Here is a 72,089-nt window from a genome sequence, read left to right as displayed (position 1 = left end):
TCAGCCATTTTGTCCGGCGTCTTGCATTCTCTTTCCTGAAGGAAATTGGCCAGACGACTACTGCAGCTTCTCATGAACTGTACGGTCACCACCAAATCACGTAAATCATTGTACGCTGTGTCCGTTCCCGACATCTCTGCCCATCGATCGAAAAGAGTGAGCAAGCGCGCAGCGTATTGCTTGCATGTTTCTTTATCAAGCGGCTTACTTTCACGAAACCTTTCGCGATACCCTCTGGTGTGAACCGAAAATGTTGGAGCAGGGCTAGCTTTGCCTTATCGTATTCCATTGAATCTGCTGCAGATAGTCGACTGAACACAGGGAGAGACTCCCCAGTCAAAGACATACTGAGTCCTGTAGCCCATTTTTCCTTAGGCCAGCTGTGCTCTTCTGCGATACGCTCAAAACGTTTGAGGTGTGCATCTAAGTCATCCCTGCGGTCGTCGAAACGCGGGATCAATTTGTGTGGGCTACCCGCTGCTGAGAACCCCGGTGGAGGTTCTCTATTACCCCCACCAGCTTCTGCGAGCCTTAATTGGAGCTCCGCTCTTCAGCCTCTGATAGCGACTTTGCATGCTGACTTTGGGCTTCTGCTTGGGCCTTTTCGTGCTCGCATTCTGCTGCCCGTGCCGCGCGTTCCTTGTCCTGCTCAGCGGAAATCCACGAACACAGCTCGGCGTCTCTCAACCCCAACTCCTTGCCTAATTCAATCAAATGCTTTAGCGTTGCCATCGTTTCTTTTTACAGACTCAAGAAGGGAAAGAAAAAACAATACGGCTTCGTCCTGTCGCGGACGCCAAATTGTCGCGATTTGGGGTAACGCGTCCCCGACTTCTGAAGGGAACGCTTTCGCGTGCAGGTTAAAAGAAGAAAACAAACGAATCAAAGAAACTAAAACGAAGCCGTGTTTATATTTTAAAGGAAAGGAGCCAATAAAAGGAACGAAAGCACGAAAGAAAACACACTAGACGCGCACTATGCACTACGGATAAAAAGGAGAGTGTTCACCGGATGCAAAACGTCCCAGGTGGAACGGGAATGCCTTGCAGGCAGCACAGACGCGGGTTGTCGACTTGCGATGCGTCGCTGGCGTTGCGTCCCGGGAAGCGGTGGTAGAGCACCAGGAGGTGAGGAACGGAGAGGGACACGGGAGACGCTGACGAACACCTGTCAGCCGCCCCCAAGAACTGGGCAGCTGCAGCAGGAAACCCGTAGCCAGGTCCTGTCGACGGGTTCCAAAACACCGTATGCTTGTGCAGATTATCCAAGGAAGCCTTGGTAGCAAGGACCCTCAATCCATCTGGTGCCTCTTCCTACCTCGAAAGGGACGCAGTAGGCCTGCGTCGTTGATTCAAGTGACTGCGACATTGCAACTAGCGTGGAAAGCACAAGGACAGCGACAAAAGGAACCGACCGGACAGCACGCTAGACTTCAACTGACGTTTTAATGCACACTTAACAGATTTTTACACTTCTATTCGGCGCATGCTCAGGAGACTGTACCCCCGCCACTTTCTCTTTATCACGAAGCAGGTTGTCATAACAAAGAGTAAACATTTAAACCAAATTGACGCGCAAGCTTTTTGACAGATAGATTATCTCTTTTTTTTCTTTTTTCGTGAGGGCTACTGAGGCCCTACATGCACAACTTGTCCCATCGCCTCAAGAAGGCCGCGGGAAAGTGCCGCATCCTTTTCGTTTTGTCAGCCCCACAAAAGCTGTCTAGGATGTGCCGAATGGTCAACAATGCTTACCAGGCAAAAACCTGCGCAACAAAACACGCCACGTGGTTTGTGAACTACACCATCGGTGTGGTGTATATTATCCCACTGACCTGTGGTAAATCTTATATTGGCCAAACAGGCCAGTGCCTGAACGAAAGGCTACGAAAACACCGGACAACAGTCGCAGCTCTGATGGCGGGGGGCCATTTGGCCGCACATTGCCGCAAATTCAATGAAAAAACTACAGGCGGTAATGAAGAAAAATGCCTTCCACTTTTTAGCCGCACGAGAGTGCTGAGGCGGCTTCATACGCAGGGTGATAGGGAGATATTTGAAGCATTTTGCATTGATAAGGCAGGGGACAAGTGCGTGAGCACACCCTCAGTAGCCCTCACGAAAAAAAGAGGTAATCTATCGGTCAAAAAGCTTGCGCGTCAATTTGGTTTAAATGTTTACTCTTTGTTATGACAACCTGCTTCGTGATAAAGAGTAGGGGCGGGGGTACAGTCTCCTGATCATGCGCCGAATAGAAGTGCAAAAATCTTTTATGTGTGCATTAAAACGTCAGTTGAAGCTAGCGTGCTGTCTCGTCGGATCCTTTTGTCGCTGTCCTTGCGCTTTCCACGCTAGTTGCAATGTCGCAGTCACTAACGAATTCACACCAACTAGCCCAACTGTCTTCCATGATTCAAGTGAAGTCCACGGCAGCACAGACCCAAAGTCTGACGCCTGCCAACTCTACGCTTGAATGAGGCTCAATGGTCTTGCGTCAATGATTCAAGGGAAGTCACTGGCAGCTCGGATCCAACGACCGACAGCTCCCACTTCAATGCTTGAATGACCAGACTTCTGGTGCGGTGTCTTCGTCTACACCTCGGTTTCCTGACACGTCAGCCCTCTGCTAATCGTGCCTGCCTCGCGCATACCACTCGCACGCGCACATGCCAACATGGGGCTGGCACGCACCGCGCTCCGCTGTCCGACGCACCCCTGCCGGCACGCCGCCTTCCAAACATCCCTCGACAGATAAGTGTGCACATCAATGAGTCGCATTCGACTGGATTACACGTGAGGCTTTCTCTACCGCAGATAGTAGAATGGGGGTTTCTGAAGGTGGTCTGCAACTTTGCTATTATCATCTGCTCTATAAAGTCAATGTTTACGCTTTTAGAAAAATTACCTAAATTAATCCTTAAATAATGGCAATACAAAAAAATGCCTAGATGCGCAAACCGGCTCCTAGCTGTATATAAGTGGTTTCCCTGACATACATCAAATATCTTATTTTTTAACCCTTGGATAAAGTTAGCCTGTACACCCTGTATAAACGTACTTTGGTATTAAATATTTTATATAGCCTGCAGGAATTCCACAGTAAATGATTGCCGTTTCTGGTTTCATCGTTGTGTCTTGGCTATCACTCCTTCGTTCGGTTCGAGTAATGCAAACCTGTGGAATATGCATTGTCACGCACTCCCCACGGGCCGAAGTGAAGTAGATTACTAAAAGGTTATTAAAGAAGAAGCGCCGAGTATTTTCTTTTCTATGCTTTACTATATTTTGAACAATCACTACTTCATTTTTCTCTCTCTCTCTTCAATCCAAGCTCATACCTTTTTTGACTCCCTGCCCTCCTTGTGGTAGACTCCCCCCCAGTGGTGCTCTCCCGTGTGCTTTTCTTTTGCCTTTAGTATGTGCAGGTGAATGGCAAACTTTGCCTCCCAATCCTTGGCCGATCTCCAAGTGTGGGTATGTGCCATCTGGTGAAAGGCTGACAACAACAACTACTTCGGTCTTGCACAGACATCACACCGCTCCATTTCGGGCAGCAGAAAGACAGTGGATGAACAGCGGATGGCCAGTGCGATTGAGCGTGCGGGGTAAGCTGCTGCAGCATACAGTTCCTCTTTTTGGTTCACTGAGTGCTTCAAGCGATGGCGTGGCGTTCTCTGCCTAATGCCGACCATAACCACGCCGACCATGGACGTGGTTCCGGGTGAGCCCCCCGCAAGCAGTATGGAGAAATGTACGACCTCTGCGGTGCTGAAGGCCCCTAACCACGAAATAGACAGCATTCACGACTTGGCCGGGCAACGGCTGCGGTTGGCCGAAGGAAGAGATTTTGGGCAGACAAGCCACAGCCACACCCAGCGGAGATCTCAGTTCTTCCACGTACAGCGACGACTACTGGACGGCAAAGGAGGCGCTAAACCTCGCAATGGCCAGCTGCCGAAGAAGACAGTTGAGAGGAACACCTCGTCCAACGGCGAGAATGAAAACGAGAGCAGCGCACTGTCCTCATCGGACCCCGAGGAGGGCGAAGTCTCGGACCCTGGCGGTGGTTCCTCAGAAGCGAGAGGCATTGAAGACGCGCTTCCGGGTTAAAAGTGATCGGCGTCTACTTTGTCGCAACGATCTGAGAGAGAAAGCTATAGATTAAGGCACCAGGACCAGCAGGAAAGATAGAGAGGGTGCGTCAGCTGTTCCTAGGTGCAAGCAGTGCCGTCGAAGAGTGGAAAAAGATCTCGGTATGAAGACACAGGCCCGAAAAAAAGTTCAGTGTTCAACCCGATAAGCGGACGCAACTCCAGAGCCTGCTTCAGACGGCAGAAGAAAGAAGATACAAAAACGTCGAAAGGAAGGACCGCCCCACCCGGAGACGTCTAAGTAGCCCGGGGTGAATGACGTCTGCTCGGACCACGATGGCAGTACGCTCCAGTCAGGGATGACATCGTTCTTCCTTTACCTCAACGGTCTGTGACGGGACCGACCTAAAAACAGTTGCCATCGAAGAAATAGGCACGGTACGGTTTGCACACCGTAACCTGATGTGAACATCAGTGGCGGTTTCAGCAGTAGAAACGCTTTCTAGCTCTGTATAGTTTAGGGAACTTCAACGTTTCTTCAACGTACCTTTGCCGAAAGTGCCAAAAGTAAGTTAAAATGGACAAAGTGTCTTGAAAGATGGGGACGAGTGTTCTCCGTATACTTTACAATATGTTTATGGAATGAGGGGTGGCCTATGGTCCCCACTACAGCACTCGGGAGGAAATTGTGCTGCTCATTTATATTGGCAAAATCATTATATTAACTTGGTGTTTATATTGCCTTTGTGAGATCACGCCCAACGTTCTCGGTCAGTATTACCCGCCGAGACATGTCACATTGAAACCGTTGTATAGCGGTTCCACAATATCCCTACTTTGCAAAAAGTGAGATTCGACCTAAAGCTCGCCGGCGTTAGCGGCGTTGGCCGTCAGCGGGAAATCCCAGAAGCATTCATAAATACAACCGAGTAGGAAATTGGTCGAGTCGGGGAACAGAACCAGAGCCTCCTGAGTGCGAGACGAGCACGCCAACCACTCCGCAACGCCACCTCGATGGTTTGGAATGAACAAAGTTGCCTCTAGTGATAGTGAATATGGTGTTATCTTAGAAGGGTGCTTTACAGACATGTAATGTGGTGTATATTAGTAATTATGAGCATGGAAATTGTAGAAGTTGCAGCTAAGCGAGTAGCGAAGTACGATTACGCTACTTTTCCTCTTCGCTTGACGCGCACGTAGCGTCATCAGGCGGCGCCTACTAAAACCACTGCCTCGCCTCCTCGCAATGTGCGCCACTGCCCCAAGAGTATAGTGAACTAGAATACTCATAGTAATCTGGTTCACTATACCCAAGAGATAGCGGACGACAGCAGCGCCTGCCGCTCGTTTGTTTCGGTGGTGGTGATGGTTACAGCTGCATTGTCACAAATTTGAAGGGATTAGTTGGGGCTGGGGCGAGTCCAAGGTAGCCTCCAGTCGGGGGCGACCTCTTGAGCTCGCCTGATGAGGGCCAGTTGGGTTGTTTTCCTGTCCCATTCCTCTGCTGATGGAGGTGTCAAGATTGTCTTCGGTGGAGAATTGCTAGCGCATTCCCATGATATATGGTCTTGGATGGCGTGCGTCCCGTCACCGCAGTGCGGGCATGTAGGGTCATATTCACCGTTTGTGATTAAATATCTAAATTTAAATATTGAAATATTTTTTATTATTATTATTAAACATAATCAGTAGGGGCTAAAAATTGCCTTTGTTTGTACGCGTCTGAGTGTCACGGCTTGCGCACTGTCCTGGTCGGGGTTAGGGGCAGGATACGTGCCTCTTTGCTCTCGATAAAAATTTGTAATCTCCGCGTACGAGTCAGGCGCCTCGGCGGGGGTGTGCGTTCCCGAGAGGTCTCCCGTACCCCGGACGGTTAAACCTCGGTCTAGACGGTCGGCCCCCCAGTTTCCGGAGTTACCGCGTTAGCCGGAACCCATACGAGACTGATGTTGTGATCGAGAGTTTGTTTGGGCGGAATTCGCATTGCAAGCGCGCTTACTGAGTCTTTGGCGAAATTTTAAATAGCGCTCTTAGAGAGTTTTGGTGCGGGGATCCGCGATGGCCAGCGCGATAGGTACTTCTTCTGGCTCGCCTATAGAGCTAGCGTGCAAGGTTGTGGCGTTTACAAGGGCAGACTTTGGAGTGGCCATACATCCCACGTATGTTCCGCCTTTGATGTGCTGAGCTGCGTCCACGTACACTGCTCGTGGTCCTTTCTACTACTGCTTCTCAAGGGCCTGCGCCCTTGCTTTCCTGCGCGCGTCGTGTCTGCCTAGTAACATGTTCTTGGCTACTGGTTTAACAACTAGTCTGCTAGTAATGTCGACTGATAAATGTGATATTCCACATACCACCTCAACGTGGTTGATGTGGAGTTCGTCGCGAACCACGCGTCCGACAATATTGCGCGACAAGCGGGTCAATTGTGCCGTCTTATGGGCTTTGATTAGCTCAGCGAGCGTGTTAAAAATTCACAACTTCAGCAGTACGTCGGAGTTGGCGTATGCCGACAGGCCAAGAGTCGGCTTGTATGCTCTTCTAATGATGCTAATAAGTGCGTCTTCGTCCCTGCGACGCAGATGATAGTACGAGCAGGCATACGTGATTCGACTTATCATGAATGATTGCATGATCCTGCTTAGGGCGGCTTCTCTTATGCCTCTGGAACTGGTGGCAATGCTGCTCACCAGCCTTCCTGTCTGGTGGTCCGTGACGCGTAGACGGCGGATCAGTTCGGTAGTATTATTCTGAATAACCATACATGCCAAGAAACCTGATCGTGGCTAACAGGGTTATTGGATGGTTGTCAATGTGCAACTCGATGTGTTAACGAGGGTCGAGTGCTGCCTGTGAGGCTTGTTTGTTCCTAATAACTAATGGTTCCGATTTAGCCGATGGAGACGCAAGGCCGTTCTCCTGCACGAAAGAGTGTACCGTGTCGATAGCTCGTTGTAATAACTCTGTAATCTCCCTATCTTATCCGGAGTTGGTCCATACGGTAGTATCGCCGTATATAAAATGATGTATATGTGGGATGGCATCTAACAGTCGCGGGAGGCCACTCATAGTAAGGCTGATGAGAAAGGTGAAAGTACAGCGGCCTGCGGGGTTCCTGTGGTGCCGAGTGCAATTCTGTCGCCTTTTGTCTCCGAAATGCAGCGTAGCCATGCGCTGGTTCAGAAAGGTGGCTATGTAGTCGTATGTGCGTTCGCCTACGTTCATCAACGACAGGTGAGAGACGATGGAAGCGTGTGAAACATTGTCAAAAACCTTACCAACATCGATTCCCAGGATGGCACCCGTGGCTCTTATGCGATTTGCATCTACATTGTATTGTTGTATATGCCATGTGATGTCCTCAGTCGAGACGCCTGCTCGAAACCCAATCATGGACGGGGTTTGGGCGCAGTGGGGCCGTACGGGGAGGCAGGAATCAAACGGTGAGCGGGGAACAACGCAGCGCACATCCAAGGCGCGTTCACCACAAAGGTTGCTGAACGTTCGTTTGGCGCGGAATTTATGCTGGCGTTCGTGGCATCGGGTTTGAGGAACGATGTGCTGACCAACTACGACTGCGACTTGAGTTTAGGTGACAAGTGAGAAAGAAAAAGGAATGAGAAGAGGACAAAATTTCCGATGATTACTTTACTTCCTAATGCAAAATTTGAGCGGAGCGCATCAGCTGTTTTAGTTTTTCGATAGATTGAGGCAAAGAATTCGAGTAGGACATGTATGTACAATTGCAGACAACTTGTTATTTTTCACACATATTCCTTCTTCAAGAAACACTCAACTAACAGTTCTCGATTGTCATAAAGGAAGCTTTATGGACGGAGAAATAGATGGATATAGGCTCGACTTGCTGCACCATTGCTGAAATAAAGAGTTAACTGCGCGAAAGGGTTAAGACACCAGGGAGACACAGTCCCGAAGCTTAGAAGCGCAGTTTCTGCATGGTTCTCAAAAATGAGGTCTGCGCAAGTATTTCGTGAGGTTGTCACAGCTGTGGGAGCCGTTACGAGTGAGAGAAACGGGATGTTCTCCCGCATAAGTGGGAAGAAATTCCCGCTTGTCTCTATGTCTACCTTAAAGTCTCCACTTGCCCTGCCGCCCTGGCAGGTGGCACCGTTTCTGGCACAACGTTGCCACTCCCAGAGCATGCAGCGCACATCTGTCACTACAGCCACGTGGCTTAAAAGCACGATTGAGGTGCAAACTGTTCCAGGAGGCCAGTTATGCACCTTGCGTCTGGTTCAGGTGTTCACGTGGATGTCTGAGACAGACACTGCGCATTTCCTTTCCTCAAAAACCAATTTACAAATTTTACCCTCTCTTTTCCAAGCCCCAGATCTAGTGTGCTTGGCGAAAGACTTGTGGTCAGCCCAATGCGGATTCCCTGAACCGCTTGGCAAGGAATCATTGGGCCGCTTCAGAGCCATGCGTCCCACTTACTCGACTGCAATCTGGCGAAGGAGTGGCGGTGCAGCTGCCACCGTTCTGCCGGTTGCTAAGGGGGGGGGGGGGGGGGGGGGGGAGGTTGCGCTTTTACTTTCTCCGTTCCAAGCTCGAGCTTCATTGGTTCCGCAGCTTAAAGCGTGTCCAGCGCTGGTTACAATGGACAATAGCGACGGCGATGCCACGAAACGCAGAAACATGCGCCTAAGAGATGCGCTCTAAAAGGAGTAGGCGCTATCGCGTCTACTCTTGAGGCGGAGCTTAAAGGTGCACTGAAGACGATTCTGAACTTGTCTTTTTGCCGCGGGAACTCGATCTACACGTTCCCAGCATTCTTAGAAACAGTGACTTATTGCCCTGTGTATCCGATTTCCCCAATTAAATCGAATTAACGTCCGGCTCCCGCCTTTTTTTTAATTCTGCCTCGTACGGTGGGCGGAGTCGACAAACGCGTGGAGCGCCTTTCACCCAGTCCCGTGGAGGCATTGCTTTCGCTTTATTTTGTTTTTAGGTCTCCATGAATAAATAGTTTTATTCGTAGATAATATAGCCGCAAAATAAGCCCGAAGAAAAAAAATACGCGAGGACTATTGGCTACTACGGACTACTACGTGTTACTCCGCCGATGGCAGAGCGGCAAGCCGTCGCGGGACTGGCTGAAAGGCACTCCACGCGTTGGTGGACTCCGCCCACCGTACGAGTCAGAATTAAAAAAAAAGGCGGGAGCCGGACGTTAATTCGATTTAATTGGGGAAATCGGCCACACAGGGCAATAAATCGAAGTTTCTAACAAAGCTCGGAACGTGTAGATGGAGTTCCCGCGGGAAAAAGACAAGTTCAGATTACTCTTCAGTGCACCTTTAAGCGTCGTCCTAGCTTTCCTGACAAGCCTCGCCAATTCATAATGAACGTGTATTACGCCGCGCGTGATACTTCCAGGCTGGCTTCAAGAAGTTGGCCTGGAGTGACCTCGTGGATAGAAACGCCATCCTTAGCATCCTCATATTTCGGGCACGTGACCTACAAGTGTTTCACACGCGTTCCACTTTCGCCTTCGCGCGTTTATTTCGTGCCTGTGCTCTCATAATTACAGAGGCCTCAGCGCACGCTGTGTAAGCTGCAGCTTACTTCAGTGTCCGAATGTATCAGATACGAAGGCGTTCACACTTGCGCTGGGGACGTACGCCGGAAGAGGTCTGCTTTGGCTTTGAGTGTACGGCAAAAAGTGTGAGCTATAGCAAAACACCATCTTCGATTAAACAATGCACTGTAAAAAACATTTATTGAAAAAAAAAACAGAAATTTTCTGGCAGCTGGCCTGCCAGAAATGTACTGTTATGCTATGTTTTCGGTTTTTTACTTTTTCTGTCATTTTACAGATCTTTTCTGTTTTCGACTAACAGAGAATTTTTGTTAAGACCATAGAAATTTTCTATTATTGTATGTTTTCTGTTTTTACTTCTTGTGTCATTTCACCGGGTTTTTTGTTTGCAATTAACAAAAAATGTCTGTGAGGATGACAGAAGTTTTCTGTTTTTACTTTTTGTGTCATTTCAAAGGTTTTTTCGGTTTGTTGCTAACAGAAACATTCTGTGATGTTCCATTTTCTTTTACCATATTTTAACAGCTTCTTTTTTCATGACTAACAGAAATTTCCTGTGGAGCTCCATGTTCTGTCATTTCACACACTGTATTTCTTTCACATCATCTTTTAATGACTGACATAAAAAAAGATACAGGACATTAGGACTACTGCCACAGTTCAATAGAATAAAATATTTCACCGCTTTTAAACACTCACAAGCAAAGGCAAGTTAATATTCAAGAATATTGGAAAATATGCAGTGTTAAACAATGCAATCATGGCTGGTATTTTACTATACAGTGTAATGTGGAAACTCGCACAGTTAGCGTGGACGGGCACAGTCCTTGTCCCAGCGGTGCCGCTCAGCAGGCCAGCGTTCGCAAGCGCAAAACCCGAACTTCGTCGGCTTCGCCTATCTTCTTCCTCGCCTTCGTCGGCGCTAGCTGCTGGGGCATCGAACTCTCTTCCTTACAATACGCCCGGGGTGAAGAGGCGCCATCCTGGCGGCCTAAGGGCACGAGACGATGGCTGGGTCGTAGTAGGGCTTCAGGCGGTCTAAGTGCACAATTTCACGACCGCGGCGGCGATGGTCAGACGAAGGCGTGATGGGCTCGACCAGATAATTAACTGGGGAGACCTGCTGAATAACGCGATAGGGGCCCTGGTATTTGCTCAGCAGTTTTGTAGACTGGCCGGGGCTGGAGGAGGGCACCCAGAGCCAAACGAAGGATTCAGGCAGATATGACGGCGGCAGACCGGAAGAAGCGGCGCGGGCGCTTTTCTGACGATGCTGATCGTGAGAAGTAAATGAACGGGCGAGTTGACGGCATTCTTCGGCATGCGCAGCGGCTTGAGAGACGGTTGTAAAGTCGGACGAATCGGAGCGTTAAGGGAGTATGGTGTCCATGATGGAGGAAGGCTCGCGTCCGTAGAGAAGAAAATACGGGGAAAAACCAGTAGTGGCTTGCGTTGCAGAGATGTAAGCGCATGTAACGAAAGGTAGAACGCGGTCCCAGTCGGAGTGATCGGTAGAAACGTACTTGGCCATCATGTCGCCGAGGGTCCGGTTAAAGCGTTCGGTCATGCCGTTCGTCTGTGGATGGTACGAAGACGTCGTGCGATGAACGATATGACACTCGCGAAGAAGGGCTTCCACTACGCCGGACAAGAAGACGCGACCCCGATCGCTGAGCAATTCCTGAGGCGCACCGTGACGAAGAATGATATTCTGTAGTATGAAACCGGCTACGTCAGAGGCCGTCGCAGCTGGCAACGGGGCAGTTTCCGCATAGCGCGTGAGATGATCAATGGCGACGATGATCCAGCGGTTCCCGGCGGCAGTGCTGGGAAGAGGGCCATAATGGTCGATTCCAACACGGTCGAATGGTCGGGCCGGACACGGTAACGGTTGCAGAGGAGCAGGTGAGTGCGGTGGAGGGTTCTTGCGGCGCTGACATTCCAGACAAGAGCGTATGCACTGGCGGACAAAACGTTACATACCCCGCCAATAATACCGAAGACGCAGGCGGGTAAAAGTTTTCAGCACACCGGCATGAGCACATTGCGGGTCGTCGTGATAACTGGCACAAATGGCGGAGCGGAGATGCCTGGGGATCACGAGCAGCCATTTGCGACCGTCGGGGAGGTAATTCCGGCGAGAGCACAACTCGCTGCTGCAGAGGGTTGCTAAGGGTGCATGCACCTTACAGACGCGGCATAGTAGCAGGCGTCGTTTGTTGCGTACAGGACCATCTAAATGACATTCTTTCCACCTCTAAGCTCTGCTGTGGCAGAACGGAAAGGGGTAGGGGAGGACAGTTGTGCTTAGAGAGCTTTGTCTGTCCACTTCTTAGCCTTTGTTCCGTCTCAGTTGTGCAGGTTCTTTCAATCTTTTAACTTAAAACTGCCTTCAGCACGCCCTGTGCATTATCTAAATTGGAACACATCTGACCGTGTCAAGCTGTATTGCCTTTAATAGTGGTAGGAAATAATGTGTGCACCATTTCTCTCCCTTTTGGATGCTCTGCTCTGTGAGAATTCTATTATAGCTAGTTCTTCTTTTAGGCACCCAGCGGTTGCCACTACAGAGTGGCACTGCTTGATTTTAGGCGGTAATTACAGACCTTTAGTAAATGTAGACGGGGCTTTTTGCTAATCATCATCTTTGAGATTCACAGGAGTTTGGACTCTGAGCCCATAGTTACTCGTTCATAAGAAATACTTTTCTTGGACAAAAAAATGTTTTCAATTCTGAATGCCAAGAGAAAATGGGCACAGAAAATTTGAATGATTTTGTAGAGAATTGTTCTAGTGCTAATATTGTTGCTATGTGCATAGATGTAGACAAAAATTTTGTGCAGCGTTCTGGCAACTTAGAAACAGAGATTTGAATTCCTCTGTCTGGCATTATGTCGGCATGGTTTGTTTTTATTTTGAAATTCATTTGCTTCTACCCAATCACCTGTCCTGCCTCTTGCATTGTAGTCATGGACTGTGCAAAATGAACTTTCCCAACAAGCTGTCTTGCCTTATGCGCAGTTCTAAGCAAGACAATTTATAAAAGAAAAAGAATGCCCAAGTGCTAAAATTGCTGGTGCATTGTGACAGTTTTCAAGGAAATGCAGAGGCGGTGGAAAAAGCCCTGTTTAAAGTACAGGAACAAGATGAATTATCGCAGTAAGGTTAAACCTAACGTCATCTAGCCTGGCTAACTTTGCATGGCCTGCTGTTTAACCGGAGTAAGTTCAGTTCATGTCGACAATAGCTGTTTTGCCCCACTCAACTTTTGCCCATGTGTTTGGAGAAAAGTGGTACGCCAGACCTTCTTCACACCAGTCTGCAGCCAAGGCACTGTTATTTGAAACAGAAGGAATCCGTGACGATAAATATAAAGCTTCTACTGTTTTCTACATATCCAACTGGAAAAAGATATCAATTCTCCTGTCACCCAATTTAACGCTATCAAAATTTTGTTATGCTGGCTTTTTTGTAGGCACTATTAAGAGTGGAGCAGGGATGACTAAAACATCCGCTTATTGAGCTAAATAATGGTTTCAAAAGAAGTGGGAATGCCCTGCGAAAGCCAGTATCGTCAAACACAGCGATCCAGAGAAGAGAGGTTGCATGAAAAGTGCAACAGGTGGAGTGTACTCATGATTCTAGGAAACTAACGCACAACTCAAAAATCTGGATGCCACTTCTCTGCTGCTTCACGGATATGTACACCAACCTAACACATGTTGACTGTGACCACGAACCCTACGATAACGCCAAAGTAAATCCGGCCGATCCCGTCCGTGACCCAATATTACAACCATTCAAGACATTTTAGTGATGTTATTGCAGGGGCAGATTCATGGGTGCAGCTGGAAGGGGGGGGGGGGATTTGAATAAGGGGGCGGGGTACATTAGAACCATGTATTCCTTGGACATTTTTCATCTAAGAAATGAGGTTGAACATGGCTGTTATTTAATATTTTCCAGCGGGAATCCTCTCCTTTTAATCAATTTCTCCTAATTTCTCCTAGGTGAGGATTACCATATATCCTAGACAAGGTTTCTCAAAGACACCTCACGAACAATATGCAGCGTCTTTAGTGGACGCTGCATATTTAACATACTAAGAGAGAGTATTCTGTTTCTACTGCAAGCTCCTTCACAGGGATCCCATGTAATCACCAGCGGCAACTGGATAAAATGACTGGAGGCACATGGCACAGATTCTTAGAAGCGTCGAATATTTGACAAACCACTTCGCACCATATCAAGCTTGCACAGAGGCAAGTCTAAGAATGAAGCATCGCAAATGCATTGACACGGAGCATGAACTCATCATGGCGCAAGCGAAGAAACTCTTCAAGAAAGTCTTAGACCACTTCATCAAGATAAAAAGCATATATGGTATTTCATGGCTGTTCAGACTGGCTTTTTGCAATCTGTGGGGAACCAGGGAAAAAAAAATAACAGCAGACTACACAGAAGCAGGAGCACACTGACTGAAGTACTGAATGATCAACTTTCGTACAGTTTCCTGTCAGCAGCCGCCGCGGTGGCTCAGTGGCTATGGTGCTCGGCTGCTGTCCCGAAAGACAAGGGTTCAATCCCGGCCGTGGCGGTTGAATTTCTTTGGAGGAGAAATTCGAGGCCCGTGTACTGTGCGATGTTGTCACGAAATTCGGCGCATTTTTGAAACAAACAAAGAAAAACCGCCGCGCGCACGACGTCTCGCCAGCGCGAGCCGAACGGGAGAGAAGGAAAACCCCGCTGGGCGCGTGTCTCTCCCTCTCGTCCACCACCGCTCCCCGCCACGGCGTGCGCCGAAGGAATGAGTCATCCACGCCGATTTCTCTAGAACGTGCGAGTTGTTTCTACTGTTAACCGGGGAAGAGCAGGAAGCCTTGCGTGCGCTATGACATGTCCCCCTCCTCTGCACTCGGACGTCGGCTACGCCGCCACGACGGCGCCACGCTAGAACACGCTGGAACCTTCGCGAAACGACTCCTGACTTTAACCAATGGGGACGCGCGGCCGGCGAGAGAAAGGAAGGGAACCTGCACGGGAGATGCTGCGTGTATGTGCGCGCCTACACTGGCGCGTAGAACAAACAGACGTGCAAGCGCGGCAATAAAAAGGGCGTTGGCCGCTACCAGTCAGTCCGGACCGCCGTTTAAGCTTCATAGAAGCGCGCCCGTCCCTTATAAAAATGCTTCTTGAGACAGTGTTGAAATTCTCATGAGCAGACTCAACACGCCGTGTTGAATTTTTGTTATGACCAGGATGGGCTAGTGTTGGTGAATTATTGAGGCCGAGTTGAAACTCATTGGAAAAGTGGCCACTGTGCTAGAGTTGAGCATTCTCAATGAAATTTCTGCTTTGCGTTCATGTTGAATTCATGTTGGAATTACGGGAGTGAATCAACACGCCATTCTGAATCTTCGCTGGGGTAAAAAAGAAAATAATCCTGGGAATACATTCGTACTGCGCCAGATGGACCGACTACCAATGCAATTTTCGGCGGTATATTAATATTTATTTCTACAATTTCTCGTTAACGTGAAGCCGTCATCCCCTGTGACGTAGTGCTCCACACATACGCACAAACACGTATGTATATAAATACATACATACACCCTAGGCCTACACATCCATCAGATAAACAGTACTGCACTCGAGGCTATAGGAAGAACTGACAGAGTTCATCTTAAGATCCTAAGTGCAACCTCGGTTTCGCCCTTATATAGTCCTACTCAGAGGTGTCCGGACCTGCGCAGATTGTGGCCTGCCTATCAGCAAAGTTATGTCAGTTATTACTATTTATATTTATTTATTTTATGTGTAGTAGAAGTAATGAAGTTCATATGCAACGGTCTATTATTTGACGACCTTGATTCATTCATAAACAACTTAAATAAAGCATTAATTAAGCGCCCTTTTTATGAGAGCGCATACGAATCCTTCAAAGTAGGTATGCCTAAATGAGCATATTGCACTTTTTTCTTTGCGAGAAAATGACTTTGAGCGGTTTATGAGAGTTTTAACGGGTGCTGCGTGCGTTCTTAATATGTGTAATGTGATCAGGTTCTGTTTACACGATGCATGTCGAAATGATCTCATTTAGTTAGGCTTAGAAACGGCTGGCTTGAGATGTTTCAACTTAAATTCAACAGAAATTGCTCAACAGTCAATCTCTTGACTACGCCCAACAAAAATTCCGTGTAGCAGGTGTTGAGTAGGCTCAACATACATTGAGTTCATGTTGGTTTCCAGTTGATTCAACAGGAGCGCAACAAGGCGTCAACTGAAGCTCAAAAGTCATTTTTGTAAGGGGTTCGACTCCCAGCAAAACACCACTCGGCGAGCATCGGACCAACGAGGCAACGTTCGCCAGTCTGCGGGACGGCGTCGTCGTGGAACTCTGGTCGTCGGACTGCCGCAGTGCCCGGTGATCAAATTGTGTTTTATTTGTTTACATCTCTCTCTTGTGTTAGTGCACTTTAGGTGCAATATTGCCTTTGTCTTGTATTCTCTCTCGAGTTTAATTTTGCACGAGTTGCATTGTTTTATTAATCACTTTGTATGTGTTTGTACTAGTGATTGTGTAATCCTCTGTATCATCTCATCGCTGTATAAACCTTGTTTTGTTTTGTCAACCTTTGGCTCCGACCCATTCTCTGGCTTGCGACCAGCGAAAGCTGGGCACCGAACGCCCAAAAAACCTCTTGTCACTTGGTAGCTGGTCTCCGCTGAGCTTGCCACGCTGAGTCGAGGGCATCTCCTTTGAGTCCGAGACCGCTACCCCCACACGCTCTAAGGGTGTCTGGGAGCTTCTCACGCTTAAAAGTGCGGGAAGTGTGGGTGACAGATGTCAGTGCACGTTAACGAACCCCAGGTGGTCGAAATTTCCGGAGTCCTCCACTACGGCGTCTCTCAGAGCCTGAGTCGCTATGGGATGTTAAACCCCATAAACCAAACCAAACCAAACCATTTCCTGTCAGCACACATGGCAAACAAAGATGAAACCATATCAGGAGATACGCCGAAACAATGTGACAAGTGTTTTTTTTTTAGTCTGAAAAAACAGAGCGAATAAGCCAGTAAGGATCTGCACAGCTGTTTCTAGGACACAGCAGAAAAGCGAAGTTAGTGAAAAATGGCCAATAAGGAACATGGAGGAAATCAGGGTGGAAACAAGTGTACAAGACATGGTCTTGAAAGCTAAAACCAATACAAAAGATAAAAACGTCATAAGCCAATGAATAACAGGGAAAAGGCTAAAAAAATTAAAGTCGCAAAAGTGACGTTGAGGTCAAAGACTAAATGTAAAACCAGAAGCAAGTGGTGAAGGCAAAAAATAAAAAAAATATTACTGAAGTCCGAGGGTGCACATGGTGAGACAACTGTCGCATATCTAAAATCTGGTATTGCATGACAAATAGGCTCGTACTTTTTCAAATAACAAAACTGAAGGTTTCCTTATGCACTGTTACTTCATTGCCAGTATCTTGCCTGCTTTGATGATTTCACAAGCCAGTGAGTTTTTGTCCTTCGCTATTACTTCCCTTTTTTGAAATTCGGTTAAACATCCTGTTTCCAAAATTTTACAGTTCCGACAATGAATGCCAAGATGGCAGCATTACTCATTATCAGAAAAAGAACTAGCCTATCTGCCACGCAATGCCTGGTTTTAGCTACACAGCACTTGTCTCATCACGTGTATCCTGGGCCTTCAGCAGTATTTTTTTATTTTTTGCCTTCACCACTTGCTCCTGGTTTTACACTTCGTCTTTTCTCTTATTGTGAACTTTTATCACTTCTAACTTTTTAGCTTTTTGGCCTGTTACTTGCTGCACTCTGAGCTCTTTATCTCTTCTATCACTTGTAACCTTCAAGAGCATCTCTTATTTTTTCACTTGTTTTCATCGTGGTTTTTGGCATGTTTCTTGTTGGCCATTCTTCGCAACCTTTGTTTTTTTTTGCTGCTTCATAGATACAGCTGCGCAAATTCTTGCTGGCCCATTCCCTGTCTTTTCCGCCCAAAAAAAAATCTCCTTGTCGTATGTTTTAATCTTATTTTGGTGTTCCGTGATACAAGCTTTCATATCAAATGGACCTAGCCTAGCTTTTTCTGCCGTGTATCCGACAGCTAGGAAGGTGTACAAATAGCTGTCCCCGTTTCTTCTGATATAAAAGTTGGCAGTTCAGCATCCACGTTGCCACCTTCTGTGCAGCTCTTTGCCCAACAGAAAGTGTTGCTCTAGCTTTTCACAGTAAACAATGAAAAGTTTCTGCGATTACCTGAGCTCCTTGGTTAATATGACAAAGTCATGAAAGAGCATTTATTTAGGTGTGTGCCAGATGTGGCAGATCACTACTGCAGGAAAACAAATTAGAATAAAATATTTCACGTGATGGTGAAGAATGTGATCAAGCATTCCACAGAAAATGAAATGACTGAAGGGAGTGCTTTTTTGCCTCTGACGCCTCCCTTCTTGGCTAGCAATTTCATGAGTACTGGAAAAGGAAGGTGTACTATGGTGGCAAAGATACCTTGGTGAAAAGTGCATCATGCTGCGCCATCTAATATGTATTGTTTATTTTTTTTCTCCGTAACGCAAGTGCAAGTGCTTCTGAGGCACTGCAACAGCAACAGCCGACTCTCTTGGATAAGTCGGGAGCTCACTCCATGCGACTGTTTCTTAACAAATAGGCACTTTATCAAAGTGCCTTCATTGCTGGGATCTTGTAGCTGCCACTTCTCATTGAATAACTATTCTACTTGTGCCACTTTGATGCCCATTCTATTTATGTCTCTTGGACTGGTTGATTTATTAAATAAATTTTAATCCGTAATATAATATTTATGCATTGCTTATGCATGCACTTTTAGAAGAGGATCTGAAGGTGTAAGCATTTTCAATTCATGTAACTAAACTCATCCCTCAGTGGCAAGCGTCTTTGCTTTTCTATACTTTAAACCGTACTATCTGCTTGCAAAGTTGGGGATCCATGACCTTCCGTAGCATTGTGGTGGCGACTTCCGTTTGCCGCTATTGGTTTGCAGTATCCCTTCAGGCTACAGCCATCTAAGGGCACAGCTTGTGGTAATGTACTGTAAAACACAATTTTGTTTCACAATTGGGCTTCCCTCTGAGAAATACCAAAAAATAGCAATGTAAAAAAAAGGGAATGTAAATAAAAGGAAATAATGAGAGGCTTTGCAAGTATGGGCCTCAGCAAGGGCTCACACAAGGTGCGGTAAGGTCGTCCCTGAGGCAATGTGATACTGCCAAAATTACCTGGCAATGTTGCAATGTTGCAGGGGTTACACTTAGTGAAAGGAGAAAATTAAGAAAGTACGGAGGCGGGGACACATCTTAAGGTGGTACTGGTGAATCACTGTGTATTTTGAGGGACTGTTCTGCAACCGTATATGCCTGTGCACACAGACAGGGAAGCTACTGGCAAAGCGCTGTTTGGTAACTGTCATCACTGATTACTTAGTTAAGTATGGGGTCCTTCACTCCATGCAAGGAAACTGGCATGCAAGCTACAAACTGCTGGAAATTAAAAGTTGCATGTCATTCAGAGGTCTGCCCTCGGCCGTTGTTTTAGACATTGGACGCATACCTAGCACACTTCCCTCTTTTCTGCATTTCTGGAAGCATCTGGATATATCATATAGTATAAAAAGAATTTTTTCTATCTTTTTCATCTTTCGTCCTTCCCGCAGCACAATGTATCCAACACAAGCCTAGCTAAACTCTCCGCTTTTCTAATTTCCGCTTTCCTTTCGCTGAAGTGTCTAAAGATGCACCTGACAGACTGTTCATTCTCACTGAGCGTACGGCAGATGTAGCTGCCGGCCCATGGCTAAATCTCGTCCAACGTTATAGTGGGTGCTGCAAGCCAGTGCACTACTGCGGCGTGCAACACTCTTCTCTGCGAAGCATTTGCAAGTTGCATGCCACATATTGTGACTTTCGAGGGGCCTCAAAGGGAAGTTTTCCCATTCTTATATCGCCGGCTGTCATTCAGATGAAGTAAAACAAGCCCACCTCTCCCAAAAAATCTCAGATATATGTCTTCACACCCCGTTGCTCGTGCATATAGCACTACCATCGCTCGCACAAGCAGCTCGGTGCTTTCACACTGGTCTTGTAATTTGTTACCTCTGCTCATAATTTAAGCAAGTTATCACCAGCACTGAAGCGCAGCAGAATGCTTGCTAGATCGAACGCCTATGCTCTGCACAGCACGCATATCCCTAGATGCACCTATCCGTATTACATAAGAAACATAATGCTAGTTCTTTTTTATCACCAGATACAATATTAATCTAAAAATATTTATATTATGCCTCACAGCCATGCAAAATCCATGAGGATTTTATTAACAGCATTGACCTCGGTGACTCAAAGAAATACTCCACCACAATACACTCCAACATTGTGGAGGAGCAACCACAAAGCAGGAAGCATGTACAGACCACTTCCAGGCCAACATTGACATTTCTGAGGGGAATACAAGGAGAGTGCCTAGCTCGCTGCTTGGTCTTTCAGGCGGAAATTTGCACATATTGAGAGAACCGAGCTTAGCGTGAGCCAATGGGCCCCTCTCAGCCAATGCCGCACATCACACATGTATTTGGAGCACCGATCCCGCACGCGCACTCAGCTTCGACTGAGGGACAGCGGATCATCGTAAGTAAACAAAACTTCAAGTTCACATAGCCGATTTCGGCGCATGACAGAAAAGCACACATGTGCACCATGCTGCATGGAAATAGCCAGGAATAATTTTGCAGTTCACACACCCTAACCAAACGACATGTGGCGAACGGTGCAACCGGAGAACATGGTGTTTGTCATGCCATCAAGTAGTTCATTGCATGGAGCTCTCAGAGTATGTGCGCCAAACACCAATTGGCTCATTCCGGGCAGTGAGTAAACATTCTTGAGCCCAAGGTATGACTAATCCTGATCGAATTCAAAGGACCACTATGGGAGTAAGTCGAGCAGACTGCCGGGCAAGAATCAAATGGCCGGACTTTGAAAAACACTGTCATATTTGTCCGATGTCCTTGGAAAAAAAAATGATCCGGGTCTATCCGACGTACTAAGTGGAGAAAATGCACCGGATCCATCCGGCGTACCTTTAGCCACAGCCTTCTCTCGCAGTCAGTGGTGAGAGCAAACCATACAAAAATTTCACTGCTCTACTTAAATATCCCATTGTGAGCTATACAGACAAAAGACTTAGCAGATGAATGCATTTCCAAAAAGTGTTGGAGCTAAAGAAGATTATTTTTTGACAGAACTCACAAAATGACTGCTAACGTGAACAAGGTAGCCTCATGGACTTAGTGTGCACAAAACTTTGGGTGCAAAAATGAAGCACTGCGGTTGCGAAGGCTTGTACACTTACACCAAGATTCCAGCCATGTTGACGGGCACAATAAGAACGAACACCATGCATGACCCGCCACTAAACCGGTGTGTTGACCAAATGTTTTTAGGGGAATCCCCCAAGGTGGAGTAGATTTGTAATAAGGGAGTAATTACTCATTGACGTCCACCCGAGCGCAGCCAAACGGCTACAAAAGAAAGCTATACAGCTTTCTCAGAAACTTCGTATTTAAAGAAAAATTCGTCCTGGTCCGGGGTTCGAACCCAGGACCACCGCTACACCGGAGCAGTCGCTCTACCAATTGAGCTAACCAGGACGGCAAGCTTATGGTAGGGCGAGAGCGAATTGATCAATAAATCGAAGTGGGAACAGTGTTGACCAAATGTTTTTAGGGGAATCCCCCAAGGTGGAGTAGATTTGTAATAATGGAGTAATTACTCATTGACAGAAAGCTGTATAGCTTTCCTTTGTAGCCGTTTGGCTGCGCTCGGGTGGACGTCAATGAGTAATTACTCCCTTATTATAAACCAGAGTGTCAAGCAAGTTGCTTTCTTCCAGTTCTCTGCCTTTTCTATGGTTTCCCCGACTATTTAGGTCAAAATCCTCTGACCACTAAAGAGGCGGAAAAACACAGCAGCCAATGGTAATGGACAGTATACATGATCTATTCACAGCAAAAAACTATATACTCAAACTTCATATGCAGCAATAAAAATAGATTTGCTCTTATTTGAGGCAGCTGATTTCTTCTTGAAGAATGTCCAGCTTCAATGCGACTTATGAAGCTATATTTGCTTTTTCTGTTCTATTTCTCTAATACAGGTGGTTAACATAGCCTTTATCCTTCTGTACATACATTGTCTCCACTAAAAGTGTTCATATTTCAAATTTTTATTTTAAAGCACAGAGTATTAAAAACTGCCTAGATTACCAGACAAATGTGTTTCCTCATAATACAGCAATGAAAAGAACCAGACATTGGACAAATACCAAAATCCTCATCATTTATCTTATCCGAACACCGATTAAGCACCACAAAAAAAATACAAAATATAGCATACCCTCCAAATAACGCCAGAACACGATCAGCTGCCAGAGCTCAAGATCAAAGAAGCTCCAGCAGCCGTAGTGTAAATGCGATCAAACCATCACAAAGTTCATTGCGCAGTTACATGAGCACAGGTCCTCATACTTACTATTAGCGAAAGAATGTTGACAATTTCTGCGAAGTACCGTCTACGACGTCAAATCCATCAAATCTGCATGGCGACACATTCAAATCTATCCATAAACAATGGATGGTTACATGGCCACAAAAGGGTTACTGGCATTGCATGCACAAATGCACTCTTCAGTAAACCCTCTCCCCCAGGTGTTGTGCTCCTCTGGGCAAATATCTATGACCCCTATGAGCAAGCAACGTCCATTACATCCACCAAAATAGCCACACACTGCTACATAATCTCAAAAGCAATATAGTACCATGTACCCTTTGCAACCCTTTCATATTAGTGAGTGGGCGCCATGCCATGCAGGTAGTACAGCCATAATATGTGAAGAAGTGGCTGAAGACCTACTCCACAAAAAATAGTTTTATCTGTCTTTCCTTTCTACAGATTTTTTCAGAGCGCCATTTTACCAGCTGCATTAACCGAGCAGCAGCAGCAGCAGAAAAATTTCATTCCATAGCTGATTAGTTCAGCAAACATTTTCTTACTTTTTAAAAATTGCTTTTGCACTTTGTTGGCATTTTCATAAAAGCGTTTTATGATAAAGTGGTATATACCTATAACTTTGATCATCACCGCGTATGTGAGAAGTGCCGAAACCTAAACAAGAAAGGTCATCACAATTCACTTAACAAGTGAGATCAGTACTTACCGCTGTGTGAACTCCAAGCAGAGGCTTGTTTCCTTGGGGTACACAACATTGCAAGCAAAGTACACCGAAACATGACATTGAAGCCTGGCATGGGTTGGTTGCGTGGATCACTGGCAGGGTGTCAATGCATATGGTGAAGCTCTTTGCAGTAAGGAAGCTGCCTCCTGCACAAAACAAGTTTTTAATCAGGAATGCTCGCCCGAGTACAGTACCACAGGGAATTATACCTTTTGCAATGATGAAAGAAGAACATGGCATGTCGATGTCGTCATCACTGGCAGATTCCTGGCATAAGAGGGAGTTAAATGCGTATAAGAATTCTCTGCTAAACTAGCACCATGTCAGAGCTGCAACTTTAAACCAGTTACAAATTAGCATGCAGCAGAGAATAACCATAAATAAGTAATTTCTGTGCTTGTTCAGACTCTTATTTTTCCCAACAATGCGCGGTGAAATGCTTTGGATTGTATAGAAATAAGTGCCAACCACATCTAAAGCCCCAAAAATGAGAAGAGACATGTACACGTGCTGGATTGTCAACAATACATAAACATTGCAACATTTTAGTCAAATATAGCACCAGAACAAAGTGTAAAAGCCTCTCAAGAGCAGAAGAGGCCCTCCATAGAGTGGTGTCGAGAGACTGTACTAGCACTGCAGTTAATCCGGCTGACCGGTAGTGATTAACCTTGCACCTGCCAGCCTCCTCAAATGTCACACTACTAGGTCACAGGGGATTATTTAACATAAGTAGAGCGCAGCTTGCGTATTATCTCAAGCAAGTGAGCAAACTGTTTGTAAATGGCTATGTTTTCAGTAGCATAGTACGAGGTACTAAGGTGCGCAGTCGTCGTGATCGGCGCAGGGCTGCGGAAAGTTCGAGCTCGCGCAGTGAATGCTTAATGGTGTACTGTTATCTCGAGGCGCCTATTTAGCGAGTACACGAAATATTTGCTAAAGAAGCACCAGAAAAACGCAAGCAGCAGATATCGTATTCAACAGCCACAGAGCCCAAGCAGACGCGCGCAGCAAGGTTGTGGGCGGGCGGGTGGATGGATGGTAGGGGCTTAACCCTACGTATCGGGCGGTGGCTTGCGCCTCCTAGCCTAGGATTCCACCGCTCCCCCCTTTTTAATTTGTATTTTAATCTGTGTAATTTGACCATTTTTCATAAAGTTACTCCTCCCTTGACCTCTTCCACGGGCTGGCCGAAGCGATGGCGCAGCTTAATACCGTCACCTTTTGGGCGCTCCTGGGGGGAGCCGGACTTCCGCTTCTGACTGTTACTTTTCTGTACTGTGCCGTGCCTCGTTTTCTGACGTCGGCATGGCGCAGTCCCGCTACACACCTCTCTCCCCCAAGCAGCACATGACATCGGTCCAATGTAGGATCTGAGTTGGCAAACGACAGCCATGTGAAGGCCCCGCGTTGCCTCTGTTCTCCCAGCCTTGGCTCAGCCATTTTTAGAAGTTGGCGGTATTGGACCAGTTTCTCAGACGTTCTCCCAGCCTTGGCTCAGCCATTTTTAGAAGTTGGTAGTATTGGACCAATTTCTCGGACGTTTCACCCGCCTTGGCTCAGCCATTTTTAGAAGTTGGTAGTATTGGACCAATTTCTCGGACGTTTCACCCGCCTTGGCTCAGCCATTTTTAGAAGTTGGTAGTATTGGACCAATTTCTCGGACGTTTCACCCGCCTTGGCTCAGCCATTTTTAGAAGTTGGCAGTATTGGACCACTTTCTCGAATGTTTCCCCTGCATTGACTTTGCCATATTTAGAAGCTGGCCAATTCCTGCAATAGGCAACGCAACTTTGAAGTGCCGACTGCTATGGAGCATCATGCAGTTGCTATTGTGACTTCTTAGTTTTCTCAATTGCGGCGATAGGCGCGATATATATATATATATAGCTCGCACATTGTTAATTATTTATAAGCATATATAGTTCGGGGCGTAGATAATATCTTCGTAAAAACCCGCATAACCTCCTGTGAGATTTTTTAAATCTCAGTTTTTTAAACTAAAATATGCAAAGTTGCATGCATGCATGCGATTATTTCCCCCTTTAAGATTGTGGTCTTCGTTCTGTGTAAATGTAGAAAGTCCAGTCGTGCAATGAAAGAATGCGAGTCGGAGAAACATACATGCAGCACCGATTTTCTGGCCTGAATTTCAAAAACTATAAATAGCATTTTATAAAAATAACTTCTCGACTCTAACGTTAAATACGCTGTACCTTGATGTGCTTGGGCGTCGCAGTTAATGCGGTATACCTGCAGAACAGCACCAAAACATATATGCATGGCGCAACGTGTCGAGCACTCCATTAAAGCAGGAATGGGTAAACAATAACGTGCGTTTGCTCCATGATAGGACAGCGCTGACCATGCGCTTATATAAGAGATACATATAGCTTAAGAAAAAAACGTTACATCGTCTGCGGGAACTCGAATTGGAAGAATACGAAGGCATTGCGCCTCCACGGTACTCGTTCTCTCCCTTTGCCTCGTATGCAGCCCATATGAGTTATATGTGTCAGTATATGTGCCTCATATGAACACATATAGGCTTCATACGAGTTCATATGTGCCTCGTTTGACTCATATGGGCACCATATGAGCCATATGTGTCGACAAATGCGCCTCGTATCAGCACATATACTTCATACGAGTTCATGTGTGTCACAAATTAATGTGTCTCGTATGAACGCGTATAGGCTGCGTACGAGCTCGTACGCGTCACTAATGTCACAGATGAACACATCTGCTGCATATATAGTAGTTCACGCGCTACGGAAAGGTGACTTGTATGGATTACATATGTGGCATACCTTAACTGACACGCGACACTCGTGCGTACACAAGAGCTCCGATATGCACCGTATCAGCTTACATCAATCTCGTGCGAAACACACAGCCGCTGATGAGTGCCTCTCATAGAGTGGGCCTTGCTGTTTGAAACACGCGGAAAAGAAGGGATGAACAAGCGATTAACAAGTGCCCAACCAACGCATAAAAAAAACTCTTGGCCTGTTTCAAATATTTTTCTCCTTGATTCTCTGCTTGTGCCCTCCTGTTGTAAACCGCGCCTATCCAAACAGTATGACGTTAGGCGTTTCCAATGTGCTTGGACAAACGTTCAGCCAGAAGGCAAATGTTGCCTTCTGGGCTTAGTTGAGCTAATAACGCCAGGTATTTTCATGCAAGAGCTCCGACTGTAGTTAACAATATGTGCGCAATGAGAGTACTACGATCAATGGTGCAGGCGCTGTGAAAATTAAAATACATACAAATATCAGATCTTTCAGTGCTTATCACAGAGCACATCAAGATCCACAATATCAGTGGAAGTGCAATCGGCTTAAGGTATAAGGAGCTGAACTACAGTGCAATCGGCTGTAGTTCAGCTCCTTATACCTTAAAAATAAACATTTGTCCTCGCACCTAACCGTCGAATTCTAAAGTAGTGGGAAGCATAGCATAAGTCTTGTCATCGAAATGTAAAGCAGTTTTTACCATGCCAGCAGTGGTGTAGTGAGTTTTAATATGACGAAGCCACGCACCCCCGGGCGGATAGTGTTGTTAATTATTGCTCATTGCGCTCTGTAAGTGTATTTGTGTACTGTGGTTCTTGCCGAAGTCAGGCAATAAATAAAAAAAAAAAAAAAAACAGCAGTGGTGTAGTGGGTAGTGTAGTGAGCTGTAGATCTCTAGGTCGGTGGTTCGAATCCAGAACGGCGCGTAGTTTTTTTTTTCGCGTCCGAATTTTTTTTTTTACTTTCTTTAGTTTACTAACTTCAATGGAAGCTATTTTATTGTTAATTGCCTTATAATTCCACCCCAGCCCTTCCCTTTCCTTTCCCAAAAATTGTAAACCAGACACATATGACACATACGAGATATTCCATAATCATACGAGATATTCCATAATCTCGTATGAACCAGACACATATGACACATATATACGAGATTTTTCGATAGGGACGTATTAATCGCTATCGGTTAATCGTCTTCATATTGATTACGGTCATAGATTTCAATCACGCGTCTTCAGCGCGCACTTCGCTTCTGCGTCGCGTGGTTGCTTCGGACGGTAGCAAGAGTTGGGGGGTGCGTACGTCGACTGATGTTTCGGAGTGCGACCGTTTCCTGCCGCCTTGATCCAAGCTTGAAGACGTAGATGCGACCGGCCGTTGTGAAATACCGAGATCTTGCAAGATCTCACGGTATTCTTTTTCAACGATACGGTACTTGCGTTGCTTTGCATTCATGGCGAAATGCAGAAGCTTTGCGGTGAAAGACGAGAACCGCAACAGCCGCACAAAGGGACAGCAGACAGGCAGTACGACCAACACCTCCACACCACAAAAGAAAAACAAGCGCGAGCACTCGCGGCATGACTCGCGGGCAGGGTTGCCGTTGGGAACATTTTAAAAGGAGCCAAAACTTGAGCTGAAAGTAGTCAAAAGTAGCCATGCCATTCCATCTTAGCTGTCGCGTAAAATACGATGTTTTGCTCATTAATAAATTGAAGTGTAAAAAAATTGATAAAAATTATTCTTGGCGGTGTTGTCAACACTAAGCTTCAAAGAAATTTTCCGAAACTAAACGTGTGTTTATCCACCGCTTTACGCATAAACGTAGGCATCCGCTCTCGCTCCCACGTGCGTTCCAAGCCAATCCCAATCCATAGCTTGTGGTCATTTCGTTTGGACGTTTGGCAGCAAAGCGCTCGCTTGTGAATTTTTATTTCTTCAAGCTTTTTAAGTTTGGTGGCGGCACGCGTGAGTCACCGAGGGGAACCAGGAGGCACTGCTTGCGTAAGTATACATTCTGTCCTTTTTTCCCTTTCATGTTAGTTGTCAGCTAATATTTACTTGTGAACTTGTCAAGAGTGAGGACAATGAGCACGCCTCGTGTGTCGCCCCTTTATCTAACTTGTCTGTAGGCATCTGTCAGCAGTTGTCTTTTGATTAACTCAGCGGCGCATTGCAAGGTGTAACTGCGTGTAAGGGTTGGGGTAATATGAAGTAACACACACGTACACGAAGGGAAGCGCTTCTAAATGTCGTGTGTGTTTGTGTGTTCCTTCATCAGGGTGAACGCACTATCCCGGCAAATCTTGTTGGCGCATTGCTTCTGAGAGGGTTTGTTTCTCACGGCACATCGTACATTTATGTACGTGTATAGATATTATGATCATGATCACAATGACAGTCGTCACGTGGTTACGGCGCTCGGCTGCTGACTCGAAATAGGCGGGTTCGATCCCGGCTGCGGCGGTCGAATTTCGATGGAGGCGAAATTCTAGAGGCCCGTGTACTGTGCGCGATATCGGTGCACTCTAAAGAACCCCAGGTGGTCGAAATTTCCGGAGCCGTTCTCTGCGGCGCCCCCCATGACCAACCAGTTGCCACGTGCGATGCAGTTGAGTGATTTTCATCGCCAATTTTTGCTTTTGTGAGGCTAATCGCTTGGTTCAGGCATGCATGTCAGACGTCATAGAGTCGCAGCCTGCATGCCTTGTGCTTGATTGACAAATGCTTCCATGGCAGTGTTGACATTGTTGCGTTGCGAGTCTCCGTGCGATGAGAGAAATGTGACAAGAACAGGATGAATGAACACAATTCTTCTGTACTGCCAGAAGTAATGCTGCTCCTGCCAGTGATCGGTTACAGAAAAAAAATTGAGAGTACTTTTTATTTATGTGTGTCCCTTCCCGCTACTGAGAGCCTTGTATTACAAAGTCTAGATCAGTGTGACTCTACATATAGCGAGTGCTAGTTTCGAGCTCGCTAATTGAACGCGCTTGTTTTCTCTCTTCCTCATTTGGTCAATCTTGCGTTTTACTGGTTTCTTTTTTCATCACTATACTCCTGGTAGACTGCACTCAGTTTGATGTTCAATGCAGTGAAGTTGCACGCCACTATTGCTGGCTGTTATTTGGTTCACATGACAGCAGGCACAGAAATATTGTTTAAATAAGTCCCAAATTGCAGGCGCTCGTGACACTTGTAACTCTCAACTCATGAAAGTTCAGAAGTGCGTTGCGAAGTAGAACGAGATGGTTGTAAGAGTACCTGTCAGTTGTCATGGTAGTGTGAAGTTTTCGGCACCCAAACAGGCAAGTGCCAGTAGAGTATGGCACAGACAGTGTCTGGTAAAAATCTTTGTTTCCCCATTAATCTTTTGTCGTGTTTCCTCTGTGCAGGATGTCAAAACCATTCGCTGTGGTGAAGTTTCCTCTTGAGGACGACTGCCTTGCAGTCATTCCTGTCAGATGGCTCACAGAGACAAAAGAAGAGTGCTACTGGCCTGTGGCCAGGAGCTCGGAGGTGACGCGGCTCGCAAAAGCTGAGGCCGAGCCAGCTCTCGGAGGGGAGTGGATGCGTTGCCCAGTGGTCGTCGTTACCACTTGCCATAAGTAGTCTTATTGCAGACATATTGATGGTAGCTTCATCAGCGATTGTAAAGGCCTCTTCGCTAGATTCTGTGAGTCTGCACCTCTGCATGGCTAAATTACGACTAAGAAGTCATGTTGATAGCCACCGCTTAGCCAGCTGTCAAAAAGAGGAGCAGAATGAACTGTTAGCTATTGCACTTGTAAGCTGATGAACTACTTCTGAAACTCATTAGTGCCTTGTTTTTGAAGACCTGTAGTTCCCAGAATTAGTGCTGCACTCAGTATGCTTAATAATATTTAGTACACAAAGGTTTAGTATGGTAATTTTTTTTTTGCATTATGAAACATTTTTTGGCACACAAAAAGCACAGACAAGGAAAGAGCACACAATACAAATGCCAGACATCAATTGATGCTTTGCGTTGTGTGCTCTTTCCTCATCCATGTTTGTTGTGCACTGAGACAGTGTTTCATAATGCAAATTCAGAACCAACTCATCCAGCTGTTTACATTTAGTTCAGTTTGAATTGTTAGCCTGTCGCAGTGGCTGAGTGGTCCATGCTGCTGAGCCGAGGGCCCAGGTTACATCCTGTCTGTGGTGAAATGGAGCAGTGCAGAATGCGCTTGTGCTGTGTAATATCAGTGCATGTTAAACAACCCCATGTGGTCTAAATTAATCTGGAGTCTTCCGCTACGTCATTCTTCATAGCTTAAAGCTGTTAAATCCTAGAAACCAGAATCACACTTTTAATTGTAAATAAAACAATGCCTCTGCCACATGAGTGTTTCACAGGCTTTCAAACTGATAGTCTGTTGGCCTGAGTGTTGCTATACAGGCAGCTGAACGGGCATCAAGTCAGCAAAGCAGCCCTCGGACATATTTTGTAGTGACAATTCTGTTAAGTATGGATACGTGTTTAATTATGAGGAATTATGTGAGTTAGTTTTTGAAACCCATAGTTTGTACGAGATTTTGGTGCATGGCATTGAGGGTGCCTAAGACTGTATGCTGTTTGGGCAATTAAATATGTGCTCTCGAAAGTCTGCCAGTTTCCTTTCATAAGGTTTCTGATATAAACAGCAAGCTTCTTGTGGTAAGCGGCCGTGATGGTTAGCAGTCTATGGTTGAGGAAGGAAGGACCCGTGCTCTCACTGTAATGTAAGTTATCAATCGCTCGTACAGCTCTTTTTTGTAAAGTAAGTACTTTCACAAAATTGGTTGAGGTAGTCGTTCCCCAGATCAACAAACAATATTGTACATGCGAAAAGACTAGAGAGAAATAAATTTGTAGTTTGAATTTTCGAGGCAGTATTGTGCGAAATTTATTTAGGATACCAACAGAGCGAGCCATTTTAGTGCAAATGTAGTTTACACGACCTGTCCAGAGTAAATGTTCTTCAAAAATGACTCCAAGGAACATTGTAGAGCTGGCACGAGTTATAGGAGCTTGCTCGAAGTGAATTTGGAAGTTGTTCGGAACTTCCTTATTTTTGGCTCTAAACAGTATGTACTTTGTTTTCCTGACATTAAGTTCTAACCTATTTGATTTTAACCAAACAGACAATTGGGATAACCAACTATTGGAGGCTGCTTGCAAAATATTACTATCTTGCCCTGAAAAAAATACGTTAGTATCGTCTGCATAGATTATAATGTTGTCTGCTGGATGAAGGTTGACGATATCATTAATATATAATAAGAACAACGTTGGTCCTAGAACGGAGCCCTGTGGCACACCAGACACAATCTGACCGATCCCAGATGAAATACCGTTAATGATAGTTGTTTGAGATCGGTTGTCAATGTAGCTAGCAAATAAGGTTAAAGGAACGCCGCGTATTCCATAACACTGCATTTTTTCAAGCAATATCTTATGGTTAACCGAGTCAAACGCTTTCCTCATATCAAGGAATATGCCAACTGTTAGCAGTTTATTTTCTATGTTTTCAATTAGCTTTTCTTTGATTTCCAGTAAGGCGGCCTCAGTTGTTTTGTTTTTTTTTAAATCCGTACTGTTGCTTGGAGATGACATGGTTTTTGTCGAGATATTGAGAATGTTTGCAGGATCCTACAAGAGCGCCGAAAAAAAGGTGCGGCGCTACGAGTTCACTTCAGCCCTAGAAAGCTCGGCAGTTTCTGGTAATTGAAATTCTCATATTTCTTTATTGATGAGAAATTATTTTGCATACTCAACAACACGTTCATGTGCAATTCTTTTTTAGGAAATGAGGGCCACAACGATGTTGTACAGCTGCCGTCACCACGTAAGACATGAATTCTCATTTGTTAAGCCGCCGCGGTGGCTCAGTGGTTACGGCGCTCGGCTGCTGACCCGAAAGACGCGGGTTCGATCCCGGCCAAGGCGGTCGAATTTTGATGGAGGCGAAATTCTAGAGGCCCGTGTGCTGTGCGATGTCAGTGCACGTTGAAGAACCCCAGGTGGTCGAAATTTCCGGAGCCCTTCACTACGGCGTCCCTCATAGCCTGAGTCGCCTTTGGATGTTAACCGCCTTAAAACTAAAACACCATTTCTCATTTCTATTTAATGTAAGGTCGACATTGTGTTAGTTTTGATTGGGGATTTATGGTAGTATGCTTGCAAAATCTGGGAAAAAAACTCCACCGTAGCTAATTGCACTTGCAGAGAAATGGAACGTGCTCAGACTTGGCATCAGCTTTTTACATTTGCCATGCTCTCAGATCAGCAGTGAATCTGCCAGTAACCATTTCGTGGCAAACTCTCTTACCCACGTTAACAGTACTGCGAACAGGTTTCTATTCACATGATATATATTCCGCTCTCTGTTTTTGGTTTCGCCATGACAGTTTCTTTTGTGTCCTTAAATGAACCGCATTTTCCAGTGTATAAGACGCACCCGCTATATATGCAGGCTGTAATTGAAAAAGTTGCTATATAAGACGCACCCTTATATAAGACGCACCCCAGTTTTCCCAGTTGGGCTAGTGAGGATCAATTAAACACGCTTGCGCGACCATCACGAAATTCACCGTACTTGTGAGAAATTCTTAAGCAACGCTAAGTGGTCGAAAAAGGCAACACTCACGTCATTCCTGCCCACGTTTTGGAAAAAAAGAAAGAAAAACGAAAAAACTCTCCCACATGTCCATAAGAACATTTTATTTCTACTTAAAACCTTCGAAGTCTTCACCTTCGGATGCGCTATCAAAAAGTTCGCCCATTTCTGGTGGCAACGCGACTGAAATATTCTCTTCGCACTACGTACATGGAGCAAACAAAGTGGCAAAGGGTGGCTGAAAAAAGAACGCCGGCTTGTCCTGGCTTGTCTTGACAATGGCGAGAAGCGTGATTGTCGTCATCTTTTGGCATTTCACATTACTTTTGCTTGGGGCCTCCGAAACGGTGGTGTGTTTGTGATCCTGGAAGTCGTCATCCCCGTCGTTTCATGATAAAGTTCACCTAAAAAAAGTTGCGCACGGTGGTCCCCGTATTGAAGTATTAACCGTGTTACAACCGCTTCATTGCTAGTGATATTTTTTCGGTAAAAAAGGCTTGAACATGAACCTGAGTAATTTCTGAACTCTCTAAAAAAAAACGAAAAATTCGCATATAAGACGCACCCTTGTATAGGACGCACCAGCAAGATTTTTGAAAAAGCCGCGTCTTATACACCGGAAAATACGGTACCAATGCACCATGCTGGTGCATGAGAAATGTAATTATTGAAGTACTATAGACACATATTTAAAAAATTGAAAACTGATTTTTCAGGAAAGAAAGTGGTGCAGTAATTCTCTCGCATTTCGGTGGACATTCATAAGAGAAGGGATAAAGGAGGGAGTGTGAGAAGAAAGGAAGAAGGAGGTGCCATAGCGCCCTGGGATAATTTCAGCCGACTGGGGATCTTCAACGTGCACTGACATCGCACAGCACACGGGCACCTCTTGCGTTTCGCCTCCATCGAAACGCGCCGCCGCAGTCGGATCACAACGTTCTTTTATGTGTCATAGGTATCTGCATGATGTGACATTGTTTGTCACGTCAACTACTTGTCATGGAGGTGTCGGTTTTGATGGGTTTTGAATTATGAAGTCTTTGTACAGCCTGTGATTGAAACCAAATTAAAATATCTTTTCGGCCAAAGGAAGTGTTACTATTGCCTGGGGGGCATCTCTATATAACCAGGAATTTGTTTCTGAACTTCGTAATTTTGTGTCTATTGTGTTTTAAAAAGATCACCTGTATGCAAAACAGCCTGGCCATGCAACTGTTCTGTCCCTTCTCCAAAAATATCCTGAAGTAGCATTTCTGCATTCAATTAGGATAGAAATGTGACATTGTGGTTGTACACAGTAGTGTGTTCTGTACTTCCTGGATTGCCATCAATGACGCATGTTCATCTCCAGCCCCACTGAATCACGGTGGGGAGAGCGTGAACGAAAACAGTGCGCCACCCAGCAAGCTGGAGGGGTCGACAGCTGGGACTGTTGATGGTGAGATTTTCACTTTGTTTACTTTTGTGCAAAAAGAGAAATGCAAGCCAAACATGGGGACACAGTGAGAGGACAGAACAAATGCTGCTTGTCCCGTCTTTTCACTGTGTTCCTTTCTTTTAATTACACTCCTATTTTGTCTAGTATCAAGTGACACAACAAAATATAGAAGCTAGATCTGCTTTGCCTTAAAGAAAAACAGCAAATTTTAAATTTCTCATTGTACCTGCTGCTGCCGAGCAGCAGTCAACGGGCCCAGAAAGACCTAGAGAATATACTTATTCAGGAAGATATTTGCACGGAGTTCTCCTCAGTGGCTCTTGAAACGGTGCTAGGAGCACATTTCTAGTTTCAAACTATGTGCTTTGAAAGGGGTCACTCTGAAAATCATCACATGTATTTCTCAAAAACGATTGTATTGAACTGAAGTGGTACTGGAATTTACAACCTAGTACTTCCATTGCTTTCTCCTCTTGTGATTCATAGTGGAGTGGTTGTTGTGTGCCCTTCCCAAGAGCTGTATGTTGTGCTTTTGTTGGGTTCTTTTGGATCCTGGCATTTCTGTTTCCTCTCTCGGCCTACATCACCACCAGGAAGCCACTCCTACGAATTGCACTCTACACAGTAGTCCCATGTTCTGTGCATTTGTTTCCTTACCAGCATAATTTGGTCGCTTGGTCGCGGTTGGTCAGCAAGGCCCATATTGTAATTTTTCATTGTCTTTCAAAGTATTTTAAAAGTTTACTGGTTGGAAGTCAATGCAGTGCCTTGGATGCAGCGAAATGTGCTGAAAAAAAATTAATTGCGCTATCACAAAGCTCCCATAAAGGGTGCTGAAGGAGATAAGCAGCCAATAATAGTGGCATGCTCTGAAGGAGGACCTCTTGCTTAGGAAAGAACTGAACAGCCTAACTGCCTTGTGGAGCACATCAGCTGGCTCCTAGTCTTGTCTTGCCTGCAGCAAAATGGATGCGTGGTAAGAGATAAATGTGACCTTGTTTTATGTCTCAACGGTTTGGCACCTCCTGTGCCTAGCAAGAAACATTTGGTCCATCTCTTTGTTGCATTTCGCCTGTCAGCTAAGGGCTATAATTCCATAAGGGCTATCTTTGTTGCAGTTTTAATGCATTGATCCCTGCCAGCACTTGCAGTTAGAACAGATGTCTACCTCCAGCATTTTGGCCAATGTGGGTTTTGCCGTGAGCAATACTTTCCAAATGGTGCAATGCTATATTAAGGGCACAGGCCTGCTCTGCTTTCTCGCTTCTATTAGCACATGCTTCTCATGACACTGGAAGAATCCATTTGCGACTAACTGCTGCCATCTCTGCCATGGTGCAATAGCAGTGGAAATGCCCATGAAGCAATGTAAAAATTGGCGAAGCTCATAGACTGAGAAGTCCTTTACACAACAAGGCTGCAGGTTCTGTGCTAGATATCACACATAGAGCAGCTCCATTTCACCTAGGGATTTGTCAGTGCATGGTGACATTTATGGCATTTAAATTAGGCTAGCAAGGAATAGAACATGAATTAGAAGTGTCCTGGAGGATAAAAACTGGTGGAAGTTTAGGAGCATAGTACAGAGTGTGTTGCTGCCTACTGTTAGCCTCATACTGTTCTTTATTGTACCTCAGTGCGCAAATGATATTATTGCGCCCAGGTTAACCCTGCTCTCACTGAAATTGTTGATTGCTTCAGTTTCAGCTACCCTGCTGAAGCTGATGTGCCTGGTGCTGGAGGTCCGACAGCAGCAGCGCGACTTAATGCAGCGGTTACAAAGGCTGGAGGATCATGTGCTGCTGCGGTTGGACCGGCAGCTGGAGCAGAGGACTCGGCCAGTGTCCCCCTCGCCACCGCCTCCCACCCTTGCACTGCCCGCATTCTCCCCCGAGGAGTTGGACACTGTGGAAGCTGCCGTCCAGGACGACAGCGTGGCTGCTGGACTGGTGATTTAATGTTTCTGATAATTCGTGTCTGGAAAAAATGAATGCCTACTAACGATTTGCATGCATAATGTAATTGCGAGGTTTGTGAAGAAATCTTGAGCTCCAAGAGTGTTTGCATGCCGTGCTCTGTGAATAACATGCTCTTCATAGATATAATTCCTACTGTTGTGCTGGAGTGTGCTGTCACAGTGTGTTTTGTTAATGTAAATGTCTTGTTCATGAAAGTTGCTTGCTGATATACACACTGGCTGTTTCAGTGAACATTTTCAGGAATTCCTAAGAATAGGGAGTTCAAAATAGAAGAAATATTTGCAGGTACACACGCACAGTTATGCAGTAAATTATGTCCACCACTGCTGAGAGATCGTTCCTCCAAAAAAAAAATTGTTTTCCCATATCGAACTTGCGCTTCTTTAGGAATTTTTGAGAGTGTTCACTGGAACGCCCTGTCGATTCCTTGTGTGGTGAGATTTACTGTTGGAAGCAAAAGTGGTACGCAATGCCCAGCCGGTAGCAGAGCTTGCAAAAACTGCATCACGTGTCGGGACAGCTGTTAGGGGACTCTCTTTATCTGCTCTTTGGCTCCTATCAATTTGTTGGGCTCAGTAGCAGTGCTGAACATGTGGCGCTCGCAGTATTGCTTACGGCAAGTGCCAGTTGTCACATCATGTTTCAGCCACGCAATGCAAAGAAAATGCCACCTGCGAGACTGCTGTCGCATCAGAGCGTTTAGGCGAGAAGGAGCGCTAAACAGCAAACCAAGCTACTGATGCTGGTTCTGTGCGAAGCATTGCACCTGTCACATCTTGTAGTAGCTTGGTATTTGGCGGTGCAGTCACAGGCTTTTTTGGGGCAGTTGCTCTCAGATGGTGTCACTCAATGTCATTCGATGTAGTTTTCCAGAGCTCTGCGAGTGGCCGGTCGTTGCATAACAGACTTGGTTCCAACAAATTTTTTTTCTCAGTCAAATATTTCTGTGATTACATTATTGTTTTACATCGATCAACAGCAAAAAAAATCCCCTATGCTTCTGTTGCCTGTGGCTGCCTTTCTTCGTAGGTGTCTCATATCGAGCCCCTCATTTTCCTTACATTTGTCATTTATTGTTGTGCTGTTTTAATTTAGTTCAGCAGTGGACTTTGTAGCTAACATTAAGGATGTTGTAAGGTCTGTTTTACAGGAAGCTGAGCTTTCGGTTAATATACTGTTGCATGAACTGCTGTGAACACAGCTGGAAGTTGGTCCTCTCTCAGCGCGTCTTTAATTTCGGCTAGGTTTCCCAAATAATGGGGCAGCTTTAACCCACCTCTTCCCTGTCTTTTGCTCACATTATGCACATTTCATTACTTAATCTCCTGCCAAAAACAAGCAACATCGTTTAATTAAATGTGGTTGCTAAGCACGCAGCTTTACTCAGGTGCTTGGGGATTTAAATAAGCGCCCTTTGTATAGCATTAATTAGACTGCTCAATTTCAGGGTAGTGAGCCCCGCCATGGTGGCTCAGTGGTTAGGGCACTCGACTGCTGAACCCAAAGACTCAGGTTCAAACCCAGCCGTGATGGCCAGTTTTCCATGGAGGTGAAAAGCAAGGCGCCCGTGTGCAGTGTGATGTCAGTGGCGCATGTTAAAGACCCCACGTGGTCGAAACTTCCGGAGCCCTCCACTATGGTGTCCCTCATCATAGCCTGAGTCACTTTGGAACTTTAAGTTCTACAAACCAAATCAATTTTAGCGTAACGGCTGTGCAGAGAAAACACATCCAGTACATAGATATCTGCAAAAAGCATTACAGTTATAATATAATAATGTCCAAGATGCAAAGCATAATGGGTAGGAGTTGGCCACCTTTGCTTAATCGCTAAAGTTTCCCTGCTCTTAGTAAACTGGGAAAAAAAAGAATGTCCATATTGGTGGTGGTGCTTTCTGCTGGTAGCAACTAGTCAAGCTATTGTATCATACAGAAATTATGCATTATGATTGTAGGTACTCGCATGGGCTGTCACACAATTGTCTTAGCTATTCGATTCTGCTAAACTAAATGAAATTATAATTGATGTTTGTGCCTAATAGCTTGTGCACCGTTGGTGTTTCTTTTCAGCGAAAGCAGCTGGTCCGCCTGGGGGGCAAGGGCCTGAGGGAGGTGGGCTCCAACATAATGACCGCCATCATAGGGGTGGCTGTACAGAGGATGTACAGCCTCCATGGCCGCAAGGGCAAGTGGTCATTTATTGCCCTGAAGTTATGCAAGGTGGCAACAGGTATGTTGTTGCAGTAGCTTTTAACTGAATTTTAAAAGATGAGTGGAAGAACATGCACCAGGTTCTGCTGCGCTTTGTTTTCTTTTCTTCTTTTCAGTTGATACTTTACCAGTTTTCTTTTTCATTACAGGTGAATATTTTGTTACTGTTTTTATGGGGGTAGTCATCTGCAGTTTTCTTCCATGTGCATCTGAAGTTATATGAGTCAGCAGATGCCTTTCAAAGAAAGCCCTCCCACCAGTCACATCCATCTCTTGTCATGGATCGTAGTCGTGCCTTGTATCTGCCAGCCATTTGTGCTCCCATATGTTAGTAGTGCAAAGTGGTCGTCCGTGATGTCGCAGCAGCTTTATACAGTTGGTTAGAAGAGCTTTCAGGTGGATTTTCTCCTCAAGTTGTATTTGGATACTGTAGGCCTTTCATTTTGGCACGCACTTTGAGTTAACATGTACTTGTGGCCTTTTCTGTTTTCTCTGTTGCTGAAATAATCTTGATTTCTGTTAACGAGCAAAGTTTTTCTGCTGGCCTAAAATGAACGCTTATCTTATGCAGATGCCATCTGTGAGAAGACGGGGGCGGATGTGGTGGAAGCGCAGGGGTTTATTAGGAAGTGGTTGCCAGGTTCGGTGGACCGTGGCGGCGGACGCAAAAGGCGTTTTGCCGAAGCGTTTCTGCCAAGTACCGCTGCCGGCCTGGCAACCACTGCGAGCCCCTGTGCTTCAGCCCCCAGCACAGTGCCCTCCCTTCCCCAAGCGGCCCCCACCTCCCAGAAATCCTCCTCCCGCGCGGCCCTGGCTCCTTCCCAAGGTCCCGCCTCCTGCGCGGCCCTCGCTGCCTCGCAGGACTCGCGCAACCGCGCGTCCCCAGCCACGGTGCCTAATTATTTAATAAATTGTTTCTCAGTTGGATTCTTTCGTTGCCTCATTTTGTTGTGCATGTGTATAGAAGAGATGATTGCAGCTTTGCAATGCCAAAACCCATGGCTTTCCCAATGCGAACATTAACTGGAATGTGAATATTCGCTGAACTGGAAATGCAATGGCATAAACTTCGGGCAAGCGTTAGCAGAAAGGCTGAACAGTGGCCTAATTGTGGTATGTCAAGCCGGTGTTGGTAGAGCGGCTGAAAGTGGGTACAATAGCGGCATGAATGTCGGTTCAGTGTTGGTAGAGCGGCTGAACAGTGGTCTGATAGTGGCATGAATGTCGGCTCAGTGTTGGTAGAGTGGCTGAAAGTGGGTACAATAGCGGCGTGAATGTCGGTTCAGTGTTGGTAGAGCGGCTGAACAGTGGTCTGAGAGTGGCATGAATGTCGGTTCAGTGTTGGTAGAGCGGCTGAACAGTGGTCTGATAGTGGCATGAATGTCGGTTCAGTGTTGGTCCGAACATCAGGCCAAGGTTGGAAAAAGTAACTTTTTGCCCCAATGCCGACGTCGGTACGACTTTCGAGCCGGTTTTGACCAGCATTATGCCAGCGTCGGTCCATTGTTGGTGTGCTGCTTGGGCCTTACCCTCTCTTCCATGATTCCACCTCATCTTTCGTTTTCGCTAAATTCAATCATCACCTCTCACCCGATCACGTCTATTCTTTTCTTAATTTTCTTTTCCAAACTAACCCTACCGACTCTTTATTCTTTCCAAACCGGCTCCCCCAATACGCCACATGCATTTCATGCGTTTCATGTGTCACATGTGTCACACAAACAACACACACACAACACGTGCTGCACATGCCACACAAATCACACGCACCACCCATACCTCATACATCCCACATAATTCGCCTCTCGCTGGATCGGTTATCGCCTGCACTCACCTCTCCTGGCCCAAACCACAACACACTTTTTCACACGTCACTGCTCACAGGGGTCGCTTCCAATACTCGCACCACTACAGAAATCTTGTCATCACTCGCACGATCGGCTTCCCTACACAGACATGGCCCCTACACCTAAATTTTCATTTATACAAGCAAACCTCGATCACAGTAGGAACGCGACCCCAGCATTAGTGGACACTCGCAGTAAAAACAACCACACGTTCGCACTCGTTACAGATCCATACACAAGGCAGGACAGAGTGCAGGGGATACCTCCAGAATGGTACATCTTTCACGCCACCTCGAAACCACGATGCGCCATCATTGCTCGTCATCCAGTTTTCGATCTTTTATGTGAAGCATATTACTAGAGGTACTCTACAGCCCTTCGCCGTGGTTACACGCCGTGCACACCACGTGGTACAGTGACGTCACACCACGTGACATCCAACGTGACACATGACGTCACGACAGAGGAAGACGCGGGTCCACCTCGCGCCGTCGCTGTGGTTGCACGGCGTGCAGACCACGTGGTACAGTGACGTCACACCACGTGACACATGACGTCACGACAGAGGAAGACGGGGGTCTACCTCGCGCCGTCGCTGTGGTTGCACGCCATGCAGACCACGTGGTATAGTTACGTGACACCACGTAATATACCACGTGACACATGACGTCACGACAGATCGCCGTCACGCGCTGGGAGAGGGAGAACGATGCCATCGCACAGACGCCGGAATGTCCTCGAGCGGCATTCCCGCGCAATTCGAACGCGCGTTCGCACTCGGTGTAGGTGAACGCTCGCTCCACCGGGCAGGCAGGCGCGGCTTCCGTGGCAATCCAGGCGCTCACCCAACGCGCGTCTCGGGGTTAGTCGGCGTTCCGCTGTAGCCATGCCGTTGTCTTCCCCCACGACGAAGGCTTCTAGTGGTTGTATTAAAATGACCAAGTATTCAACCAAGGAAAGCCATGTATTATCAAGCCTAGCCACCAATATGCTTCGCATCTGACTAGGCTTAACCTTAGCTAAGCCTCAGCAATTTTTCCGATCTTGGTTACCTCGCGCGTTGTTGCGTTGGTCTGCACGTCGGCCACTGCTTCATTTCTTCTTGTCACCGCATACGCGCCGCCACACTTTCCCAAGAACCCCACCTTAGACGACATTAGACACGCACTTATACTAAAGGAGGGGATCCCCGCGGTGGTGGCGGGAGACCTTAATGCCAAGCACGCCGCTTAGGGGCCGGAAGTGTGCGACGCGCGGGGAGGGGGGAGCTCCTGCGCTTCGCCATGGCTTCCGGCCTCATAATTTTGAATGACCCTGCGTCCCCTCCGACATACACCACGCCATACACGAACAGCTGGATAGACGTCACACTGGTGTCGCCGCCTTTGGCGTTGGTGGTGACCCAGTGGGAGGTGTCCGATACACTTACATTTTCGGAACACAAATACATCATTGTTCACTTCGGTTCCGCGGCTGCGTCGAGCCAGGAGAGGCGCCTCACGCACCGCGGTACATCACGAGTTCTAAATGCGCTAGCTTCTTCATCATTTCTCACAGCAGTGGTCGGTGCGGACCTCGCTTCGTCATCCTCATTAGAACACGTCGTAACCAAATTCTACATGATATACGAGCGCCTCAGACATAAACACACCTCTACACGTCCAGCTCCACGTACATCATCTGACACAACAGAATGGTGGACGCCAGAGTTGACTACCAAGCGCTCTATAGTGAGGGCAATGCGTCGCCGATACCAACGCCCTACAGATCCCACACTCCGAAAGTATTTCACCACACAATACTACAACGCACTAAGAACATATCGAAACAACATTGCAGCCGCCCGCGACGCAAAGATTTAAAACATAGCATGACAATCACTAAGATCCACAATATACGGTCGATCATTTCAATCTGCCTTTTCCAAACTACGTTCACCAGTCGTGCTGCCCCCCATTCGTAGGCCCGACGGTGAACTAACATCATCAACAAACGAAACAGCCCAACTATTACTTGACACACAAACAGCAACAGACGACACATCACAAGATGACAACGATCACACACACATACGGGCGGCTGCGTCGGCATCTGACTTGGGGGGGCCCGATGACCCGCCGTTCTCCGTTGGTGAGATAACTCTGGCCGTGGGCCGGTTGCGCCAGGGCGCGGCGTCGGGGCAAGACGGATTAACGGTCAGGGTTGTTCGGGCTCTCTGGGACACGCATCCTCACTTCATTAGAATCATATTTAATGAGGCACTTAAATTGGGTCATTTTCCAACGGTCTGGCGACGGGGGAGAGTCGTCTTTCTCCCCAAGCCCGGTAGACCACCCGATTTGCCTCACTCATACCGTCCCATCGTCATGAACTCGACGCTGGGCAAAGTGCTGGAGCGCTTGCTCTACGGTCGATTATATCACTTCCTTGCACGAGAGAACCTGCTTCACACCAACCAACTCGGATTTACTAAACAGCGAGGAGCGGTGAATGCCCTCCACGCTCTCGTCACCAAAATTAGAGGGTACAGGGCAGACGGCCTCCACGCAATGCTCGTTTCAATCGATTTTCGTGGAGCTTTCGACAGCGTTTGGCACCCCCTGGTCCTGGCTTCACTAGGCCGTTGGGGATGCCCGAGAAATCTCTGTGCGCTGCTGCGGTCTTTCCTATCCGACCGCGAGGTGGTGTACCGCTGCAGAGCGGGCGACGCGGTTGCGCGTCCCACCCTGGGCAGTCCACAGGGTTCTCCGCTGTCGCCCCTGCTTTGGAACATCGTGGTGCGTGGATTACTCGAGCAGCCGATGCCAGAGGGTGTGTCGCTACAGGCGTACGCGGACGACGTTGTCGTCCTTGGGCCTGGTCCGTCCAGGAGGGTCCTACAGGTCTTGGCGGAGGATGCACTCGGCCGGGTGGCGACGTGGGCGCGAGCGGCGAGGGTTGTCATTAGTGCGGAGAAGACGGTTTGCCTCCTTGTCTCCCCTCCCAGAGGAGGCATGGGGCGCACTCCTCCCACCGTTCGTCTTGGCGGCACGGTTCCGAAATTGAGGCCTGCCGTCAGGATACTGGGCGTCTTCTTCGACCGCACCCTCTCGTTTTTGGCACACGGCGACCACCTCAGGGAGCGTGCCGAACTGCTTGCCGCGCGCCTCGGGACCTTCCTGCGGTTGAGTGGCGCACCGGCACCGGCCCAGCTCAGAGAACTCTACCAGCAGGTTGTTTTGCCATTCCTCTCCTATGCTTCCCCCGTTTGGTGGACTGAGTGTCCCCACTCGGGTCTTCGAGCCCGGCTGGTGTCTGTGCAGCGGGCCCCGCTAATAGCGTTGGCGGGTGCTTACTCCACCACTAGCACTAGTGCTCTGCAGATTCTATTGCACGCGGCCCCGCTCCAGTTCGACCTCGACAGGTTGAACGCGGAGTTTAGGCTCTTCGTGCTACGATTAGATACAACATTCGGACAAAATTCTTTTAGTGCGTTGGATGGGGCGCGGCCGTTTGATGATGCGCTCCAGCATCCGTCGGAGGTGCTTTCGTTTGGGTACGTCCGTTTGGACGTGGCGGCGGCGGAGGCGGCGGCGTCGTCTCCGGTGTTCCACGTCTACGCGGATGGCTCATACACACCGACGGCTGCAGGTGCCGCGTTCATCTTCACTCCACCACACCATATTTCATCTGTTGGCCGTTTCCGGGTGGAGCTCCCTACGTCCGCTTACGGTGCGGAGCTCATAGCTTTCAGGGAGGCCCTACACCATGCCCTATATTTACCCGGATCGACACCCATACATATCTACACAGATTCACTTTCACTCCTCACCGCTCTTTCTTCACTCCTCACTACAGACACCACAATACACAACATCAAACAACTCTTACACTCCATTAACACAGCCAGAAAAATATCTGTTTCACGTCCCTGCACACGCCGGCCTCTGGGGTAACGAGCTAGCAGACATTGTTGCCTCCCGCGCACACAATTCACCCAGAATACGGACTTCTTACATCTCCAAAGCAACAATACGCACATCATTTCGCCGCGTGGGTCGGGTCCACTGGGCCACGTGGTGGCGCAATAACCACGAGGGAACGGGAATATTTACATGGGTACCCGACACACTAAATTTACCTAACCCTTTCCCTCCTTCAAACCACTCATTACACTACTCACAGCCCACGGACGATTCCCTGCTGTTACGTCTCGCCTTCGTCGTGGGGAAGACAACGACATGGCAGCAGCGAAACGCCGACAAACCCCGAGACGCGCGTTGGGTGAGCACCTGGATTGCCACGGAAGCCGCGTCCGTCTGCCCGGTGGAGCGAGCGTTTCACCTACACCGAGTGTGAACGCGCGTTCGGAATGCGCGGGAAACGCCGCTCGAGGACATTCCGGCGTCTGTGCGATGGCATCGTTCTCCCTCTCCCAGCGGGTGACGGCGGCGTGATCTCTCGGGAGTGAGTGAGTGCGTGCGTGTCTGTGATTGGTGCCAGTGAAACCCGGCCCCCATCTAGGGACCCTAGGGAAGGGGACTCTTAAAAAGCGCGGCAGCGGCACGGCCGAAGAGCTTTTTGTCATCATGGTCTTCTGATGAGCTGTCGTGATGCAGCATTCCTGTAGAGCTCACTTGTAAATATTCCTGTATAAAGTCCTCTAATTGTCTTTTCCAGCAGCATCGTCTCAGACGTCCCTCATTCACTCTCCGGCACACGACCATGCTACCTCGACTGTAAGAAACTGGTGGCAGCGGTGGGGTGCTGCTACCTCGTCTTTAACAAACTGGTGGCAGCGGTGGGATGATGCTACCTCGTCCCTAACAAACTGGTGGCAGCGGTGGGGTGCTGCTACCTCGTCTTTAACAAACTGGTGGCAGCGGTGGGATGATGCTACCTCGTCCCTAACAAACTGGTTGGCAGCGGTGGGACGCGAAACATCGGACGCCAGCGGAGAGTTGCGGACAACGGGACGCTGAGCAGCAGAACGGCGAGTCGGGGGCAGTGCAACGAGCCCTGTGTGTTGACTGGTTGCCTGCAGCGGACCGACTGCGCTGGATTCTTGGCTGCGAGGTTTGGTGAGTGCGAGACTTTCTTCTGCTGAGTTTTGCCAGGTTTTTGTTAGTGTCAGGAACAGAGCTGGCAATTGGGTTGTCGTTGCTGCTGGGTTAGTTGCAGCAAGACAATAGCGGGCAGTAGAGAAGGCAGCACTCGGAGCAGCCATGGATTTGAAGACGCTGCGCAAACCGAAGTTACTGGAGCTTGCGAAAGAGTTGGGTCTGGAGGTATCAGACAAACTCCGAAAACCAGAACTGCTGAAGGCTATTCTTGCGTTAGAGGCTGAAGATGATGAGCTAGCGGAATGCCTTGAGACCATTGAGGAGAGGGAATTGGCAATGAAAAAGGAACAGGAACGCGAAAGAGAGCAGCGGCGACAGGAACGCGAAAGACAGCTGCGGGAACAGGAACGCGAAAGAGAGCAGCGGCAACAGGAATACGAAAGAGAGATGCGGGAACTCACGCGTGAACTTAACACGCTCAGAAGTATTAGAACGCGATCTCGCTTAAGTGTTTTCAGAAAAGACGAAGATTTCAGAACTTTTCTGGAAAATTTTGAGAGAATTTGCATGGAGGAGCAGCTTGACCAGAGTTATTAGCCAACTGTGTTGATGGGATTTCTCCCATGTGAACCTTGTAATGTCTGGGCGAGGTTGTCTGACGAGGAGGCCCACAACTATGCAATAACTAAAAGTGCGCTCCTCCGATACTTTCGAATTCCCGCGGAGGCAGATTTGGAAGGCCAAATTGACGGTGGTAAGCTACACCGCGATAGTGTCAGGGACCAAGTTAGAAGCTCCGCTCAGTCGCCGGATGACACGCGTGCTGTGCAGAAGTGGCGGCATAGGACAGGTTTGGTCCAGGAAAGAAAGGCCACTTCGGCAGCGAGGACCGAGGAGTTCGGTCAAGCAGCTAGCGAAGAGTGCAGATCCACAAGCCGCGAGGGCTCGGAGGATAATATAGGCACTAAGGCTAGCAATGAGGAAGAGTGCAGATCCGCAAGCCGAGAGGGCTCGTGCGGTAATGTAGGCACTGCTAGGAATAAGGAAAGGGGCAATGCGTTAGCTGTGAGCCCAGAGAAGCATGCACTTTCCGGGATGGAGGCGCATTTCTGTGGTCAAGGGGTTAGTACCCTCGAGAAAAACGCCGAAGGTCTCAGTGACCCGGGAAATGTAGTCCTTGGGTCACGTGAGGAAGGTCATCACGGGAATTTAGTGAAGGCCGTGTTTAATGGGATTCAAGAGCAAGCTGTGAGTCGCAGCAATCCCGTCAACGACAAAGCCGAGCAATCTGCTTCGTTAGCGAGCACAGACAACGCTAATAAGGGAGAAGCGACCGTCTCTAGCCCTGAGGCAAAACCTGCTTTGACAAGTGAGGTTGATGCTTCTGCTCAGAAAGAGACTAGTGAACTTGCGGGCCAGAGCAGTCAAGGAATCAAGGGAGACCCTCCTTCGATGCGGCTGGCGAACCTTAGTAGCCAAGTTTTGGACACAGCGCTTTGCTGTAAGGAGAGCGGCTGCGAGTCACCCGAGTGCACCGCTGAAACCCAAGGGCAGATCGCAACGTTAGCCATCGAGTGTGGTTTAGATAAAGTTGCAGGCCAGGTAGTTAGGGTCGCAGGGTCGATTAGCAAGCCTCAGGAGAGCAAGTTATGCTCACAGGAGATAAAGTGCTGTCGGAACAGCTGGCTACTGCGACCTGCGGTGACTCACCGAAAGCACGAGCCGATAATTCGAACTTAAGGGGGAAATACGGCTCGGTGCTGCGTCAGCGAGAAGATGCGGAGGGTGAGGACACCGCGAGAAAGGGAGGCGCGCAGGGCCGTTCTGCGAAGGCAGTTTTAGGAAAGCGGCCGCGCTCAGAGAGAGCCAAGCCATGGGGTAGACCGCGGAAAAAGGACGAAGGACGGGCCCAAAACATTGTAGGGGTTAAGGCCGGTCAACAACGTAATTGTCGGATACTGCCACCGCGGTACTCCAGACGCGACAGGCGCCGATAAAGGACCAAGCTCACTAGGCGTTTACAGACACCGCGAAAGCCACCTGATCCATTGTGGGGACGCTGCGGTAGCAGGACGCGTAAAACTCGCAGTGGGCCACGGAGGAGCACGCATAGCTACCGCATGAAAGAACGCCGCAGAACGCGTTCCAGTCGAAGGACATTGCCGAATCGAGAAAGGAGTTCTCGTAGGCGTTTCCTTCATGCGCGACCGTCAACCCCTCGCTTTCAACTGTTCAGACGCTGCTCGGGTGATAATGACGCGCGGCCGGGGTGCGGAACAAATCGTAGTTGCATGGCGTCTTGGGCTCGCAGGTGTCGAAGAGCAGTTGATTTTTGTCGATTGTCGGCTGCTAAAGCCACTGTTGGTGTGCGTCCGCGCAGGGCGCGGTTGAAGAATAGGCGACCCCTTTGAGCCGCGGCGCGGCTCGTTAGCAGCGGATTCCGAGGATGTCTCTGCTGTTTTAAACCATTCCTGCAGAAAAAGCGTTTTGCAGAAAAAAAAAGTGAAAAAAAGAAGTTTTGAGCAGGAATAGGTTTCGGACGCGTTGGTTACATTGGAAGCGTTCCTTTTGGACAAAGATTGTTTCGAAAAATGCACTAGTGGTGCCCATGTGTAGCAGCGTCTGTTAAAACGCGACGTGCAAGCCAGACGGGCCATTTAGGCCACTAGCATAAGCGCCTGGAGTCGCTTGATTTTTTTGGAATTTTGGAAATTAAGGTGACTTTGGCTTCGATGTTGAGCGAATCTTTGCGGGGATATGCAAGGTGACGGCACTATGCTGCTATAGAGAATGAAATAATGTTGTGGTCATTACTAATCGGAATACATCACAAAAAGGGGAGTCTCAAAGGTAATGCCGATAGCTTAAATTGAGGTCCCTTGCGCAAGAGTCAGCATCATAGTTGCGGTTTGCTGGGCTTTTTCTTCCTGATCTAGGATTTTGAACCGATTGGTTTTGTTTGTTTTAAATTGAGATGCGCTTTGTGGTGTAATGTGCCGATTTGTGGGCATTTTCACAGTGCTGCGGAACTACTCCCAGGGATTGATTGGGTTTGTAAGAGGGAAAGAGCCTGGCATTGCTAAGTGGGGATTGTGTCGTGCTTGCGGACTGAGCGGTTGGGTTTTCGGCGTGGTTCTAACGCTAGCGGAGCACGAGTCACTTTGCAGTGCCCTTTGGGAACCTGCACATGCGAAGGAAGACTTCGGGGTGCGCTGAGCTCCAGAACCGCCGAGAGACAACTGACTCCGGTTGAGACCAGCCTCAAGCGACATCCCTCCGGACAGCGGATGCTGTCCCCTGTCCATCGGGATCTCCTTCCCCCGGCGGGGCAGTCTGTTACGTCTCGCCTTCGTCGTGGGGAAGACAACGACATGGCAGCAGCGAAACGCCGACAAACCCCGAGACGCGCGTTGGGTGAGCGCCTGGATTGCCACGGAAGCCGCGTCCGTCTGCCCGGTGGAGCGAGCGTTTCACCTACACCGAGTGTGAACGCGCGTTCGGAATGCGCGGGAAACGCCGCTCGAGGACATTCCGGCGTCTGTGCGATGGCATCGTTCTCCCTCTCCCAGCGGGTGACGGCGGCGTGATCTCTCGGGAGTGAGTGAGTGCGTGCGTGTCTGTGATTGGTGCCAGTGAAACCCGGCCCCCATCTAGGGACCCTAGGGAAGGGAACTCTTAAAAAGCGCGGCAGCGGCACGGCCGAAGAGCTTTTTGTCATCATGGTCTTCTGATGAGCTTTCGTGATGCAGCGTTCCTGTAGAGCTCACTTGTAAATATTCCTGTATAAAGTCCTCTAATTGTCTTTTCCAACAGCATCGTCTCAGACGTCCCTCATTCACTCTCCGGCACACGACCATGCTACCTGTACTGTAACAAACTGGTGGCAGCGGTGGGGTGCTGCTACCTCGTCTTTAACAAACTGGTGGCAGCGGTGGGATGATGCTACCTCGTCCCTAACACTGCATACTTTCACAGATTCGGCTTTACAAATACACCCGCATGTCCGTGCGGCCACCCAAACGGAGATGTTCATCATTACATTACAGAGTGACCACTAACACAACACATAACACACAGTTTCCTACACCTACACCGGGACACACTTCAACCGCCCACTGGCGCCAGTGGCTGGACAATCCTCGTCATTGCGCATTACTTTTACGCATAGTATCCACAGTCAGTTCCTTGCTCCCTAATTATACACCATCATCCCATCACTCATAATATTCGTTCAGTGGGTGGGGCCTCTCTGGCCAAACGAGGTGGATACTCTGTGTCCGCCCCACCACTGACTGAGTACAATGCATGTTTCGCTCTTTCGATAATCATTTCATCATTCTTTTCTTATTTTCTTTGGAACCATTTCTGCATCTACACATCAGCCCTCCTGCACACTTAATCTTTTCATTAGCCTCATCATCTTTTCACATTGTGCTTCCTTTGTCTATTTCCTCCTCTGTTTTCTGTTTCCTCTCTTTTTTCTCTTTCGCCTCTTTTCAGAATCATGACACTGGCCGTCCTACACAGCCTGGGAAGCATCCATCTTATTTCTCCTCTTTCTTTTTTCGTTCACATCACCTTCCTCATCGCTTCCTCATAGCACTTTTTTTTCTCCTTATTTCATTTTTTATGTATGTATTTATTTATTTATTTATTAATGTTTTTTTAAACATTGATTCGGTTTTTTTCGTCTTTTTTTCCTTATTTCCTTTCTTTATGTATTTATTTATTTATTAAAGGTTTTTTTAATGTATATATGTATATATAGGTGTATAATATTATTTTTTTTGCCCTTTTTGGCACCATCACTGCAACATTATCCTTATTCTTCACAATAAAAGAGCTCACCAGGGCTATTTTCACCCTCTGTGCTCGCTTAGCCCTTAGGACACTAATATTACCGTGCCCATTTTTTATTTTTCAAATTGGCTTTTTCCACCAAATTCCACTTTTGGCCACATGTGCCCTATTCTTTTATTTTTGATTGGTTTAAGCCTGTTGATGCTCCGCAGGTGCAGGCTCTTTCTCATTCCACTTTATTTTTGACGTTAATTTCGATTTCAGCATGTAATGAGACTCCGACTGGGACTGGGGCTGGCCGAAGTGATGGCGATTGCCACTGGAGGATCCAGACTGATCTCGCGTATAAAAGGCGCTCAAAAATTTCGAATGTCGACTCTAATGACATCAGTGCCATTGATAAACTTCGCTGTGGTAGCGCAAGTTCAGCACTTGAAACGCCCGTGTAGAAACTTTTCAGACTGCGTTGACCCGTGCAACACTATTTCGGCCCAAAAATAAAATCAGTGTTAAATCTTACAAAATAAACATAATTACTGTATTACTTGCACCTGCATGAATAAACGTCAAAAAAATTAAAAAGCTACAATGTACACTTATGATTCGTTCTTAGACGAGAAACGAATTTGAAAATCCCGCGCTCTTTGACGTACTCCTCCGCTAACCAATCGCGTACTTCCCTGGCCTAAAATTTCCCGCGCTCACTCACTCGGTCCTTTCAGGTGTGCCCATCTGCAGACAAAGCAGAATTTGTGCACACATCATATTCCTGCAAACTATAGCGCTCTTCCGTTTTTCTCGCATGTGCTCGTCTTTCCTCCGCGCGCTGTGCACCTTTTGTGAGCCACAGTAAAGCAGCAGTGACGCATCGGCGCTAAAGCGGCTGTGGTGGGCACGCTATTCAAAATAATAGCATTCGCTCTCCACGCAAACGCAGGATTGGTCTTGATTCTTTGCAAGTGCATTAGGACGCTCAAAACTAGCAGGGGAGACTGCTAGTCTTGAGATCTGTAGTGGTAACTAAAGCTATCCGTCCACTCAAGATTTTCTAAGGTCCCCCGGCGATTTATCTTCACTGCCCGTTTCAATAGCAGTACAAGCCCGCAACGATACTCCCAAAAGACGACAAAAAGCCTGTCGTTCATGCCGCTAAAAATGTGCACCACTGACCTTGTGTGCGAACGGTCTGATCGGTGAAAAGCACGGACACAGGACGCCGGTATTATCCTAGCTCACCGCGCATCACGTCCATGCCGTCAATTGAAGAATGCTGGACCGCAGCAAATAGGACTGCTTCTCATTCTGCGCGCTAATAATGCGCGTAGAAACTTTTTGACCCTTAAAATATGTAACGTGATTGATGAAACGCGGCAAAGGTTTTTCGGATCACTTTTTTGGGGGGGCCGCCGCGGTGGCTCAGTGGTTATGGTGCTCGGCTGCTTACCCGAAAGACGCGGGTTCGATCCCGGCCGCGGCGGTTAAATTTCTTTGGAGGAGAAATTCTAGAGGCCCGTGTACTGTGCGCTGTGAGTGCAGGTTAAAGAACCCCAGGTGGTCGAAATTTCCGGAGCCCTCCACTACGGCGTCTCTCATAGCCTTAGTCGCTTTGGGATGTTAAACCCCATAAACCAAACCAAACCAAACTTTTTTTTGTGCAACGGCGGTGCTCACGTCACCAACGTTAGGTGAAATGGGGGTGTTGCGGCTCCAAAAACAGAAAATTACTTTCTTTTCCGTGAATGTGTTTTTGTTAAGGGCACAAAACAGATATTCTCTGTATTACAACAGAAAATTTCCGTAAAAATGCTTGTCCTTTCACACACATTTCTTACAGTGTAAAGTGAATATACTGGCGCCCATCTGGTCCTATCAAAGTGGGTTTTCGTCTGCTTTGAGAGGTTTGCAGGTTTAGAACTGGTCTGACCGATGGCCCGTTACTTATGGTATAGCAATGAACAATCTTCGAAAATTGAACATTGGTTAGAAGGAAAGGAAATAGCGCAGTAACTGTCTCACGTACCTCGGTGGACACCCAAGCCGCGCCGTAAGGGATCGGGCAAAGGAGGAAGTGAAAGAAGAAAGGAAAAGAGAGTTACGTCTTCGAGGGCTGCGGATTAATTGGACCTCTTGGAGATCATTAATGGACAATTTTTCTTTTCTGCACTTTTTGTTTGATTCGAAACCATATAATTCCAGATTTATTTTCAATTCGTAAGCGTCTTACAGAGGTTGCAAAGAGCACACCGTATCTCAAATAACCACGGGACCATACGCGCCCTTCGTTTCCAACGTATTGATTTAATTTTTTCTCAGCTGCCTGAACGATGATTTACAACCCCCGTGTCTCTCGCTCCCTTCTTCGCGGGTGGCTGACAGCGTGAGTTCGGGGTTCGTACCGCAACACTTGGTACTCCCATTCCCGCACAGTCGATGGCTGGCGGAAGCGGCGCGGACTGTCGCGAGACGTACGGGGCCTCCACCTCACCTCCCTGCGACCGAGCCATGCTGGGTGTGCCGGCCGATGCGAACAATGCGGCCGGAAGAGACACGGCGGCTGCTTGAGCAAGGTGTGCGCGATGCCACCGAAAGCAGCTACCGGGGAGGATAGGAAAGGAAAGCAGCGGCCGGAGAGGCAGGAAGGGACTATGAGGACTAAATGCGGAACTAAATTTACGTGGGAGAGAGAGATAATAAACTGTTATCTCCACGGATAAGCTGATCTACCCAACACCCGACACGCAAGTCAGGGGGCGGGTGCTGTCGCCTCAGATGCAGGCTGGAGGGTCTTGGTTCCCAGAAGCCTCTTCAGCCAGTTGGTCAAGCCGGAGTAGAAGCTCAGGGTCCCAGCGGCGCAGCAGGGTCTCCCAGGTGTCTCTACTGTCTATATTGTTTGTCCCCCTGGGAGAGTACGCGCATTACCGGAATATGATGTGGAGGGTCCCTCTCGGGCCACAAAGATTACATTTATCACTGCTGGCCTCAGGGAACATGTGGTTCACCATAACCGGTTTCTGATACGTATAAGTTTGCAGTCGCCTCCACGTGGCTGCTTGTCTGTTGTCTAATACCGGGTCTGGTGGCGGTACCAGTCTATGCTCCAATCTATAATGGTGCATGATCTCCCCATATTTTACCATGCGCTCCCTGCTCCGTCGGTCATCGATGGGCCCTGTAGCGGCTCGGCGGCAGAGATCTCATGCCAGCTCGTGGGCCGCCTCGTTGCCGGGGACAGCTTCGTACGCCGGAGTCCAAATTATTTAAATTTCCCTATCCAACTTTCTCTGGCCTAGGATTCTGGGCACTAAAGGTGAGATCCTTCTCTTGCTAAAATTTTGTATGGCAGATTTGCTGTCACTGCTGACAAACATCGCTTTCATTCCAACGCAAGCTAACGCGATAGCACTTTCCTCGGCAACTTCAATGCTTCACTTCACTTCACTTTATTACCTTAAAGGCCCCCAGGATTGGGGGTATTACATAAGGGGTGGGTTACAGCCTGCCTAGCAAGAAGGGCAGATACCAGGACAAGACTCGGCTCGTGATGACTCCTGACGACGCTGCGGGGATGCTACTGGGAAGGCAGCCGCCGGGCACCGTCCACGTGCTGCCCCCTGGCAGCCTGGTCATGATAAACTCGCACTGAAGACAAAGGCCCGGAGCCATCCTGGGCGACTTCTGAGAACTTTTCCTGGGCCGGGTAGTTTAGGAGTGTGAAAACGGAGCCACTATTAAAGCATACTTCTGGGAACGTTGGTCTACACTCTTCGCTATTGTTTCTTTTTTCCTCGAAAGAGTGCCATTCCCACGCGGCAGGCGTCTTGGGAACAGCATCCTTGAAGGAAATGACATTTGACCACTCTACGGGGTTGACGTAGAAGGAAGAAGTGTTTCAATAAGTACATCCCACCGCTTCCTTTACCGGAACCGGGATTCATACGTATGTATTCGTGAGTGTGTGGGCTGTATTCTCTAGCAATGCCTGAGGAGCTAAAGACAAAGTCAAGATGTTACCGGCTAGCTGCGGAGATGACTACCATGCGTCTTCCAAAAAACGATAATTGTTTAGGTCTGTATTCTTCCGAACTAAAACCGTCAAGTTGAAATTTCGCTCACGTGGTCACAGGTTTCACTGTCTATAGCCATCACAGCAACCTTTTCCTCTGCTGCAGATTGTTAAACAATAAAGATGGTCAATAGGTTTAGAGGTAAAGTGAAAACAAAAAAAAATTGAAAGAATGACGCCCGGGCCAGTAATATTCTTCCCACTACATTGCTGACTTCCGTAATCACGTGTCCACCATAGCCGTGTGTGTGAGATCAAGGGCCGTCTTGCAGTCGCACTTGCTTGAACGTGAAACACACAACGACGGTGTTTGTCCAGGATATAGTACGAAAAGCAATAATTGTAGGAAATTCGAAAAAAAATATAGATATATGAAAGGTAGCATGCGGAAAAGTAAAACGAAAAAGTAAAATGACACCTAAAAGCAAACGAAGAACCTGAAAATGAAAGGCCGCTTTTTTGGCACAGAAATGAGGAAAGCACTGGGGCTCCGTTTGAAGCATAACGGTGGTGATGTTTTTTTTAGGTTTTACATAAGTAACTGCGGTAACCAGACGGTTATCGTGTCTCTGACTCGTTTGCGGGGGGTAACCTGTAGTCCCGACGGTTTTGTGCATACGTTACAAAATATCAATGCATACTCCTCATTTCTGCACATAGCACACAAAAAATAGCAAGGTCCAATGACTCAGGAAACAAGTGCCACAAAGTACGCGCATTGCCCGCCGTCCATTGTCGTCAGTGCAATTATTTGGCCGCCTTTTTTGGTTGAGATCTTTTTTCACCACGGCTGCACGTGTTTCTGCTTCAGAACAAGATGACGTGCTTTTTAGCTTCATTTCTACAGGTCCCGGGCTGAGATCGACGTGCGTTGCCGACGAACTTCAGCGCTCAGCCAGAGTCAAACCTTCGTGTATAAGTTTTTATAACCGATGGATGGTGAATGGTCAATCATATAAACAGGTCAGCGGTCAAGAGGCAAGGTCATCTCAAAGTCAAGTAAAGGTTAGGCCAGAGACGTAAAGTTCACGTCAAGGTCACCCAAAATTTCGTCACGTGATCGGCTTTTGTCTCGCCAAAGAGCCTAATCGCGGCGTTTACGTGACAGTGAGTGGCGTCACGCCATCTTTAACCGAGTACATGACGGGAGGAGCGTCAGTGCACCTAGGAGTAAGTCGGCAAGCAAGCGGTGGTCACGTGCTAGGCCGTGTCGACAGGGTCTACAGAAGTGGTGGTGGTAGAAAACATTTATGTATAGATTAAGGAGCTTATGCATGAGCTGACCCAAAGGGGCCAGCCCTTACGAGTACTAAGTGGAGGTTCCTAGTTCGGGACCACAGTGCCGTCGGCCGCCGCCCGGGCTCGCCCGACCAGTGCCCGTGGGGCCTGCAGGTCAGAGCAGCCAACCAGGGTCGCCTGCCAGTTCTCCCGGGTTGTATTGAGGTGACGGGGGATAGCACGGTTGGAGGGGCAGTCCCACACCATGTGGTAGATATCCGAAGACTTCCCGCGCAGTGCGAACAGCTGCCCGAAAGAGAAGGGTCGAAGTGTTTGAGAGCTGCTGGGCACAGCAAAGTATTAGTATACAGGCGTAGCAGAAGCCGCTCCTCCACCATTGAGAGACCTTTACATGGGCGGGGATAAAGACCGTGGCCAGATCTATATAATAAAATCATGTCTTTGAAGGAGTAAGCTAGAATGAAGTTGAGTTCATGATCGTCGTGGTCGGAGGGTATGTCCAGCCAGAGAGCGCGCGGCACGCGGAGTCAGCTGCCTAATTTTCCTCAAGGCCCATGTGAGCAGTAGCCCAAACGATACGCCGGTTAGCGGGGTACCCCGGTGTAGACGCTGTTTTGAAGAAGGCGGTAGGCTAGGTATGGTACCCAGCCCTGCTCGACGTTCCGACAGGCCCGTCGCGATTCGGAATAATTGTTTTTGAACTGGCATCAGACGCAGCCAATGCCCTGGCGACCTCATCTGCGTATGTTATGTCACGTGCTCGGAAAGTAAGGCCAGTCACTGTTTTGATTGGTGGACGACTGTGGATGTGTATCATTCCCCATGGAGGGGACGTGTGGCGCCCACGTAGAATACGCCTGGTTTCGAGCCATAGTGGCGGGCCAGGGCATCCACCCGCGCCAGGCGCCAGCCATTCCGGTCCTCACGGTTCATGTTCGTGGGAAGAGAGTGCACGTGGAGGGCGCATCTCTACTGGGATGGAATGTGTACGCGCTCTTCCATGAGAGCGGTGTGCTGGATGTGTAGTCGGCCAAGGAGGCGGCGACCCGACAATGTCTTCGAAAAATGTGTGTATCGGTTGGTCACGCGGCTACCGGAGCTTCGGAAATGTGTTCACCATGTTCAGCCCCAGGAGGCGCTTGTTGGAGGTGTTCCCGGTGAGGTCCAGAGCCCGCTTGATAATTTCGCGCAGGATGACTCCTAGTGCATCCTCGTGTTGCTTCCGCAGGTGGAGGTACGGAGTTGATTCTATAATTCGACTGGTTACAAATGAATGTGCCAGCCGGAAGCCGCCCTTACATCGTAACTCCAGCGATTGTTAGAAACACGGCGTACCAAGCGGCCCACCTATTCCCCCACCTGACGGAGTTTGGCCAATGTCGTTCCTGAGCTTTTGTCTTGATGTATAAAGATACCCAGTACCCGGACTTCGATATTTTCTGGGGCAGGACCTGTCTCAAGAGAAAATGAAATTCTGGCTGTGCATCTTGGTGACGGGCGTGTGTCCACACATTCAGACTTCTGGGTGACGCATTGGAGGCCGCAGAAGCGAGCATCACGGTACTATGTTTGCCGGCTCCTGCACGTTGGCCTCAACGTCCCGGAGGGAACCCTGTTTGGCCCACAGGATGATGTCATCGGCGTACGCGCATGCTGCACACGGGCGGCAGCGCCCAGCTGGGTCGGTAGGTGCATCATAGCCAGACTGAATAAAAGGGGAGAGCACCGAGCCCTGTGGTGTACCCCTGGCTCCTGAATGAGAAGGGACATGTTCCTTATCCTGGAGTCGACTCTAAGGTTGTCGATCGGTAGTAGCGCCGCGCCTTCGCGCGTACACTGTAAGAAAAAATCCCGCAAAACTACGTAACATGTGGGCGCTAACCTTGTTGCCGCAACATGTGCTGTACCACTCCGTTGTGCACGTGCCCCGTGGTGAAGTAGTGCGGTTCATTGAGCGGCAACAAGGTTGACGCACACATGTTATGCACTCTGTTATGACGTCAAATGTTCTGTATACCACGGTGTATGTGCTGTTTTTATGCTGACGTTACATCAACCGTCATAATAATGTACAGCATATGTGCTGCAACTGAATTAACATGACATGATCTGTTTATACGACTACACCCCATGTTCTGTTCTTATGTTGCAGTGTACATTACACAGCAAAGTTCCTACCATATGCATGTCCCGTAGCATTTATCCGCAGTCCATGGCCAGTTTTGAAAGTTGACTGAACACATGCTGTTCAATGCTTTACGGCACATAATACGCAATGTTACACTCCCGTATTTTTCGATCGGGGCCAGGTCCACGTTCAGGTCAGAGGCATGCTACGCATGGTAAATATGTCATGTCTGTAGCCTGTCGCTGGTAGTCGATGGAATAACACATCTGTGTGTACAAGGCTAGAAAAGCCACAAAATTTGTACATATACATGTGTCTATATGCAGTACCTTTTTGCATCTCCTTCAAAAATTTTCAGGTAGAGACGCAATCTAGGAATAAATATTGCAAAGAAATAAAATAGTTTAAGAAAGTTTTAATTAAGAACACAGAGGTACAAAAATAGCAAAAGCAAGCTATACAGAGAATCTACATTGAATGATATAAATAAAACAGTTATTTGCAACAGCTACTAAATCCAATATCTAATCTGATATCAGAGTTCATCAACACACTAAATTTGCGCTACACAATAATCCAATATCTAAGCTCTGATATCAGAGTTAATAAGCACACTAAATCTCAGCCATGCAATCTTGCCACTTTTTTTGAACTTTTCAAGCTGCTGAAGGGCACTGTGCACTTTTGGGTGGACTGAGGTTATCCTCCGGGACAACTGCCGGCTCCTTTCCTCTTGGTTCATCCCCACCGATTGCCTGAAAAGAAACAGACACATTTAGAAGCTAGATCATCCTGCTTAGATCTGCAGAATTTTAGGGCTAGTCTAAATGCATAGCTGCCTCTGTTAGTACTGCCGGTAGGTCGAGTTTGATTCCCAACAGTCCTATGCACTCTTAGCTCCACTTCTGTGGAAATAACGGTACATATTAACATCATTTACATGGTTATACTAGCTTTTCAAGCAAAACAAAGCAACACAAAGCAATAAAAGCACACAGAGTAAGGCATGCTGCGATGCCAGGAGAGTAAATGACTCCGTACAAAGCAGGCAACAGTAACTTGTTCCAGACACTGCAGTTACACAGCGCATTCTGATTTGGAATTCTTTAGACAACCAATTTCTGTCCCGAGAGATATGCCTTGTGCATAAGCCACACCGCAGTTACTGCCATGTGCCTCAGCTTCTAATTTTGGCAAAAAATTTTGAATTCTGTGACTTGCAAATGAAGAATCTGCAGTATTCTGGAGGAAGGCTCCCACACATTCACGTACACAGCCTCACACACAGCAATGGCTCACATGCCATCGCTTCCTGTCTTAATGCTTCGTGGCCCGTACAGCACAGTTCTGTGCTTATTCAGCATTTTTTCGCTTCCCTACTACTCAAGGCTCTCTCAGTCCCTTCTCTTCTTTCTCAGTAGTCTGCATGGTTTTCTTTCCGCGTTTCTGGTCATCAAAAGTTTGCATTCCCTCACAGCTCATGAGCCTGGCGTGTGAGCTCGCTGTGGGTGTATCAAAGTGAGAAAAAAATTGCGCTCTATTCATACCTTGGCTCCAATATAGCGCGAGATGCTTTCTGAAGCATACGATTTTGAAAAAAAAAACTCGTTCTAGATTCATGCATATATGGTAGCGCTGCTTTAGGCAGGTGCCCCTACTGTAAATTTCTCATACAAATATGTGAGAGTGTTGCTGCCAGAGCCGCAGCACTTGTGCTGGCTTGCATGAGCAGAAGAGTAGCAAACATATCAAGGCATCAGCAGAACTTTGTTCATTACCAGGTTGTACCCTTCTTAAAATTCACATGAAAAACAATCACATTCCTATCGTTCTGTCATTGTACTGGTTTCTACAGACACATTATCGTCCAAAAAACGATAATGTGGCTGCTAGCACACCACTGCACAAAAATGCTGAAATCATAGGTTTTTGTGAACTAGGGATCTTACACATGACTAGACAATACAGTCAAGCTCTGATTTTATTACTCAGCCAAATGATTGAAAGAGCTGAAGAAAATTATTAACTGAGCCATACTCACATAAAAGCTAGCCTTCAAGACTTCTATAAAGCCATGAAGAACAGCCCAAAAGAACAATACACAGTAAGCAGACAGGCTGAGCGCACGTGTGTGCATGTCGTTCTTTAGCACAACTCTTCGTAGTTTTGGAGAATAGAAAGAGACTAGCATCTTTCACGGGGCTTACTTTGCAACTACAGCACATTAAATTGCAGCTCATCTCTGGAGGAGGGCTCAAGAATGTTTTGCATATGAAAATAAATATCTTTACTAGCTGCCTTGTTAGAATGGAAGCTTAATTAAATCCTGCCTACTATTTTCCTGGCCTTCCCGGAAACAGCAGGTTTCACCAAGGATTTCTTGCATTTCATGCGTTCATATTTCTTATTTCTTTGATACAACAGCAGTTGCCACCCGAGAATGGCATAAAAAAACTAACAAAAGAATGAAAGCCATGGTTGCATGCACTGGAAAGCACAGCGGACTCCCGATTTCTGACACAAGCCATCCAACTCCTAGCAGCTTCACACATGCTTGGGCCACATAGTTGAGATAAGTAGTTGCTTTCTTTGTCTATGTGCCACAGCGCTGTTTCACCGTAATGTTCGACCTACTCGCCCATCAGTTCGTATTATTAAGGTTGTCAAAGCACGCACAAAATGCACATGCACATTTAATCGCAACAATGTCAGATGTTGTGGGAAAGATGCCAGGCTTATAGAGTTTGCATGCAGCTTTTTCTCACCTCTCACTGAGTATAAGGCTACTGCAACAGTCAGAGATAAACATGGTAAAAACTTGCCGATACACAAGAGAAAAATTTATGTGCTTACCTCTGAATCAGTTCCAATGTGGCTTGCACTTGTTGACTGTATTTGATGTTGAGACAAATGTATGCAGCGAAAAGGTTGGTTGGTTTATGGGGTTTAACGTCCCAAAGCGACTAAGGCTATGAGAGACGCCGTAGTGGAGGGCTCCGGAAATTTCGACCACCTGGGGTTCTTTAACGTGCACTGACATCGCACAGTACACGGGTCTCGAATTTCTCCTCCAAAGAAATTCAGCCGCCGCGGCCGGGATCGAACCCGCGTCTTTCGGGCCAGCAGCCGAGCACCATAGCCACTGAGCCACCGCGGCGGCATGCAGCAAAAAGGATCTCCATGGCAGCCAGAAAGCTCAGGCCTTCAAAGCACGTCCCTCCATCGAGCGTCACAATGCATGTAAAATCAAAGATGCTTGTGCCTGAAAAGAAATCTCCTTTAGTGACAAAAACCGAGTTCAGATTAGATGTTAACAATTGTGGAGCAATTTTTTTTAAATGCTACAGCTCAGAAGAATAATTTTTAGCATTATAATATTAACATATACAAATTTTTTGCACATAGCTAGTCATTCAGCACAGCTCACAAAAAACATTGTCAGCACCTCTATATGTAGCATGCTAATGGTAGATGCTCAAGCTATTTATAAAGTAACGGACAAGAGCAGGTGAATGAATGGCAATGCATGCGATATTTTCTAATATAACTCCGAAGTTAATTTTATAGCCCACAAACCACAATTCTACATCTGCACAAGCAGGGTTCAAGCAGCGGATTATGCTGCCAGCTACCATATCTAAGAGAAGACTGCGGCATGTGCATGGTAAATTTAGCTTACTGGGCATGCCTCATCGAGCTGCATTGAGTCTGACTTAGAGGGCAGTTCAAGCCCCCTTCTCCTGTTGTTATTCTAGTTCATTGTTATTGATGAGGTTTCATATTTTATAAATATGCTTTTTAGAAAGTTATACTACTGCTCAAAGCATCCAGAAAATCATAAAAATCTTACCAAGTACAACCACCGTTGGGGTGGGGGGCAGATTGCTATTCAGTTCAGCAACACAGGGTGATGTCTGTGGATGTAAGAAGCCGTTATCATAAGCAGATGTATAAGGGCACACAGGTAACAAGTGTGCCGAAGAATCGCAGGAATAATGAGCATCTACCGAACTGCAGCAGCAGGACTACAAAAATGAAAGTTCACAGCCTTCTACATTTCAGTAAACCTTGAGGTAGTGCCCAGGAAATTTTATTGAAACACTGACGGATGTTAATTGTAGATTAATTCACTTTTTCTTTGCCACTGGCTACAATCTCTCTGAGGAACTGCCCTGGAGTGTGCAAGTTTCATCTACGGTCATAAATCAGAAGTTTTGGCAGTGCTGAGAGGCTACTAACTGAGTATCCATTTCCGCAATAATCTTACCTCAAAAACACGAAATAGGAGCTCTGTCTTTTCCTTGAAGAAAATGCACAGCAATGGGAATACCCCACTGAGCAGTGCTTTCGGGCGGCCAATATCCTGTGCTGCCTTGTCTGTCATAATGAGCCATTTAAGTGTCTTGTCTCCCTTCAGGCTGTGCCGCAGGAATGCGTACAAGACCTCCAGGTCTGCAATTTCTTGATTTACAAATAATCCTTCCAGCTGCGTGTCAGCCTGAAAAATTACACATCTGGCTGTAAAGACTGCTTGACATCACTGCAAACACACATAACAATCAATGAAATGTAATTTATGTGCTTGCACAAGACTTTTAACCTTTTCAGAATAACGATCCAGTGCTAACCAATTCATCAACACCTACAGAGTATGCCCTCTCAACTGTGCATCATACATTACCACGAAACTTCACTTTTTGCTCTGGCGTCTTAATGCGAAATTGATGGTAAAATACAATGTGTTTCAGGGAAGTCTGCCACTAATATTGAAAAATCAGCTTTCTGGGTTATGAAGGCTGGTTCTGCAGCAAAATAATACCAGTGTATGCAGACAGCGCAAATAGGTTAAACAAAGTCGGCTCAAAAGCCGGTTAAATAATTTCTCATAATTAACTTTATAACTATGGCGTTTAGGCAACTGGTTTCGATTAAACATTAGAAGCCGGTAATAGCCATATAATAGCCATATCAATTTATAGAGTTTTGAAAACACGATTACCCTGATGCTATGGCCCAGCAAATTTTAGCTACATCGTGCCAAAATACACCCATTTTTGAAATGCATGCAGGCAAAGCAATCCCTCCAGTGCACATAACTACTCAAAATAGCCAAACTTTTCGAGTTAAGGCGTCAAGGGTAATCTTGTTTTGAAAATTCTGAAAACTACAAATCTCTAATTGTAATCAGGCGCTAACTGTAAGTTTAAGTCATCAGAAATTAGTTAAACGAACCTAACCTCGTTGAACTGGTGAAGTACGTGAGACAACAGCAGTGACAGCATTCCAGCCATGTCACAATCGCGTTAATGATATGTAATGTCTAAAGGGGTTATTTACGATGTATAACGTCTAAAGAGGTTATATTTGCACCAATACGTGCAGTTTTTGGCTGGTTGTGGCAGGAAACGTCAAACGCGTCAACTCTGACCGCCGTATCGGCTGCACATTGCAAGCGCGTTCACCGCACAGGATGCTGGGAAGGTAAACGCTCCGATCATGCAATACACCTTCGCCATCACGCCTGCTCTCGGCGAGCACGGAAGGTGTCAATGGGAAAGCACTCAGTTGCACTTTCGCGGTGCTACTGCTCTGCTCCTCACTGCTCGTTGGTTCTGCTCCAGTTCTGACAGCATAATGTGCCATGAGTTTCGAATTAAATAAAGTTTCAAACCAATTTTTGAATTTTGCTTACTTTTTTGACAAGATAACAAATGTTCACTGGCCTGTACTTCATCAGCTTCGTAATATTTAAGTGTTGTTGGAAGTAAAACTTTGACATGGAACATGGCACTAAAAGTGCCTTAATCAAATACATTGCTTACCCTTGCGCATATTGCAGCCAGTTTAACACACACTGAGTAACAGTTATTTTTCGCGAAACCTCAACCAGCATTTAAATTTACTGACAATGCAGTTTTCAAGTAAGGTTGCATACATACCTTCTGAAATGGGCCAGGAAGTGCTGCTGCGTGAACAGCAAGGGCCACTATTTCTGGGCTTGGCGGCACGGAAATGATGGGCCACACTTACCTTCGGAATTTTCCCTTCTTGCTTGTACAGCTCCTTGGCCTCTGCTGCGCTCGCTTCCAGGACCCTGCCGGTGTGCCACGCCATGTACCGATGCCCCTGGTTGACAGCGGTGGCCGTGCTCACGTTCCAGCCTTGGAACGCCTTCCCTGGGAGCAGGAACAACATCTCTCGGACGAGTGCCGTTGCCGCGTAGCCAACGCATCTGACCATCGCGCATCCCAACTTGCGCATGTGCGTCTTCCTGCCCTGGATCAATCACATCAGCTGCAACCACATTATCGGGGAACCTGCCTCGTGATCCAGTTATCACCACTTCGGCATGTCTACATAAACCCTTTCCACAGCAAAGCGACCTTCAGTGGGCTTGGCGGCACGGAAATGATGGGCCACACTTACCTTCGGAATTTTCCCTTCTTGCTTGTACAGGTGAGCAATTGCCATTCCTTGTATGCAAAACGCTCAAGTAACCGCCTTTTATTCGTGCTGCCAAGCCAACACTGTGCATGTAGTATTTGCTATGAATGTTCTTGTGTAATTTTTGACTTGCTTCTGATGGCTGGTGATGTCGAATCCAATCCTGGACCTACTGAACCAACCCTATCTGACCTGCTTAAAGCCATCCAGGACGTCCAGAACGGGCAGTTAAAGGGCAACTGCAGCACTTTTTTGAGAATTTCGCGATATTCAAGGATTCAAATCTATATAGGCTGTAGGTAAAGCATGCCAAGTGTTTTTGCACTATCATTTGAAATAGTGTCGTAATCGACGATTAAATGTTGCGCTTCTGCTCAATGCACTGGAGGTGTGCAAGAAAGTTCAGCGTGACGTCACGGAAGGTATGATTTCCAATTACCGCTCTCTACAGCCACACCCTGCCCTGACTCGTTAGACGCTGCCAAACAACTCTCGGCAGGGTTTGCCTTCGGTGGCATTGCTTTTTTCCTTCAAAGCAGGCGTTTGCGCGTTGGACCTGTATACCGATACCTTCGATGACGTCATCAGACCCTCCCCTCTAGGCGTTGTGCGCGGCAGAGAAGCTTGAAGGGCGTCCGGATTTTAATCAGCGACTACTTCACTATTTAAAGCGCTAGCCCAGAAAGACTTCGCACGCTTTACCTGTAAGTTTCACACATTCGACCCTCTTAAGCTCGTTGATTTCTAAAACATATGCAGTTTCCCTTTAACAATGCTTACTGAAATAAAATCAATCCAATCATCTTTATCCGACCACGAAAAAGCTTTCACTGAAGTGAATAACCGCCTTTCTAAAATTGAAGCAGACTGCGCTTCTTTCTCCTCAATAAAACCTGAAGTCGAAAATATAAAATCTACGACAGCTAAATGCATGGCTGAAATGGAAGCACTGACTGCCCGACTGGACGATATGGAAAACCGAGCACGAAGAAACAATCTAGTATTTTATGGTATAAAAGATTTCGACAATGAATTGTGGCAAGATTCAGAAAAAATAATCACTGAACACTGCATCCAGTACCTAAACGTATCTCTCGAACCTCGCAGCATTGAACGTGCCCACCGACTAGGCACTTATTCACCAAATAAAAACCGGCCGATTATCGTCAAATTGGCTCATTTTAAAGACAAGCAGCATGTACTATCGGTGAATAGCAAATTCAAAGGTACTGGCTTCAGTGTCTCCGAGGATTATTCTCCAAACACCCGTCTCGCGCGGAAACGCCTCTATGACTATGGTAAACATGGAGGGCTCAATTTTAAATTACGCCATGACAAGTTGATATCCGGAAGTAAGACTTATATATTTGACCGCACCACTAATCATGTAGTTGAACACAAACCCTAGCAACCACTTCAACAGAATCACACTGCGAAGCAGACTTACCGTTCCCCATTATCATTCTTATTCACTAACATCCGTAGTGTGATCCCAAAACGCGATGCTTTATGTAACCTCGTTGAATCATGTTCTGCTAACGTAATTCTGTTAACCGAAACTTGGCTTACCTCTGCTGTTTGCGACTTTGAGATATTACCCTCCCTTCCGAATTTTGATATATTTCGAGCAGATCGTAGCGAAATGAGGGGTGGGGGGGGGGGGGGGTTCTCATTGCCACTGATCGCTCATTACGTTGCTCACGTCTGACAATTTCAAGCAAATTGGAAATGGTTTGGCTCTGCTCTAATGCATGTTATCCACGTGTTCTCATTGGTATATGCTATCGCCCCCCAAACCATGATCCTTTATTTAATTCCTTGTTGCATGATGCCCTAAACACGCTAACGACCCTTTATACCAATACTCCAATTTTATTGTTTGGCGACTTCAACTTTCTATTTATCGTCTGGTCGGATCTTGCTTCCACGCTTTCAAAATCTAACCCTGAGTGTGAATTTGTTCACACCTGCCTCACGTTTGGATTAGATCAAATAATCGACCGTCCAACTCGTTTAACAGATCATTCTGCTAATATTCTGGACCTTGTGCTGACATCACAACCTAATAGCTTCTCACCCATCACTTACATTAAAGGGCTCAGCGACCACATGGCCATTCATGCTACATTTTCTTGTGATTTACGAAACGCGAAAAAGATCAAGAAAACGCTTACCCTCTATAATAAAGGTAACTACGTTGGCTTTAACCGCGATCTTGCTGCTTTCCTTGATAACTTTTCGTCTGGTTTTTCACTACGCTCTCTTGAATCTAACTGGTTACTCTTTAAGTCCGAAATGCAACGCCTAATAAATTTACATATCCCGACCATAACCGTAAAAGAACGTCATGGATCCCCATGGTATAAAAAAACACTTAAAAGATTAAATAACAAAAAGAAGCGATTATTTCGTGCAGCTAAAACTACAGGCACGGCTACCGCCTGGGAGAAATATTACACTGCCGCGGCTAATTACGATACCGAGGTCATTCAAACTAAGAATAACTTCTACTCATCCACCTTGCCTAACATGCTGCATGAAAACCCGAAGCGTTTCTGGAAAACTATTTGCCCCTCCACTACTAGCATAATTTCTCTGACTGATAATTTTGGTGTTTCCTCTTCTGAATCAGAGGTTCCAAATATTCTAAATGATGCATTTTGTTCTGTATTCACAAACGAACCACTTAATAACCTCCCTGATGCACCCAGTTTTCTTCACACACCTATGGATAACATTGCGTTTGAACCGCGCGGCATCGCCATGGTCCTCGATAAACTAAAAAATTCTTCATCCGCTGGTATTGACGGCGTCAATGCCAAAATCCTCAAAAACACCAAAGACCTCTGCAGTATAATATTGTCTCTGATTTTTCAGCAGTCATATTCTTCGTGCTCATTACCACGGGACTGGCGCATTGGGAAGGTCATTCCAGTCTACAAGAAAGGTAACAGACCTTCACCACTTAACTATAGGCCAATCTCATTAACCTGTGTTTGTTGTAAAATTATGGAACATATCATATATTCTCATACTGCCAAGTTTTTATCATCTCGTAATTTTTTTTCATTCTAACCAACACGGCTTTCGTAAAGACCATTCCTGTGACACGCAACTTGTTCTTTTTCTTCATGATATACACGCATGCCTAGATCGTAACATTCCCACGGATTCAATATTTCTGGATTTCGAAAAAGCATTTGATAAAGTCCCACACGCGCACCTAATTCTTAAACTGTCACGCCTAAACCTTCATCCCCTAGTTCTGGATTGGATTCGAGCCTTCCTTACTGATCGTTATCAATTCGTTCATGCTAACTCACACTCGTCATCCCTCTCCCCTGTCTTGTCTGGCGTCCCTCAGGGGACCGTTTTAGGCCCTCTTCTGTTCCTTATCTACATAAATGATTTACCCTCTAACATCAGATCTAATGTCCGACTCTTTGCGGATGATTGCGTCATCTACCGCCCAATACATAATTCCTCCGAAGCCATCATTCTTCAAGAAGATCTCGCACGCGTCGAAGAAGGGTGTAGTACTTGGCTCAGAATATTCAGAAGGAAACATACATACAAGCACCATGCAAACGCAGTTCTAGAACAAATCATGGTCGGATAATTCAGCCTTACAACGCCCGCGGTGAAACTTTCAAACATTCCTTCTTCCCTCATGCAGTTGAAATGTGGAATGATTTGCCAATGAGTGTTGTAGAACAGAGTGATGTGCATGAATTCGAACGATCTCTGGATAACCACCTGCTTGAAAGTGCCATTTGATGCTTGACTGAATGATGTACCGTTTCATGCTGATGTATTCAATGCTTGTGAATAGTGCTGTTTTTCTATGAAATTTTATACCCTCTCTGTAAGGACCCTCACACGAGGGTTGACAGTATTGTTAAATAAATAAATAAATAAATAAATAAATAAATGTCCCTAAATAGCAGTAAAACGTCACTTATTTCTTTCCATCGCCGGCGCAACCACCGTGAAAATACTTATACAATTCTCAACAACCCTATTTCGTCCGTTGACTCATACAAGTATCTTGGTATCCATTTAAGTAAAAATTTAACCTGGTCACATCATATTCACCACATCACCAATTCAGCTAATCAAGTTCTAGGGTATTTGCGCCGTAACCTATCATTAGCTCCTTCTCCCATTAAGCTTCTTGCTTACATAACTTTCATACGTCCTAAACTTGATTACGCATGTGCTGCATATGATCCCCACTATACTAACCTAATCACCACGCTCGAAGCAGTCCAAAACCGCGCCGCCAGATTCATTTGCTCAGAATACTCTCATTATACTAGCGTTACAGCACTAAAATCTCAGCTTAATCTCCCAACACTGGCCTGTCGGCGTAAAATGGCCCGTCTTCGCTGTATCATAAATTTTATCACACTTCCGACGATGAAACTGCCCCGATAACACGCGCTCATCGCTTTTCTCGTCATAGTCACCCTAACGCCGTCTACCCTGAACGGGTCCGCACCGAAACATATAAAATGTCATTTTTTCTTCGAACAGCCAATGACTGGAATGACCTTCCATCCGAAGTGGCGACCATCATCAATCGTGTTCTATTCAAAACCGCCATTGAAGACCATCTGTGTTCGTATTAACTTTTTTGTTTGCCCACCCCTCATGTAATGTCCCCTGTGGACCCTTGAGGAAACAATAAATAAATAAATAAACATCACAAGCTCGCTTGCCTTGGGTGTTGATAGTCACTTGAATTGCTGCATAGGCACGCATCAAGAGTTCTTGATATTTACTTCGGTCAAGTGGGTTTGATGCTCTCAGATGTGCTAGAGTTTCATGAGACAGGGAGTTCCATGGAATCGATAATGACTGAAAATTTTCCAGTGATGGCTGGGGGACGACGTTGAAGGCTCTTCTGTAAACAACATTCAAATGCAATCAAGCTTGGCAAAGGAGTTGAAAAGTGGTAACAACAATAGCACTTACAGCAGCTGAGAAAATTATGAGATGGCTTTCATTGCATAGCATTTACAGTCATTTAAGCCGGTGCCCCATATATTTGCGTTTATGGGGTTTGAACGTGCCAAATGTACTCAGGCTATGAGCGATGCCATAGTGAAGGGCTCCAGAAATTTCGACCACCAGAAGTTCTTATGAGGCACAAACATGGAGGCTAAAAATAAAGGTTGAACTTAAATTGAGAACAACGTGCAATGAAATTGCACAGTACATAGGCCTCTTAATTTCATCTCCATAAAAATTCAACCACTGCAGCCGAGATCAAACCTGTCTTTCAGATAAGCACTCAAGAGCCATATCCACTGAGCCACCACGGAGTTTTGATCAAGTAACGTAGTCTTTAGCATGATGCATCATCATCAGCCTACCTACGCCCACTGCAGGGCAAAGGCCTCTCCCATGTCACTCCAATTAACCCTGTCTTGTGCCATCTGCGGACACTTCATCCCTGCAAACTTCGTAATGTCATCCGCCCTCCTGACTAAGACGTCCACTGCTATGCTTGCTCTTGTAGCATTACGCTTAACAAACGCAAGTTATCTTGCCTTCCCATCACATCATTTTTTTATTTAGATTGAAGTATCATTAACTAGCATTTATTGTGAGATCCACTCTGCTTTCTTTCTGTCTCCTAACGTTTCAGCTATCGTTTTCCTTTCCATAGCTTGCTGCAGTGCTCTCAATATAAGTTCAACCTTTATTGTTAGCCTCCATGTTTCTTCCCCATAGGTGAGTACAGATATAGCTGTTATATACTTGTACACTGCCATTCATCACCTAAGAGCACCTGCCAAATGCACTCCACCCCATTCTTAATCTCACAGTTATTTTACTCTCGTAATCCAGGCCTGCAGTCATTACCTGTCCCATGTGGGTGCATTCCTTACAGCTCCAATCCTTGCCACAATTCTGCATATTAATTTTTATACCTACCATTCTGCTTTGCCTGTCTAGGTCATTGATCATGCTCTGTAATTCAACCCCGAGTTTACTTAGTAAAGCGATGTCATCAGCGAATCGCAAATTACTAACGTATTCTCCATTACTCCTATACTAAGCTATTCTTAATCTGGATCTCTGAATATCATCTGTAAACATATGGTGAATGGTACCAGAGAGATCGTGTCACTCCCTGCCTCACACCCGTACTTATGGTGTTCTGTCACTTTCTCTGTGAAGGAATATGGTCGCTGTGCAACTGCTGTAGATTTTTTCAGTATGCTTATATGCCTCTCCTACACGCAGGTTCTCAGATGCCTGCATGACTGCTGAGGTTTTGACTGGGTCAAATGGTTTCTTGTTGATTAAATATAGGAGTTGGTTATATTTTACACTATTCTCTGTCGTCTGATTCATAGTGTAAATATGGTCCATTATAGAGTACCATTTACAAACGCCAGCTTTGTCTTTTGGTTGACTTAGGTGTAAGATTGATCTAATTCCATTAGTGATGACCTTAGTCAATACCTTACAAACAGATAGTAGGCTGATTGGTATGCAATTCTTCAATTCCTTGATAACCCCTTCCTTATAAAGTAAGGTGATATTAGTGTTCTTCCAAGATCTGATACACTAAAGATTGCGAGGCACTGCATATACAAGATGGGCAGTTTAGCAGGGTGGCAGCAGGATGTACAATTGGGTTACTCGGACCTATGCTTGCAAATTTAAATAAAAATGCTTTTAGCCAAATGGGAGCAATACTATATGTGCATTTTAACAGAACATAACCCTGAGAAATGTGTGTGTAGCCGAGTTAACCTTAATGTGGTGCAAATATTATTTTGAGCCATAATGCTGCCTTTTGTGGGCTTACTGTTCCAAATCTACACTTTAACTATGAGAAACATTGTGGTGGAGAGCTTCACATCATTTCTGACCACCTAAGGAACTTCACTGTCTATTGGCATCGCCCAGTATATAGGTGGTTTTCTATTTTGCCCTTTTCAAATTGGACTGTGCTATGGCCAGGAACCAAACCTCTGACCTCATTCTCAGTAACAAAATGCTATAGCCACTGCACTGCCACGGCAAGTAATATATATTTTTACATTGGTAAACAATAGAAAAACGACTTTTGCATAGGACAGTGTCGTGTGAAGAAAAAAACTGCAAGATGGGGTTAGCAAAAACAATTTAATTTGTTAAAAGCCATAAATCAATGTGAATATAAAAATAAACAATATACTGTGTTTCATGCATCAGGTGCAACGCTGTCAAAGCTAGTGCTCTTGTTTGCACTGCATGCAACTGTGATAAAAAAGTACTGCGTTCCTCGTGGAGAGCAAAATAAATGCTTTGCCATGACGCATTTGTCATGACGCATTTGTCATGAGCTCGGTCAAATGCGCTATTATTCCTGATGACATACGCTATCACTTTCTGCGTGCCTTTGAACACTCGGCCAGAAAACTACCTCGAATAACATGCCTCCCTGTATTTTCTCATGCAGACTTGCACCTCATGTATGAAATGGTTTGGTTTGGTTTGGTTTATGGGGTTTAACGTCCCAAAGCGACTAAGGCTATGAGAGACGCCGTAGTGGAGGGCTTCGGAAATTTCGACCACCTGGGGTTCTTTAACGTGCACTGACATCGCACAGTACACGGGCCTCGAATTTCTCCTCCAAAGAAATTCAGCCGCCGCGACCGGGATCGAACCCGCGTCTTTCGGGCCAGCAGCCGAGCACCATAGCCACTGAGCCACCGCGGCGGCTCATGTATGAAATGGAGGTTAGCAGCCACCTCAGAAGTGCATAGTGGTGGCAACATCAGTGCAGGTTTGAAGAAAAAATATACTGTTCACACTGGAATTTTTGTCAGCCAACAGCTGCTGCTTATGAAAACTTCTTGTTGTGCGAGATGGTAGCTGTTCATTGTAAATATTTAAAGGTGCCATAAAACACACACACCCAAGAGAAGACAATGGGACGGAGTGCCACTCAACTCACAACCACTCACACAGTTGTGAGTGGCGCTCCGTCCCATTGTCTTCCCTTGGGTGTGTTTTTGGTGCCTTTAAATATTTATAATGAACAGCTGCTGCAGCAAGGACATGTGATTTCCTCCGTCAAACATAGTGGCAACAGAAATCAATAACATGGGAAGGATGTGGCTTCTCTACCTTTTGTAGCTGCTTTTGCTTTACTGTGTCTTATGTCAAGTAGGTGCAGTCGTTTGAAAAACATTAATAACAACAGCCACACCAAAATAATATTGTGCTAGTACCACTTTCGGTTGACAGAAGTTGCTCCAGCTCTTTTTCAGATCATGACTACACTAGCATTTCTAGTTACATTCGGCCTGCCTTCCAGTCATTTCTCCAGCACTTCCATTTCTTCGAAATGGAAAAGGATACAATCAAGTTTCTGATGACAATATATCAAACTGTAGGGTGTTTCCTTTTTTTCACCTTTAAATCTTTTCTAACGAGAGACGTCTAGGTCCAGAGAAAAGTATACTGACTTTAGCGCTATGTTATAATTTTAGTGGTTTTGCTTGCGCTGTTTGTTTACACGTACAGTAATAGACAAAACAG

At 46.7% G+C, this 72,089-nt stretch overlaps 1 protein-coding gene and 1 pseudogene across 3 annotated transcripts; one reads left to right on the top strand and one right to left on the bottom strand.

Moving 5' to 3' along the window:
- The first annotated feature begins 30,732 nt into the window (after nucleotides 1–30,732).
- Nucleotides 30,733–39,246, top strand: LOC149361293 (uncharacterized). 3 transcript variants are annotated; one of them, XM_089572652.1, is made up of 6 exons: nucleotides 30,733–31,456; nucleotides 31,540–31,581; nucleotides 33,704–33,790; nucleotides 35,492–35,739; nucleotides 37,839–37,953; nucleotides 38,551–39,246. In XM_089572652.1, exons 1-6 carry the CDS (start codon nucleotides 31,231–31,233, stop codon nucleotides 39,000–39,002), a joined length of 1,170 nt encoding a protein of 389 aa, XP_089428778.1. In that variant the 5' UTR covers nucleotides 30,733–31,230; the 3' UTR covers nucleotides 39,003–39,246. The 3 variants fall into 3 exon arrangements, with proteins under 3 accessions (XP_089428778.1, XP_089428776.1, XP_089428779.1); XM_089572650.1 differs by having other exon boundaries at nucleotides 37,839–37,998; XM_089572653.1 differs by lacking the exon at nucleotides 33,704–33,790 and having other exon boundaries at nucleotides 35,498–35,739; nucleotides 37,839–37,998; nucleotides 38,551–39,243.
- An 18,466-nt stretch (nucleotides 39,247–57,712) lies between these two features.
- Nucleotides 57,713–61,482, bottom strand: LOC149361292 (uncharacterized; annotated as a pseudogene).
- Nucleotides 61,483–72,089: the final 10,607 nt, after the last annotated feature.

The sequence above is a fragment of the Amblyomma mixtum genome, chromosome 2 (genome assembly GCF_055824585.1).
Source record: "Amblyomma mixtum isolate Tamu chromosome 2, ASM5582458v1, whole genome shotgun sequence".
NCBI lineage: Eukaryota > Metazoa > Arthropoda > Arachnida > Ixodida > Ixodidae > Amblyomma > Amblyomma mixtum.
This window is presented reverse-complemented; position numbering and strand designations above follow the sequence as displayed.

Coding starts and splice junctions, on each gene's coding strand:
- LOC149361293 (XM_089572650.1), top strand. CDS start 31,231: ATGCCAACTGTTAGCAGTTTATTTTCTATGTTTTCAATTAGCTTTTCT. Junction 35,740..37,838: donor ACAGCGTGGCTGCTGGACTG/GTGATTTAATGT, acceptor GTTTCTTTTCAG/CGAAAGCAGCTGGTCCGCCT. Junction 37,999..38,550: donor GTTATGCAAGGTGGCAACAG/GTATGTTGTTGC, acceptor TATCTTATGCAG/ATGCCATCTGTGAGAAGACG.